At 40.5% G+C, this 72,089-nt stretch overlaps 1 protein-coding gene and 1 long non-coding RNA gene across 2 annotated transcripts; one reads left to right on the top strand and one right to left on the bottom strand.

Moving 5' to 3' along the window:
• The first annotated feature begins 44,315 nt into the window (after positions 1-44,315).
• Tnfsf4 (TNF superfamily member 4) lies at positions 44,316-66,494 on the top strand. The gene is made up of 3 exons (XM_027417237.2): positions 44,316-44,704; positions 61,889-61,931; positions 63,741-66,494. Exons 1-3 carry the CDS (start codon positions 44,546-44,548, stop codon positions 64,094-64,096), a joined length of 558 nt encoding a protein of 185 aa, XP_027273038.1. The 5' UTR covers positions 44,316-44,545; the 3' UTR covers positions 64,097-66,494.
• On the bottom strand, positions 44,703-47,188 carry LOC118238556. The gene is made up of 3 exons (XR_004770252.1): positions 46,884-47,188; positions 46,013-46,119; positions 44,703-45,764 (listed from the first exon to the last, which is right to left on the bottom strand). It is a non-coding gene; the product is annotated as an uncharacterized LOC118238556 (long non-coding RNA).
• Positions 66,495-72,089: the final 5,595 nt, after the last annotated feature.

Below are 72,089 nucleotides of genomic sequence, written 5' to 3'. Positions count from 1 at the left end.
GCACTTTGATTTGTCCCAGTGTCTGGAACTGTGAAAATAAAATTCTATTCCTGTTTTGAAAATTTGAGACAAAGTCTTATACTGTACCCTGGATTGCTGTGGAGCTATGTATCAAACACTAGCTTCAGACTTGTAGTAATACTCACATCTGAGGCTCTGAGGTGCTGGCATTATAGGTGTGATCCATTATACCCAGCTAAATTTCTGTTCTTAAGTCACTGCTATTTCATTTCAGAATCTCAGGCAGACTGAAGTCTGGCCATGCTATTTTGCCCAGAATCTGGTAATCGATTACTAATAGTTTAGGTTGACATTAGTAATTGAAAGTGGGGTCAGAAAGTGGCAACCCAAATTGAAAGCATTTGAAGAGTACCCAGGAGCAGTTTCTCTCTGAGATCCCCTCTCTCTCCCTCCCTCCCTCTCTCCGTCTCTCCCTCCCTCTCTCTCTCTCTCTCTCTCTCTCTCTCTCTCTCTCTCTCTCTCTTCCTCTCTCTCTTTTTCTCTCCCATGTGTGTGGTGTGTGTGTGAAAAGACATAGCAGTAGATTTTTTTGTTCCCCAAAGCAGGACAGAGAAAGCAGCAATCCTGTTCCCCTAAATCATGACACAGTTTTACCCCTACATTTTTGTGGGAGGATTGGCAGTAAAGAAAATTTAAGAGCTGCCTTGTTCATATATCTCCCATATTCCCCAAAGGACCCTGCATTATACACAGAAGAAAGAATGCTACAGAAATAAGTCATGAAGGACTGCAGCAGAGAGGCCTTCCCTGCCATCTGTTATGCCCCCCTTTGTTTAGGCATCTCATATGTCATTAACCGTTCATAAAATGGGAAGTTCATCCTGATTCTATAGGCCTTCAGCCTGGTTTCTTGTTAAGTAAAACTATTATTGAATAAATTTGTTATGTTTTCCTCTTATTAACCTGCCTTGTGTAACAGAGGTACCAGCCACACCACTCATCATGAAGGCAGAAAAGGGATCTCCTCCCTTTCTGCACATATAGAATACTTCTTTTAAGTCACTGTGGACATGTTTCTGGACTGTTATCATTCTGCTACTCAGACAAAAGGTTCAGTGTTGGTGTTTGGAATTTCCTTCATCTTTTCAAAGAAGTAGCCTGTTTTTCCCATCTCTACCTTTCTATTTTTATTTGAATGAAACCAAAATAAAAATGGCAATGCCATTACAACAGCATTCATTAAATAGCTTCCTGACTTACATCCCCACAATATGTGTTTGGTGGAGGCTTGAAGGTAGATGATGGGAAGGTGTGGGTTGGGTGGAAGGGGGAAAAATCTGACAGATGATGACAATGATGTAAGACAAGGTAAAACAAAGAAAACATCCTCCTTAGCTGAGAGGTTAGGAACTAAGAACTAAGAACTCCACGAAGTCTCAGTGGGTTCTAGGAAGAGCTTTTTGATACATTGATAATGTCTCTAATTAGTTGATGGTAAGAAGTACTTGTCCCCAGACAAAAATCCACTTGCTATCTTACCCTTCTTTCCACTGAGCTTGTTAACAAAGGAATCCAAAGAAGCCCACACCATCATTATGACAACTGTAAACTTGGTAGTGCAGTGCTATGGAACAGGAACTAAGCAATAACATCAGAAAAGGAAGCAATGCTTCTCCATGGGGAATCCAAAGAAGGGAAGTGGTAGAAGGAGGCTTGAGTGCCTCCTAGAGGCTGTCAGCAATAACATTTCTTTTTCTTTCTTTCTTCTTCTTCTTTTTTTTAAAGCTTTTATTGAGAAACAAAGTTTTTTATTCAATGTCATGGCAAAGGACTGAAGGACAGCTTTGGAAGTGCTTTTTGTAAATCAAGATCATAAATAGTTCCTATTTTTCTGTTTTCCAGTAAGAACTGGATTTCCAGTTTTTCTTTTTCTTTTTTTATTTAGAAACAATCATTTTACATATCAATCCCTCATTCCCTCTTCCTCCCATTCTTCCATGCCCCCTACCACCTCCCAAACCCATCCCTCACCTGCTCCCCTAGGGTGGTAAGGCCTTCCATAGGGGATCATCAAAGTCTGTCACATCATTTGGGGAGGGCCTAGGTCCTCTTCCATGTATCTGGGCTAAAATAGCATCCCTCCGTAGGGAATGGGCTCCCGAAGTCCATTTGTGCACTAGGGATAAATACTGGTTCCACTGTTAGAGGTCCCATAGACTGCTCAGGAATCCTAATTGGCACCCACATTCAGAGGGTTTGGTTCAGTCCAATGTTGGTTTCTCAGCTTTCCGACTGGGGTCTATGTGTTTTTACTAGGTTAAGCCAACTGTTTCTGTGAGTTTCTCCAGCACAGTCTTCACTCCTTTGCTCATCCCTCCTCCCTCTCTACAACTGGATTTCAGGACTATGGCTTAGTGCTGAGATGTGGGTGCCTGCTTCTGCTTCCATCTGCTACTGGATGACGGCTCTAGGATGGCAATTAAGGTAGTCATCAATCTCATTATAGGGGAAGGGCATCAAAGGTGGCCACTACTGCCTAGATTCATCCTTGTGGATCTCTGAACATTTCCCTAGTGCCAGATTTCTCTTTAAAACTATACTGGCTCCCTCTATTAAGGTATTTTTTCTTGCTCTCCTTTATTCCTCTCCTGTCTCAATCTTCCTGATCCCTTTTGTTCTCCTCACCACTCCTCCCCTTCTCTTTTTCCTACCCCCCCATGCTCCCAATTTGCTCAGGATTTTGTCCCTTTCCCCTTCTTTGGGGGACCATGTATTTTTCTCTTAGGGTCCTCCTTGCTTCCAAGTTTCTCTGGAGGTATGGATTGTAGGCTGGTAGTCCTTTGCTCTATGTCTAATATCCATATATGAGTGAGTACATACCATACTTGTATTTCTGTGACTCAGTTACCTCACTCAGGATGGTTCTTCCAGTTCCATCCATTTGCCTGAGAATTTCAAGATTTCATTGTTTTTATTTTTTTCTGCTAATACTCTATTGTGTGAATGTACCACATTTTCTCCATCCATTCTTCAGTTGAGGGACATCTAGGTTGCTTCCAGGTTCTGGCTATTACAACATTTGCTGCTATGAACATAGTTGAACATATGTCCTTGTTTTATGAATGTGCATCCTTTGGGTATATGCCTAAGAGTGAAATTGCTGGATCATGAGATAGACTGATTGCCATTTTCCTGAGAAACCTCCATACTGATTTCCAATGTGGCCACAAAGTTTGCACTCCCACCAGCAATGGAGGAGTGTTCCCCTTTCTCCAATCATCTCCAGCACAGATGTCATTGGTGTTTTTGATTTTAGCCATACTGGCAGGTGTAAGATGGTATCTCAGAGTTGTTTTGATTTGCATTTCCTTTATGGCTAAGGATGTTGAGCACTTTCTTAAGTGTCTTTCAGCCATTTTAGATTCCTCTATTGAGAATTCTCTATTTAGTTCTGAACCCCATTTTTTAATTGAATTGTTTGGTGTTTTGGTGACTAGTTTCTTGAGTTCTTTGTATATTTTGGAAATCAGCCCTCTGTCAGATGTGGGATTGGTGAAGATCTTTTCCCATTCTGTGGGCTGCTGTTTTGTCTTGTTGACTGTGCCCTTTGCCTTACAGAAGCTTCTCAGTTTCAAGAGGTACCATTTATTAATTGTTGATCTCAGTGTCTGTGCTAGTGGAGTTATGTTCATGAAGTGATCTGTTGTACCAATTCGTTCAAGGGTGCTTCCCACTTTCTCTTCTAAGAGGTTCAGTGTGGCTGGATTTATGTTGAGGTCTTTATCCATTGGGACTTAAGTTTTGTGCATGGCGATAGACATGGATCTATCTGCAGTCTTTTACATGACAGCATTCAGTTATGCCAGCACCATTTGTTGAAGATGCTTTCCTTATTCCATTGTATAACTTTTAGCTTCTTTTTCAAAAATCAGGTGTTCATAGGTGTGTGGGTTAATATTCAATTCCATTGGTCTTCCTGTCAGTTTTTGTGCCAATACTAAGCTGTTTTAATTACTATAACTCTATAGTAGAGCTTGAAGTCAGGGATGGTGATGCCTCCAGAAGTTCCTTTATTGTACAGTGTTGCTTTTGCCAACCTGTTTTTTTTGTTTTTCCATATAAAGTTGAGAATTGTCCTTTCAAGGTCTGTGAAGAATTGTGCTGGCATTTTGATAGGGATTGCATTGAATCTGTAGATTGCTCTTGGCAAGATTGCCATTTTTACTATGTTGATTCTACCTTTCCAAGAGTATGGGAGATCTTTCCATTTTTTGGTATCTTCTTTAATTTCTTTCTTGAAAGATTCAAAGTTCATGTTGTACAGGTCTTTCACTTGTTTGGTTAGCATTACCCCAAGATATTTTATGTTCTTTGTGGCTATTGTAAAGGGTGATGTTTCTCTGATTTCTCTCTCAGCCCATTTATTTATTGTCTGTATATAGTAGGGCTACTGATTTTTTTGAGTATCTTGTATCCTGTCACTTTGCTGAAGGTGTTTATCAGCTGTAGGAGTTCCCTGGTAGAGTTTCTTGGGTCACTTATATAAACTATTACATCGTCTGCAAACAGTGAAAGTTTGACTCCAACTTTCCAATTTGTATCCCCTTGATCTCCTTTTGTTGTCTTATTGCTCTAGCTAGAATTTCAAGGACAATATTGAAGAGACATGGAGAGAGTGGACAGCCTTGTCTTGTCTCTAATTTTAGAGGAATCACATTGAGTTTCTCTCCATTTTGTTTCATGTCGGCTGTCTGTGTGCTGTATATTGCTTTTCTTATGTTTAGCTAAGTTCCTGTTATCCCTGATCCCTCTAAGACCTTTATCATGAAGGAGTGTTGGATTTTGTCAAAGGCTTTTTCAGCATTTAGTGAGATGATCATGTGTTTTTTTTCTTCAGACTGTTTATATGGTGGATTACACTGATGGATTTTCGTATGTTGAACTGTCCCTGCATTCTGTGATGAAGTCTACTTGATCATGGTGGATGATTTTTCTGATGTGTTTTTGGATTCGATTTGCCAGTGTTTTATTGAGTATTTTTGCATCAATGTTCATGAGGGATATTGGTCTGTAGGTCTCTTAGTTGTGTCTTTGTGTGGCTTGGGTTTGTTTATCTTGCTGGTTTTCTGGAAGAACCAACTGTTTTCTACATTGATTTTCGTATTGTTTTCTTTGTTTCTACTTTATTGATTTCAGCTCTCAATTTGATTATTTCCTGGCATCTACTCTTCCAGGATGAGTTTGCTTCTTTTTGTTCTAGAGCTTTCAGTTGTGCTGTTCATTCTCTAGTGTGACTATTCTCCAGTCTATTCATGTGGGCACTTAGTGCTATGAACTTTCCTCTTAGCACTGCCTTCAAAGTGTCCCATAAGTTTGGATATGTAGTGTCTTCATTCTCATTGAATTCTAGGAAGTCTTTAATTTCTATTTCTTATTTCTTCCTCGACCCAGGAATGGTGCAATTGCACATTGTTCAATTTCCGTGAGTTTGTAGGGTTTCTGCAATTTGTGTTGTTGAATTCTAACTTTAAAGAATGGTGGTCTGATAATATACAGAGGGTTATTCCTATTTTTTCATATCTGTTGATGTTTGCTATATTGCTGAGTATGTGGCTGATTTTAGAGAAGATTCTATGTGGCATTGACAAGAAGGTACATTCTTTTGTGTTTGGAATATTCTACAAATGTCCGCTAAATACAATTGGGCCATAACTTATGTTAGATCCTTTGTTTCTTTGTTAAGTTTCTGTCTGGTGTTCCTGTCTAGTGGTGAAAGTGGGGGTTGAAGTCTCCCACTATAATTATGTGGGGTTTATGTATGATTTAAGTTTTAGTAATGCTTCTTTTACAAATGTGGGTGCCTTTTTATTTGGGGTGTAGATGTTCAGAACTGAGACTTCATCTTGATGGACTTTACCTGTGATGGATATGAAATAATCTTCTTCATCTCTGTTGATTGATTTTAGTTTGAAGTCTAATTTGTTAGATATTAGGATTGCTACACCAGCTTGTTTCTTGGGTCCATTTGATTAGAAAATCTTTCCCCAACCCTTTACTCTAAGGTAACGTCTGCCTTTGAAGTTTAGGTGTGTTTCTTATATGCAGCAGAAGGATGGATTCTGTCTTTGTATCCATTCTGCTAGCCTGTATCTTTTTATAGGAAAGTTAAGACCATTGATATTGAGGGATAGTAATGATCATTGATTGTTAGTTCTTGTTTGTTTTGGATTTGTTGTTGGTATTGTGGGTGGATTCCCCCCACCTGTTTTTCTTTTGGTGTTTGATAAACTGGGATTATTTATTGTCTATGTTTTTGTGAGTGTAGTTAACTTCCTTGGTTTGGAGTTTTCCTTCCAGTACTTTCCATAGGGTTGGATTAGTGGATATGTATTTTTTAAATCTGGTTTTGTAATGGAATATCTTGTTTTCTTCATCTATAGTGATTGAAAGCTTTGCTGGGTATAGTAGTCTGGCCTGCATCTGTGGTCTCTTAGTGTTTGTTTAATATCTATCCAGGACCTTCTTGCTTTCAGAGTTTCCATGGAGAAGTCAGGTGTAATTCTGATAGGTCTGCTTTTATATGTTAGTTGGACCTTTTCCTTTGCTGCTCTTAATATTTTTCTTTATTCTGTAAGTTTGGCTTATTATTATGTGGCTAGGGAACTTTTTTGTGGTTCACTCTATTTGGTGTTCTGTAAGCTTCATAGGCATGTAGGCTTCATAGGCACTTTCATAGGCATGTCCTTTTTCAGGTTGGGAAAGTGTTCTTCTATGATTTTGATGACTATGTTTTCTGTGCTCTTGAGCTGTATTTCTTCACCTTCCTCTATACTTATTATTCTTAGGTTTGGCCTTTTCACAGTGTCCCATATTTCCTGGATATTTTTAGTTAGGGATTTGTTGGACTTAAGATTTTCTTTGGTCCATGACTCTATTTCTTCTAGTGAGTCTTCAACACCTGAGATTCTCTCTTCCATCTCTTGTATTCTATTGGTTATACTTACATCTGTAGTTCCTGATCATTTACCCAGCTTTTCTATTTCCAGCATTCCCTCATTCTGTGTTTTCTTTATTGTTTCTATTTCAGCTTTCAAGCCTTGACCTGTTTGAATTGTTTCCTTCACTTGTTTGGTTGTTTTTTTCTTGGCTTTCCTTGCTTTCTTTCAGAGATTTGTTTATTGTTTAAATTGTTTTGTTTGTCTTTTCCTCCATTTCCTGTATTTTTGTTTGTTTGTCTTTTCCTCCATTTCCTTAAGGGTTTTCTCATTTCCTTTTTTGAGGGTCTCTAACATCTTCATAAAGTTGTTTTTTAGGTCCCTCTCTTTTGCTTCATCTGCATTGGATGTTTGGTTCTTGCTGGTGTAGAGTTCCCAGATTCTGGTGGTGTCATATTGGTCTTTCTGTTGTTGAATGTGTTCTTATACTGTTGTCTTCCCATTCCTTCTTCAGGTGGGAGCGGGTGAGGTCTCTTTCTCTCCTCTTGTCTCCTGGTGAGTGTAGGTGGGTCAAGACTTTGATGTCGGCAACTCTGGATGGTCCAGCCTCTCCTGGTGTTCAGGGAACAGGGGGGTCAAATCTGAAGCTCAAGCTCAAGCTCAAGATGAGGGTGTAGGGGAGCCAAGACTGCGAATGAGTGGGTTTACTATACTCTGAGCAGACCCAGGAAGTTCCAGGAAGGCAATGGGGGAAGTTGGGCCTGGGTGGAACCCAGGCTCACCTCAAGCAGAGGGCATAAAGGGGTCAAGACTGAGATGTGGCAGACTCTGGATAGTCTGGGCTGCCAGCAATAAATAACATTTCTGTAAATTAAGTTTATATTATAAAACTGATGTTTCTTATAATTTTCCTACTCCAATTATCCTGTCAAAGTTTATTCACTACTTTAAGGAGCATTAAAATAATTTGAGAAATCAAAAAAGAGAGTGTAAATAGTTAACAAGTTTTAAAGAGGGAAGACATAAGGTAGCACTGTTATTATATGTGGATTACACCCATGCTAAAAGCATCATAATATGGTCCTGCTGACCTTGATTGTATATATAATACTTATCGCATATAAAACAGAGCAAAACACAAGATTAGACTTGTTCACTTTTCTTTGTCCTCAGGACAGTAAAACCAGAATCTGTGGTGATGTGGGAGAGAAAACTTGTTTGATTGTGTATCTTAAGACAAAGCCTCACTCTACAGCCCAGGTTTGCCTGAAATTCACTATGTAGTTCAGGATATCTTTAAACTCTGAGAAATTTTCTAGCCACAGCATCTGTAGTGCAGATTATAAGTGTGAGGTACCACACTTGGCTAATGCCATTCTTTCTGGATGAGTTCATTCACTGATGTTTTAGGGTCTTTACTCTTGACCTCCATCCTAAACAAATGGGTTTCAGAGCTGAGCCCTTGTGGCCAGAATAGATGTGACTGCAATGCAAATATAAAATGTGAAGAAAAGTTTGAATAAAAAACAAGACAAAACAAAAGAACAACAACAAAACAAAATAAACAAACAAACAAGAAACAGTCCTTGGTGTCTGTGAGAGAACATAAGGTTTAAATAAGACATTGACCAAAGTTGAGGAGTTGACAATAACAAAATGACAGAACACATGGGTTTAAGAGAAACAAAACTGGAAATCCCTAAATGTAAGGGAGTAGAGGGAGGGACTTTTTCATAGCTGCTTGCAGCTGAGTCCATGGACAGAAGGAATGCAAATGCTCAATATTCTGAAATTTATCCCTTTGAAAGCTAATAGTCATTTCACCTGTGACTTCTCAGACACACTGTAATTAGAACTTGTATCAGAAGTATCCATGGAGATTTGCTGACTCCATGGTGTTCTGTGAAATACCTTCTGCATTTTTTTTCTCCCTGAAGGGGAATCTAGGGGTTAAATCTAGGGCCTGAGCATGCCAGGCAAGTGCTCTGCCACTGAATTCAGCCTGCTGCAGATTTGGCTAAACTTAGGAGAATCTCTCCTGGTCTCACTGCTTCTCACTTCTCCCCCTTATGTCCAAGTGCTGTTTTCTACCAGGGTTTGGTGGGGACTGCTTACTGTGATCAAGCACATAGCCTGCTCTGTTTGGAAAAGCTGTTTTCCTAATTGAAGCCCATGCTGTCTAGTAGAATAGAGAAGAGATGTGTGTGCCCTATGACCAAACAAGCATCCCTCCACTGGGACTCAGGACAAGGCAATAGCAAGCAGTCATTTCATATCTTATAAACAGGTATTCCAAAGGAGAGAGAAATCAGAAACTCAATTATTGGAGGACTCTTTATCTACCTGTGTTTATTCAACAATTACAGATTTTAAATTCTGGGTGAGATTTCACATAAATAACTAATGTATAAGGATGTTTGATTTTGAAATGAAGCTGTTGAGCGATAATCTAGCTCTCCTCTAGCATATGTGCTTTAAACAATTAAGACAAAATAACTTCAGGAAGATTCACTCTTCACTTCCTTTCTTTTTATTTCTATCACAAGAACTAAGAAGTAGAATTATCACAGAGTGGAAGTTGGACACATGGGTATTTTGCAGAGTTTAGCATGAGAAACTGGACCTTGTTATACAATCAAGAACTTCAGTGGGTGTTGTGGAATATTATTTTATGATGTGTTACATTTGTTTATGCTGTGGAACATTTGTTTAATGGTGCAAGCATGTGTTGTATTCTTTTATATTGTATTTGTTTAAATCTGTGAAGCTATGTTACTGTGCCTGTCTAAAACACCAGATTGGTTTAATAAAGAGCTGAACGGCCAACAGCAAGGTAGGAGAAAGGATAGGCGGGCTGGCAGGCAGAGACAATAAATACAAGAAAAGATCTGGGAAGAAAGATCAAGAAGCAAGAGAACAAGCAGAGGAGGATAATAGGGGCCAGCAACTCAGACAGACATGGAGTAAGTGTGAAAAAAAAGATAGACAGAAACAGAGAAAGGTAAAATCCCAGAGGCAAAATGTAGACAAGCTAAGGTAAGAAAAACTGGCTAGAAACAAGCCAAGCTAAGACTGGGCATTCATAAGTAAGAATAAGCCTCCATGTGTGATTTATTTGAGAGCTGGGTGGCAGGCCCTCAAAAGAGTAAAGACCCCCAAAAGCCAAAATAGTAAAAAACAACCAACAACTGAGACAGTTTTGTTCCTTCTCTCACAGCAGTGGGTTTTATAAGATGGATTGAATGACACCAAGGCCTTAAACACTGCATCCTCAAAAGTGCTCCTGCTATAATCACACACAGATGTCACATTCCAGGTACTGCTCCATGTCTTTCCCATGTATTTCTCTTCGAATCCACAGAATAGTTTTAAGGCATAGACATTGTGATCAAGGAAAATAGAGTTTAGGAGAGATTAACTGGCTCAAGGTGCCATCGCTGAAGCTGAAACTCAAATCAGATCTTTCCAACACTCTGATCAGATTGCTCGAGGAACCACCTGCGCAAGCCCTTCCCATGGGTTCCTGCCACTCAATGAAAAAGTATTGAGTACTGTCAGTGGAAAGGGGGAAAGAGTTCAAGAAGAAATAAGAGCACCCTCTGCCTTCAAGGACTTAAATAGATCAATTCAAGTTCCCTTACTTTATCTTGTAACAAAATTCCTCTCAGATCTTTGTTGTGTAACCAGTAACGCAGAAACTGTGATGTGTCCAGGGAACCTGCAGTGAACTGGTGGGAATTCACCTGTGTTTCAGGTGAATGCACAATTCTGGGAGCAGAGTCGCTTGTGTCTTGATCAATTCCACTTGTGCTCGACTATTGATGTTTTAAATACTTCAAGTCTCTGTGAGTCTCTGGGCTCACTTTGTGCTTTCCTCCTCAAAGAATTTCAGAACATAGGTGTTTTCAGGACCAGCTGCGGAGCTACGATGTTACCACCAACTTCTGAAGAAACCTTGGGTAGAACCTCAGAATTTGCACATCTAACATCTTCCCTAGTTATCTGGACAGTGCTAGGGTAGGGACTGTATGTCAAGAACCTTGCCAGTTCATATGTGCATATTTTTAGCCATCCTTGTTATGAAATGATTCTTTCTGGTGGGATCCCTAGTAAGCTTAACCTGTCTACAGATATTTTTTTCCTTAAAGCCCAAGATCTCACCCTACTTTCACACTTTCTGTTCTTCCAAAAATATTTATTGAGATCTTTGTTAAGAAACTGTAGATACCAAAATGAATTACTTTATGCTTGGAGGTGTTGTGTATATAAGACAAGTTTCTGCCCTTCGCCTAAATTTTATTAATGTGTTATGATAATAAAACTTAAATAATTCAAAAATTATTTTTTATAGAACAACTAAATAAAAACTTTCAATCAACAGACAGAAACTAAATATCTTAATTTACCTGCTTGATGCCATCCAGAGAGTAGTTACTGACTATCCAAATATGGTTGCATGGATACATGGTAGTAGCCATATATGGATGTATTGGTCAACTTTTAATGTTTAGACTATGATGATATATGCTCAATTCAGCTTTTGGGAATAAATATGTGTATTTGATTACTTAAGAGTTTTGGTGTCATATTGTGGTTATGAGTTATCAGTGAGACCTTTTTCCTAGCACCATCACTAATATTTAATGTGCTTGCTAAACAGGAAACGTTGTGGCTACTATTAATCATGCATTATTTTATACTTCTCACAGAATCTGTTAAGCGGATATTACTGCTATTTCCTATTTGCTAAAGTGTCGAAATGACTGAATACTGAGGTGTTGGTGATGAGTGGTGGTGTCATTGTGAAGGGCAGAAAGCTTTGGTGCCCCAGTGTACAGGCTTGTGCTTTGGCGGAGGGGTTGCACTTCCAAATGAGTGGGTGGATTCAGGTCCCAGCTAGCAGTCACACGTGCTCTTCTCAATTTCTCCCACTGACTTTTGTGTCTTCCCACCTGCTAGTATGCAGGATGTGGCATATTACAACGACATCACAAAAAACAGGCTGTGTAGTACTACTAAGGATACCAAGAGCATAGTTCCCTCTAAACAAGGAGGGGTTTGTGGGAAGTTTTGGAGGGAGAAAGAGAAGGGGGAAATGATGTAATCATATTATAATCTCAAAATTTTAAAAGAAATAATTGAAAATATTTTCATGAAATTGAACGGACATTTTACCTTTCAATATTTCCCTCAACCTCCCATTTTGATTATAGGAAAGAAATCAAAAAACCTCTTTCTTGATATCGAGATCAAATTATCACATTCACACATTTTCTTATTGCTCAAAATCTATCTGAACTTTAATATGTCCCAACCTGAACTTGCTGTGTTCCTACCCTGCAAGCATGTTCAATCCTTAGTCAAGAAGTGACAGAACAATGTGCCTACTCACTCATCCTCATGATGCAGCTCTAAAGTCGTCACAAATGATTCAAGAGAACTAAATTGAAGAAAGAAATTCAAAGGCTGCCTCCATCTACTTTGGGGACTGTTATATTGTGCTAAAATGGCAACAAAAGGGCCATGAGTAATCTGCAACATAGTGCCAAATGTTCTTGTTTTGAATAAGGTAAAATTCAAACTCCCTGTCCCCAAAAGGAAAGATTCAGCAACACTATGAGGTTAGTAATACTATGGTAAAACCTACGGGCACAGGTGAATCGCATTTTGGAATTCTTGGCTTGAGCACTAGACATTGGGTCTGGACCATTTCTGAACTTTTCACTTTAGACTCCCAACCTGCCAAAAGATACAAATTCCTAATTTTTTAGTAATATTTGAAGCAGTTAATATCTGAAAAGATATAGGAGCCATGAACTTCTAGGGTGCTTTCTAAGGAGTCAGTTCGCTGACATCTGGAAGCAAGGGAGAAATGCCAGAGTCCTGATTCTACTGAGACACCTTACTTCACATTTCCTTTACAGTTCTGTCTCCATCCACAGTTACAGTGGTCTCTCTTTTGATGCTTTTCTTTATAGAGAGCTAAATTCTTTCCCCTCTTAATACAGTTAAACTGATGTCATAGAAGAGCCAACCTTCACACTTGCTGAGTATTTTAACCAGTCCCAAGTATGTTCAGATTTTTTATTTTTCATTTTCATTCTTTTTTTTCAGAGATGGAAGTTGACTCCAGAAACATCATTGTAATTTCTCTTTCCAGGCCTCACCATTCAGAAAATAGATTGTGGGCTAAGGAGGTGTGCTGGTTAGTTTTGATGTCTACTTGACATGAGCTAGAGTCATTTGGGAAGAGGGAACCTCCACTGAGAAAATGATCCCATAAGATTGACCTGTGGGAAAGCCTGTGGTGAATTGTCTTGATTGATGATTGATGGAGGAGAGGCCAACTCACTGGGTGCTGTTCCTCCTGGCCTGGTGGTCTTGGGTACCATCAGAAAGCAGGCTGAGCAAGCCAGTAAGCAGCATTCCTCCACGGCTTCTGCTTTAGATCCCGCCTCCAGGTTTCTTCCCTGTTTGAGTTCCTGTCCCGACTTCCTTTGGTGATGGACTGTTACCTGGAAGCATAAGGTGAAACCAACACTTTATTTCCCAAGTTGCTATTGGTTGTGGTGTTTTATCACAGAATATTAACCATAAGACAGGAGTGTGGCTCAATGGCAGAATGTTTGCCCAGAAAACAGATTTTTGAGGCCCAACTCATTCTGGAATTGTGTCCCAATTCCTGACCCTGTAAGAATTTCCACTTCTAGTCTGGAGTTTATTCCTACAGAACAGGTGCAGTGTGAAAGCCTTGTTGTGTACAGAAGAAAGGAGAAAAGAAAAGGTAAAAACTATACCAAAGAATCGGCTGCCACAGAAAGAATGTGAAGGCTTGCTCAAGGCAGCACAAGGAGCTGCAAGAGGAAGCCCATGTCATCCATCATTCATTTTAAGCCCCACAGTATCCAGGTCCATGATAGCTATGATCATACAAACTATTTGAAAAATGTCAAGGACCCAATCCCAGACCTTCCTGTTTCAGTACTTGTTAAAAGTTCTTAGTGTTAAGTGTGAATTAAATTCAGCTTAAGATCCTTCTAGGTCAAACAAGATGGCTCAGTAAGAAAAGGTGTTTAAAGTGTGAGTCTGACAGCCTGAGCTTGATTACCCAACTCATATTAAAGATAGAAGGAGCTTACAAGTGTTTACATAGTAATGAGGAAAAAGGAGACATTTGAGTCAGTCCAAGCATGAAAACAATGCATGTTGATTTTTAATATAACTAATGTAGAACAAGAAAAAGGTAGAAACCACGTTTAAACTACTGCAATAGGTGAGCAATCACTGTTATTCTTAATGAAAATTATTTAAACCTATAAAACCACAAATGAGTGAGCAGTGATAGTTTACACAGGAAACAGTTTAAAAAAAAACAGGTGTTTTGATTAAAGTTGGAATAGAAACTTCTAGATCTGTTCATGTAATTCCTCTTACATTTCCACCCAGGCAAAGAACTCTTTCATATTTTGTTTGAATACTATTAAAATAGTACAACTCATGCCAGTCATCATATACATGGAGTTAAGATCATACCAGCTGTATCTTAGCCTATCACTGCTCTTCTAAAATATAACAGGCCAGAAAAGACCCACAGGAACAGAAGAAGTGCCACAGTCTATAAATATGTTACTTCTTTAGACAGTCACATGTGGCATTTATATATTCACAAAATTCTGTATTATAGTCTTTCTATATATTCTATATTGCTTCTCCAAAGCATTCTGTATTATATTGTGTAAAGAACTTAATATGTACACATATTCACATGCCACCTGGAAGCTGGAGTCACCTGGTCTCTTGTGAAAATTCTAGGTGCTTCCTAGTAAATTTACTCAATCTAGAGCTTATGTTTGGCAGTCATCTCTGACTTCAATATAATTAACTGTGTTTATGAATTGCCGCATCATCTAGCCAACACTTCTGGCCACTTCATACCAGACACAAGACTCAATTCTAAGACACGATAAAGAATCCATTTCATTTAGAATGTTTGGTCTGAGTCTTGTATCACGGCTTCTGAAGGAACAGATGATTTTCTTCTGCAAATGCATTGTTTTCAGACTTGGACTGATTCAAATGTTTCCTCTTAATTCATTACTATGTAAACATTTATAAGTTAAGAGGAAGAAGTGACTTTTACAGGCCTTGGTAGAAACAAAATGTGTTATCTAGACCATCTGCTCCCAAACTTACGTTAGTGTACTGATGAAACTTGGAAGTTGCAAGTGACCACATCCACTTGAGGACTACATTTCCCAGTGCTTATTTATCCAGACTCACTTTACTGAGATTACTCTCAGTGACATAATTAAAACTGTTGTGAGTAGAAGTAGAAGAGGACGAAATCAGAAGAGACATGAAAAAGGGAGCCTCACTAATGGAAGGGGAAAACAGGGACAGGGGAAGAGTGGGCAGGTCTGGATGTGTCCTGGAACACGAGGTCAAGGGAGACAGAAGCCACCACTGTGAATTGGTGGGTGAAGTGTGAGAAGAGGGCAGTGATAAAGAGGGGGCCGTCTTTAGTGACTTGGGAACTTGTTTTGTCAGGAGGAAGCTGTGATTTGCTTTCCCTGTTTTGATGGGGGATGTATAGATGAGTATTTAGCCAACACTGCCAAAAATGAAGATTGTGTCTCAGTTTTTTTTTTTGGTTGCTTCAACAACTTACCATAAAACCCAGTATCTTAAAAAGAATACAAAGTAGGAACTTTGCCTCTAGTTTCTTTGGGCTAAATCAAGGTGTGAGCAGGGCCCCTGGAGCCTCTAGCCAGAGTTGTGCATGTGAACTGCTGGAGGCTGCTCATGTTCATTGGTTTCTGCCCCTTCGTCCATCTTCAAACCAGCAATGCCACCTTTTTATTTTTTCTTCTGTAGTTACAGTCCCACATGGAGAGATTCTTTATCTTTGGAGACTCACATGATTACTTTCACTACAAGAATTCTGTTCCCTATTTCCTTGTGAAGGAATTCATTGTCAGGCAACACCCTACTATTGTGTACATTTTTCTGCCTTGTCTAAAGATGGGAGTCTCCAAGTAGCCGAATGACCCTGGAAACCTTTCACCTGGATAGAAGGCATAAATGAGAAAGACATAGAGACTCACAGCCAGGCCTTTGGGGTCCTATGAGGCTTAGGGATGTCAACTCTTGGAGTTACAGGAGCTGTAAGCTGTCCAGCAGTGGTGATGGGATTCAAAATTAGGTTCCATGGAGGAGATTCAAGCCCTGTTAAAAACTGAGCATCTTTCCAGCCTCCATGGAACACATTTTTTAAAACACATATAAAATGAAAGTTTTGAAATTTCTTTAATTGAGGCACTTCTACAAGCACTCTTTACATTCTAGTCTGTGAAAGTTTCCTTCTCTTCAAACCAGAGCCATTGAAGATTCATTTTCTAGACTGTCTTCGGTGATGAACACAAATTCAGTTATGCTAAAGATACTTTGAGTTTTTAAAAGATCTTTACAGTCCGTTATATTGAAATGTATTGAATGTTATAGAAAGCCACAAGCTTGCACATTATAGACCTGAGTATCCATTCTAGGTCTGCTGCTTCCTAGCAGCTGTTTCTGCTTCAGAAATGTAATGCTTGATGCTTTCTCTCTCTCTTCATATTACCCAGCTAGCCATTCATTCACTACTTAGCTTCCTACTGTATTTGTTCAATAAAGAAGCTGACTGGCCAATAGCTGGACAGGATAAGGTTAGGTGGGAGAACCAGACTAAGGATGCTGGGAAGATGAACGTTTGAGTCAGAGGAGTCATGAGCCAGACATGGAAAAAGCAACATGAAAAGTTCATAGATGAGGTAAATGAGTCTTGGGGCAGCACATAGATGAATAGAAATAGGTTAATTTAAGTTGTAAGAGCTAGTTAGCAATATGCCTGAGCTATAGGCTGAGCATTTATGATTAATATTAAGTCTCTTGTGGTTACTGGGGAGCTGGCTGATGGGATAGAAAAGCCTGCCTATATGTGATACCCAAATGTCTGGCACTAACATCCACATAAGACCTGAGAAAGCTTTAAAAAGTTTCTAAACACACAAAAATGGAGCCAAATGTGGCTTCCTAGTCTCATGTCTTTTGTGCCAGCTGTAGTACAGAGATGTATCTCCCAACCAGTGCCTGCGATCTTGAGTTGCCTGTGTGAACTCTACTAGTGTGCTGCATGGCAGGTTTGGGGTTTTACTCATGCAGACAGAGAAGGTTACAGATGCACAGTAAAGACAGATCCAGATGGAAAACAATTCTGAATGGGTTTCAGTGTGTTTGAAAATGTACAAAAACTTGGGAAAGAAAATAAAAAGGGTATAGACAGTCATAATATATACATATATACATACATATGTATATATGCATATATATAGTTTTAAAATAATATATATAATTTTAAAATAATAAAGTCCTTAAAAAGAGAGTAAAGTAATATAAAAGAAAAAGCCTCATAAAGTTGGGAAATACACAGCAAGTCTGGATCCTGTATGTTGTTGTGTTGCCTTTAGATTTTCGGGTTGCTAATAAGGAACAACAGCTGCTGAGACACATGGGATTATAGAAACTGCTGGATTAAACCAACCTATATATTAAAAAATATCTTGACTTCAAAATGGAAGTCAAAGATGTATTGCCTTGGGAGTGAAATTATGCTTTTATTTCCACAGGAAATGAGAGACTGAGTTCATTCCAGCTGAAAGATGATCAGGTTTGATTGAGGAAGACCTCCTGAAAACCCTGACTACAGACATAAAGAAATAAACCTTAAAAAAACTACAAAACACATAACCTATATTTTATCTGCTCAAACATAAAACAAAAAATCATCTTTGGCTAACCTGCATACAGCACAGTCTATACTTGTGCCAATACTGATATGTATGTTACCTATAAAGTTTATGTATTTTCAGAGCAAGGGGATCAGATACCAATGAAAACAAATGGCCCAGGTGATCCAGCATCTCAAATTGTCTCTCTTGCAGTTTCCTTGGAGTTCGTCAAAGCTACTGACTGAGATGGTTTAACCTCCCAAACTACTCAAGTCAAGACCTAACAATTACCCTGATTTTCTCAAGGTTCCCCAAAGATACCAGTGTCCACAAACAACAGGAAGTTCACCTCTGCCCTGCCCTGAGCGATGGGAGTAGCCCATCGATCTCAGCAGACTCACGGTTGCTTGATCTCAGAGGCCGAGCTGATCATGAGAAGGGTAGAGAGGAGGGGTGAGGAAGACATGAGGGAGCAGGAAGGTTGAGTCAGGGGAAGAATAGAGGAGAGTAAGATAAGAGATACCATAATAGAGTGAGCCATTATAGGTTTAAAGAGAAATCAGGCACTAGAAAAATGTCCAGAGATATACAAGGATGACACCAACTAACAATGTAAGCAACAATGGAGAGGTTACCTTAATAATGCCCTCCCTTGATAATGAGATTGATGACTGACTACCTTATAAGCCATCCTAGAGCCTTTATCCAGCAGCTGATGGAAGTAGAAGCAGACACCCACAGCTAAACACTGAACTGTACAGGAATCCAGTTGCAGAGAGGGAGGAGTGATGGGCAAAGGGGTCAGACCAGGCTGGTGAAACCCACAGAAACAGCTGACCTGAACAAGGGGGAGCTCATAGTCCCTAGACTGATAGCTAGGAAACCAGCATAGGACTGATCCAGACTCCATGAATGTGGGTGTCAGTGAGGAGGCCTCGGCAATCTTGTAGTAGATCAGTACTTATCCCTAGCATAGGAATGGACTTTGGGAGCCCATTCCACATAGAGGGATACTCCCTCAGCCTAGACATATGGGGGAGGGCCTAGGCCCTATCCCAAAGGATATGACAGACTCTGAAGATCGCCCATGGAAGGCCTCACCCTCCCTGGGAAGCAGAAAGGGTATGGGATAGGTAGGGTGTTAGTGGGGGGCAGAAGAGGGGGGGAGGGAACCGGGATTGACATGTAAAACAATCTTGTTTCTAATTTAAATAAAAATGGAAAAAATAAAAATAAAAAATCTGCTATAAAAATCGTAATGTATAATTACGAAATCCAGATTAATAGTTAGCCACTGATAATAGTCAAACATATAGTCATGTTAGGTATGTTTTCAAGGTCATAGACAGATATGTTTAGATAGACAGAGGGTCTTCAAACACTTCAAAGACCTACAGAATAGGTATTTGGATTCTGGGATGTTTTCTGAAGATCTTTTTAACTCTTGAGCCATGACTATGTCCCAATAGCACTTTTACCAAGACATTTAATAAGTAGATGGATAATTAAACTGCAAATAGGGATTTCTTTCTTTCTTATTAAGTTACATGACCTTTTACAATTTTTCTTTTCTTCTAAACCTAAAATTATGTTGTAGAAAGCAATTAAAAGGAAGGTACGTAAGTTAAGGGAAACATGAAAAATGAAAATAACACATCAAAACGCTGGAAATGCTTTTGAATCCTTGTCAGAAGAGTGACTGAGCGTGGACATGCCAACACCCACAGGAAATCAGTAAATGTGGAAAGTCAAGGCAAAAAAAATGTGACTGGAAACTATAGTAGAAAATAATCTCAGTGTTAAAAAAGTGTGTTATAGAGTCTCACTTTTAACTTTTAGAGATGGATAAACTCTAAAATTTGATTTGTGATATAATAAAATTTTCATAATATTTAAAATAATTAGGCATACTTTATATATCAGCCTCATAGAAAGTTTAATATAGGGTATATATTATACTCTAGGTCCCAGATAGAGTGTTTGAGATGAAATCATAATACATATTGTTTGAGGACCTACTCTGTGAGGGCACAGAGGTCTTCGTGCTCACAGAAACACTAGGGGAACCTGGAATGTTAAAGCACACAGGGTTGTTCCTTCAAGGGAAGGAATGCAAACCTGTTTTCCACACAGAAGATCTTAGTCTGGTGACCTTTATGCAATCTGTGTGGCCAGAGATCATACTGGACTCTCCCTGAGACCCTTCTCCTAAACTTGCTTTTTTTCCGGTTCTATCTACACAGGTAGACCCTATCTTTATGGAAGGTGTCTCATGTACTTTACAAACAGTTTTGATCCTATTAAATGCTGTCACACAGCTGAAAACTTTTGAGGCATTTTCAGTTGAGGTCTGTTTATATATGAATTTAAAGGTTCTGGTTCTTTCCTTTAACCACATTCTTTGCCATGTGACTGTGATGTCCAAGGTAGCATCATGCACACAGTGGTTGCGCCTTTGTCAAATGTTGAACCTGTCGCTGCTTCGTTTTGGACTGCCCATTCTCCAGAGCACTAAGAAACAAATTCAGTGTTTACACATAACTTGGTTGTCAAAGGCATTTGGTGGCAGCAGCCTATCATGGAACCTTGACACTGTTCTGCTTTGCACTATCATTGCCGTGACAACAAAGTGCCCAGAATCTCCCTCTAGTCTCTGGAAGAGAATAGGAGACACACTGGGTAGAATCATGTAGCCATGTCAAGCCTCAGCCAGCTGGTCCCTAGTTGACATACAAATGCTAGAGTTAATCAACTGCTATTTCTATTGTACGACTGAGATTTGGTGGTTGTTGGTCACCTATTATTGTAGCAATAGGACCTTGACATGTTGTCTAACCCAGCGTCTTCCATTCAGAACATGTGGAGGCCGAAGCTACGAAGAGTCCAAGGATGAAAGTCAATTTATGTTAGGTACTGAAGTAAGATTCAGAGCTTGAGATAGCCACATCTGTAAATGCCTTTCTGAGAGGGTCTGAATCACTGTGATAGAATTATTTGAACGATACTATTTAAGAGGAACACTTATTTTGGCTCATAGTTTCCGAAGTCTAAGTCTTTGGTCATCTGGTCCAGATGCATTTAAGCCTGTGGCAAAGCAGAAACATCATGACAGAACATGTGACAGAGAAGATCTGGTCCCCTCTTGTCACTAACCAGAAAAAAAGGGCCCAGAGACATAGTATAACCACATACATCCTTGGTGATCTATTTCCTCCAGCCAAGCCTTATCAGACAATGGCCCATCAGTATGACCTCTTCAGTGGGTTAACCCATTGATGAAGGTAGCACTCTAAGATCCAGTCACCCCTGAATACCACCAACAGTTTGGGACCAAGTGTCAACACATGAATTTTGGGGAGGGCCCTTCATTGGTATGTTCAGTAAGTTCCTGAGCCTGGATTTTCTGATATGGATTTAATATTCCCATGTGCCCATGTTTTTCTAGTCTACTTTGTTTTTTATCATTATTTATTTGAATTAGAAACAAGATTGTTTTATATGACAATCCCAGTTCCTTTCTCCCTCCCATCCTCCCCTAACACCCCCAACTAAAACCCTACCTATCACATACCCTTTCTACTATTCTTCCTCTGACTCAACCTTTCTGCTCCCTCATGACCTCTGCATCCTTCCTCTTCTTCCCTTCTCAATCTTGTAGCTCCCGTGCTCTCAATTTGCTCAGGGGATCTTGACCCTTTCCCCTTCTCCAGGGGACCATGTATGGCTCTCCTAGGGTCCTCCTTGTTTACTAGCTTCTCTGGCAGTGTGGATTGTAGGCTGGTAATCCTTTACTCTATGTCTAAAATCCACATATGAGTGAGTTCATACCATGTTTGTCTTTTTGTGATTGGGTTACCTCGCTCAGAATGGTTTCTTCTAGTTCCATCCATTTTCCTGCAAATTTCAAGATTCCATTGTTTTTTTCCGCTGGGTAGTACTCCATTGTGTAAATGTACCACATTTTCTCTATCCATTCTTCAGTTGAGGGGCATCTAGACGGCTTCCAGTTTCTGGCTATTACAAATAGTGCTTCTATGAACATCGTTGAACAGATGTCCTTGTTGTATGAATGTGCTTCTTTTGGGTATCTGCCTAAGAGTGAAATTGCTGGATCTTGTGGTAGACTGATTCCCATTTTCTCGAGGAGTCGCCATCCTGATTTCCAAAGTTGCTGTACAAGTTGGCACTCCCGCCAGCAGTGGAGAAGTGTTTCCCTTTCTCCACATCCTCTTCAGCATAAACTGTCATTGGTGTTTTTGATTTTAGCCATTCTGACAGGATTAAGATGGTATCTCAAAGTTGTTTTGATTTGCATTTCCCTGATGGCTAAGATTGTTGAGCACTTTCTTATATGTCTTTCAGCCATTTAAGATTCCTCTATTGAGAATTGTCTATTTAGCTCTGTACCCCACTTTTTAATTGGATTAGTTGGTGTTTTGGAAACTAGCTTCTTGAGTTCTTTGTAAATTTTGGAGGTCAGTCCTCTGTCAGATGTGGGGTTGGTGAAGATCTTTTCCCATCTGTGGGCTGCCATTTTGTCTTGTTGACTGTATGTATCCTCTGCCTTACAGAAGCTTCTCAGTTTCAGGAGTCCCATTTATTAATTGTCAATCTCAGTGTCTGTGCTACTGGAGTTATGTTGAGGAGGTGGTCTCCTGTACCAATTCATTCAAGGGCACTTCCCACTTTCTCTTCTAATAGGTTCAGTGTGGCTGGGTTTATGTTGAGGTCTGTGATCCACTTGGACTTAAGTTTTATGCATGGCGATAGACATGGATCTATTTGCAGTCTTCTACATGTCAGCATCCAGTTATGCTGGCACCATTTGTTGAAGATGCTTTCTTTATTCCATTGTATAACTTTAGCTTCTATGTTAAAAAAAATCAGGTGTTCGTAGGTGTGTGGGTTAATATCAGGGTTTTCAACTCTATTCCATTGGTCTACCTGTCTATTTTTGTGCCAATACCAAGCTGTTTTCAGGACTATAGCTCTGTAATAGACCTTGAAGTCAGGGATGGTGATGTCTCCAGAAGTTCCTCTACTGTACAGGGTTGTTTTGGCTATCTTGGGTCTTTTGTTTCTCCATATAAAGTTGAGAATTGTTCTTTCAAGGTCTGTGAAGAATTGTGTTGGGATTTTGATGGGGATTGCATTGAATCTGTAGATTGCTTTTGGCAAGATTGCCATTTTTACTATGTTGATCCTACCTAGTCAACAGTATGGGAGATCTTTCCATTTTCTGGTATCTTCTTTAATTTCTTTCTTTTGAGAATCAAAATTCTTACAGTATAGGTCTTTTGAGTTTTTTGGTAAGTGTTACTCCAAGGTATTTTATGTTGTTTGTGGCAATTGTAAAGGGTGATGTTTCTCTGATTTCTTTCTCCACCAATGTGTCATTGGTATATAGTAAGGCTACAGATTTTATTGAGTTAATCTTGTATCCTGTCACTCTGCTGAAGGTGTTTATCAGCTGTAGGAGTTCTCTGGTAGAGTTTTTTGGGTCACTTATGTAGACTATCATATTATCTGCAAATAGTGAGAGTTTGACTTCTTCTTTTCTGATTTGTATTCCCTTGATCTTCTTTTGTTGTCTTATTGCTCTAGCTAGAACTTCAAGGACAATATTGAAGAGGTATGGAGACAGTGGACAGCCTTGTCTTGTACCTGATTTTAGAGGAATTGAATTGAGTTTCTCTCCATTTAATTTGATGTTGGCTGTTGGCTTGCTGTATATTGCTTTTATTACGTTGAGGTATGTTCCTGTTATCCCTGATTTCTCCAAGACCTTTATCATGAAGGGGTGTTGGATTTTGTCAAAGGCTTTTTCAGCATCTAGTGAGATGATCATGTGTTTTTTTTTTCTTCAGACTGTTTATATGGTGGATTACATTGATGGATTTTTATATGTTGAACCATCCTTGCATCCCTGGGATGAAGCCTACTTGATCATGGTGGATGATTTCTCAGATGTGTTCTTGGATTTGATTTGCCAGTATTTTATTGAGAATTTTTGCATCAGTGTTCATGAGGGACATTGCTTTGTAGTTCTCTATCTTAGTTATGTCTTTGTGTGGCTTGGGTATCAAGGTTATTGAAGCCTCATAAAAAGAGTTTGGCAATGACCCTTCTGCTTCTATTGTGTGGAATACTTTGAGGAGAATTGGTATTAGCTGTATCAATTTGAATTTCTGGTAGAATTCTGCACTGAAGCTATCTGGCCCTGGGAATTTTTTGGTTGGGAGACTTCTGATGACTGCTTCAATTTCATTAGGGGTTATAGGTCTATTGCTTATCTGTTCTTGATTTAATTTTGGCAAGTGAAATCTGTCCAGAAAATTGTCCATTTCCTTTAGATTTTCAAATTTTGAGGAATATAGGTTTTCGAAGTATGACCTGATGGTCCTCTGTATTTCCTGTGTCTGTTATGTCCTCCTTTTCATTCCTGATTTTATTGATTTGCATGTTCACTCTCTGCTGTTTGGTAAGTTTGGATAAAGGTTTGTCTATCTTGCTGATTTTCTCAAAGAACCAACTCTTCATTATATTGCTTCTTTATATTGTTCTCCTAGTTTCCATTTTATTGATTTCGGTCCTCAATTTGATTATTTCCTGGCTTCTGCTCCTCTGGGGTGTATTGGCTTCTTTGTTTTCTTTTGCTTTCAGCTGTGCTGTTAATTCTCTATTGTGATTATTCTCCTGTTCACGTGGGCACTTAGAGCTATGAACTTTCCTCTTAGCACTGCTTTCAAAGTGTCCCATAGGTTTGGGTATGTTGTGTCCAAATTGTCATTGAATTCTAGGAAATCTTTAATTTATTTTTTTTATTTCTTCCTTGACCCAGGAATTGTGCAATTGGGTGTTACTTAATTTCCATGAGTTTGTAGGTTTTCTGTAATTCGTGTTGTTATTGAATTCTAACTTTAAGGAATGATCTGATAAAATACAGGGGGTTCTTTCTTTCTTTCTTTTTTTTTTTGTACCTGTTGAGATTTGCTATGTTGCTAAGTATGCGGTCAATTTTAGAGAAGGTTCCATGTGGCGCTGAGAAGAAGGTAAATTGTTTTGTATTTGGATGGAATGTTCTATAGATATCTGTTAAATCCAATTGGGCCATAACTTCAATTAATTCCTTTGTTTCTTTGTTAAGTTTCTGTCTGGTGTCCCTGTCTAGTGGTGAGAATGGGGTGTTGAAGTCTCCCACTATAAGTGTGTGTGGTTTTATGTGTGATTTGAGTTTTAGTAATGTTTCTTTTACAAATGTGGATGCCTTTGTATTTGAGGCATAAATGTTCAGAATTGAGACTTCATCCTGATGGATTTCTCCTGTGATGAGTAGGAAGTGACCTCCTTCATCTCTTTTGATTGATTTTAGTTTAAAATCCAGTTTGTTGGATATTAGGATTGCTACTCCTGCTTGTTTCTTGGGTCCATTTGATTGGAAAATCTTTCCCCAACCTTTAATTCTTAGGTACTGTCTGTCTTTGAAGTTGAGGTGTGTTTCTCGTATGCAGCAGAAGGATGGATTCTGTCTTCTTATCCATTCTGCTAATCTGTGTCTTTTTAATAGGTGAGTTAAGACCATTAATGTTGATGGATATTAATGACCATTGATTGTTCATTCTTATTTGTTTTTGATTTGGTGATGGTGATTTGGCAAAATTATGTGTGGGATTCTATCCCTTTTTCCTTTTGGTTCTTAGTAAAGTGGGATCATCTATTGCCTATATTTTTATTGTTGTAGTTAACTTCCTTGGGTTGCAGTTTTCCTTCCAGAACTTTCTGTAGGGCTGGATTGGTGGATATGTATTGTTTGAATTTGGTTTTGTCATGGAATATCTTGTTTTCTCCATCTACATTGATTGAAAGCTTTGCTGGGTATAGTAGTCTGGGCTGGCATCCGTGGTCTCTTAGTGTAGGTAGAATATCTATCCAGGACCTTCTGGCTTTCAGAGTCCCCATGGAAAAGTCAGGTGTAGTTCTGATAGGTTTGCCTATATAAGTTACTTGACCTTTTTCCTTTGCTGCTCTTAATATTTTCTCTTTGTTCTGTATGTTTGGTGTTTTGATTATTATGTGGTGAGGAGGCCTTTTATTTTGGTTCAGTCTATTTGGTGTTCTGTAGGCTTCTTGTATTTTTATTGGCATGTCTTTCTTTATGTTGGGGAAGTTTTCTTCTATAATTTTGTTGAATTTGTTTTCTGTGCCTTTGAGTTGGATTTCTTCACCTTCTTCTATACCTATTATTCTTAGGTTTGGTCTTTTCATGGTATCCCATATTTCCTGGATATTTTGTGTTAGGGATTTGTTGGACTTAAGATTTTCTTTGGTTGTTGATTCTATTTCCACTAGTGTGTCTTCAACTCCTGAGATTCTCTCTTCCATCTCTTGTATTCTGTTGGTTATGCTTGCACCTGTAGTTCCTATAGTTACCCAGCTTTTCTATTCCCAGCACTCCCTTGTATTGTGCTTTCTTTATTGTCTCTATTTCAGTTTTTAGGTCTTGAACTGTTTCCTTGAGAGATTTGTTGATATCTTGTAATTTTTGGTTTGTTTTTTCTTCCATTTCTTTAAGGGATTTTCTCATGTCCTCTTTGAGGTCCTCTATCATTTTCATGAAGATGATTTTAAGGTCATTCTCTTTTGCTTCATCTGCATTGTGATGTTCAGGTCTTGCTGGTGTATGGTTTCTAGTCTCTTGTGGTGTCATATTGGGTTTTCTGTTGTTGAATGTGCTTTTCCCTTGACCTCTTCTCATCATTTCTTGTGGTGGGTGTAGCAGTATTCTCTTCCTTTCCTGGTGGGTATGGAACCAAGTTTCCCTTCTGATAGATGCCAACAGTTCCAATACTTTGATGTCTGTCCTCTTGTCTTGGATGGAGACAGAAGTACCACCTGGGCCTAGGCAGTGTCCGGGTGTGTCAGGTCTCGCTGCCCATCTTGGATCTGTCGAGCAAGCCCTTGGGGTCAGATGCCTCCGAGCAGGGTCACTGAAACGGAACAGCAGACATCCCCTGGCCTACCTGGGCTGGTGGATGGAGGCGAAACTGCCACTGGGGCCTCGCTGCCGATCTCGGATCCAAATTTATTATGTATACAATGTTCTGCCTGTATGTATGCCTGCAGTCCAGAAGAGGCACCAGATCTCATTATAGATGGTTGTCAGCCACAATGTGGTTGCTGGGAATTGAACTCAGGACCTCTGGAAGAGCAGCCAGTGCTCTTAACCTCTGAGACATCTATCTCTCCATCCCTTCCTGTCTACTTTTATTAAGTTTATAGGTGGTAACTTCTTTTAAGTGCCTCTTGGTTGGTGCTGGGCAGGTGGTGGTGATGTGCACTACATGATGTCAGATTCTGCTTTGTAAGATGAAGTCATCCAGGGCAAGGCACAGCCTAAAGGCCAGTTTCACACAACATAGAGTAACTTAGGGCAGCAAACAGCCTGACCACCACAACTGATCACCACTGCTGATTGCTTTTTGCCATGTAGAAGCTGTCCATGGAAATTTATGATTTTTCTATTTTCAATGAAGTTTTTAATTCCACTATTAACGTATGAAAATCGCATGTTGGTAGTATTTGGATGCCAGAAAAAGTAAGAAAAGGAGATGTGTATGCATCTGAAACAGCGACTTCTGTTTCTCATTGTGAATTCCTCTTTCATTGCGAGGGAGGAAGGAGACCTCTGTAACAACCTCACCAGTGGTATTTAGCTAACCTTTCACTGTAGGACCTTTCCTTCCCAGTTGCTAGGGATGACAAGGACAGGAAAGAACACTGCTCAGAAAGCTGCTCGGCATTCTAAGCAAAGGAATACTACAGTAAGAAGAGATAGAAAACAGAATGGTACTATTAAAGCCCAATAATAGAAATGAGGGCTAACATACAGATAGGACGAGAGAACCAGGAAATGATGGGAGAATGGATTATTTCATTGCAAAGGGGTGTGAAAGAACCTGATGGACAGAAGGCTTAGGTGGCAGTGGGCACAGGACTGGCTAGAGCTGAGGTTTGGGTGGGAAAGCTGTCTTCTGGTGAGGTTCTGTCTCCACCTACTGCTGCCCCATACAGTAAGCACACCTGTACATACCCAGTCTCATAACTCTCCACTACAACCTGTGTGTCACAATGCTAGCACTGTAGCCAGGGAAAACCAGAGTTTGAGTTTTGACCCCACTAATTAGCATGTGACACTGAAGATGTCGTCTAGCTTTCGTGAACCCCAGTTTCCTCATTGTTTTGATGTTTTTGATGACTCAATAAGCTACTATATGCAAACTATCCTGTGGGGTTTTCAAAGAACTCAGTAAGAATAGATCTCATCACTAAGATCTACCCGTGAGTGTTGGGACCAGGGTGGTAGCATGGGTTAAAATGGATGAAATGGGAGACTGGGGAGATCGTTCAGTAAGGACTCCTATTGCTCTCCCAGAGGAACTGAGTTTGATTCCTAGTACCCACATCAGTTGGCTTACAACTGCCTGCAACTCCAGCTCCAGGTGACCAGATACCTCTGCTTTCATGAATCCCAGTACTCATAGACACATACCTTTCCACTGGACACATACACACACACACACACACACACACACACACACACACACACACACACACACACGTGCTCGCGTGCGCGCGAGCGCAGTAAAATAAAATTAGAATAAAATATTTAAAAAATGATGATGTGTTTTAGCTTTAGAGGCTTCTGAGTTTATATTCCATCTATATCATGTTCTCTCTGTTTCTTAGTTTAGAGGAAATCACCCTGGGGTTTGGGCTGGGTCATATCCTTGCAGTCTCTGCTAAGCTGATGGGCATCCCCCTCAGGCAAGCCCCTCTTTGATGTCCTCTTCCTCCGCTGAGGTGTTATGGGATCAGCTGGTCCTCTGCACTGTTGGCTACCACCTTTTCCTCCCCCTGGGACTCCCCCCTCCCCATTGAGACAAGAGGCATACACAGCAGAGTTCTTCCCTCCCTTCCTGCTTCCAGTCAATACATGACTTTTATTGGTGGTCTGTTTTTAGATGTCTGCAGAAAGAAGAAAAAAGTTTACACAACAGGAAGCCACAATTTGCCAGTTTGATGGGATCCTGACCCTCACACTTGAATTAAGTTAGGGCCAGTTTCTCTTAGCCAGCCCTCTTCATTATTTGTCTTTCCCAATGAATTTCTGAATCTACTTTTACTTTCTCTCTCTCTCTCTCCACTCTCTTCCCATAAAATAACTTTCTTAATCATTTTCTTTAGATTTTTTTTTTGAAACAGGGTTTCTCTGTGCACCTTTGGAGCCTATCCTGGCACTCGCTCTGGAGACCAGGCTGGCCTCAAACTCACAGAGATCCGCCTGCCTCTGCCTCCCAAGTGCTGGGATTAAAGGCATGCGCCACCAATGCCCGGCTCTCTTTAGATTTTTTTTTTTTTACATGAATGCTCAATATATTTTCTAGACGCTGATAGTAAGCAACAGAAATTGGATGAATTATAACAAAGTTCTCCCTGGGTTTTTAAAATATATTTTAAAATTAGTTTGTTATTTTTTGTGTATGGGTGTTTTGGCTACATATGTGTTTATAGGCCGTGATAAAACACTATGACTAACTTGGGGAGGAAAGGGTTTATTTGACTTACACATCCTAAATCACAGTCCACTGAGGGAAGCCAAGACAGGAACTCAGGCAGGAGGTAGGAGCTGATCAGAGGCCACAGAGGAGTGCTGCTTACTCGCTTGCTCTTCATGGCTTGTTCATTCTGCGTTGTTACAGAACCCAGGATTCCCAGACCAGGAGTGTCACCACCCACAATGGACTGGGCCCTCCCACATCAATTGCTAATTAAGAAAATGTTGTGGAGGAATCTTCTCAATTGAGATTCCCTCTTCTCCAGTGTTTCTTTCTTTCTTTTTTTTTTTCTCCAGTGTTTCTAGTGTGTGTCGGTTGACATAAAACTAGCCAGCACATGTGTGTATCACATGGATGCAGTGCCTGAGGAGGCCAGAAGAGGGTATCAGCTCCCCTGAAGCTGTAGTTATGGACAGTTGTGAGCTGCCCTGTGGGAACTGGGACTCTGGAGGAGTCCAGGTGCTCTGGAGGAGCAGCCAGTGCTCTTAAATGCTGAGCCACCTTTCCAACCTTGCATTTTATCTTCTTTTTAAAGGTTCATTCCCACTTAAAACAAACAAACAAACAAGCAAACAAAAACTCCATTCCAGTGAGATGGAAACTCCAGATTATAAGACAAGTAAGTGTGTTTATTAAAAGCCGAATGCCAGGCACTCATAGGCATTATCTTACTGTCACCTAGTAGCAACTCTGTTAGGTTAGGCAGAAAGTGAAATCATTGTTCCCCACCCTTTTCTCTCTGACAACAATTTATTCTCTCCTGGGTCCGGAGGAAAGAGCTGCAAGCCCGGGTGCCAGCAGGGTTTGCTCCCGGGAGGTGCTTTCTTGGTTTGCAGGTGTCTACGCACAGCGTCTTCACAAAGCTTTTCCTTTGTACACACACATACACACACACACTCACTCACACACACACACACACACACACACACACACACACACACACACACACACACACACACACACAAAGAGGCCCTGGAGGGGGCATCATCACACTTGATGAGAAAAACCAAGGTTTTAAAAAGTTAAGTATTTTACTCAGTTCCTCCAATGATTCTTTCATTATGGCTGAAAAGCTACAGCAAGCCAGGATCCAAAGGTCGTCCTGTTGTGCTAATGTCCTCACATAGTGAAAGAACCAGAGACTCCAACCAGAGCCATCATCTGGATGGAACCAGGAGAAAGACCACCGAGATTGGCTCAAGATCTGTGGAAAAGGCACAGGACTGGTAGAAAAGGCCTTAGACTTCCAAAACGCAGCATAGCAACACCTCATTTCTGTGTGTTTACCCTGCTTCTGATACTTTCCTATGTCAGCTGCTTGTTCTTCCATTTTGACGGCAGGGTCTCAGCATCCCAGGCTGGCTCTTAACTCACAAAGTAGCTAAGGCTAGCCTTGAACTATGACTTTTGTCTTGCTTACCAAGTGCTGGGATTATAGGTGCATACCACTGTGCCTGACTTTTGCTTTCTGTGCCCCTTTTAATCATTACTTTCTTATTTGACCTTTAAAAGTCATTGGAAAGACGTCACTTTGATGACTGACTGACTGGAGGGTTCTTCCTCCGAGGCTCTTACCAGAGAAAGTACTAGGACAGAGAAGGAGAAATTACACGAAGCTTCTTTGTGTTAGGGTATGCCGTGGAAAGGACAGAGGAGGCTGCTGTACCTGTGTGAACTCAGGCAAAGGTTTCCTTTTTCCTTCTGGATTTCCAGTTTCAAGATTCTTATGACATGACATGAATGATTGTAGTGCCTGTGGCTTTTTTTTTGTTTCTGATGCAACTAACTTTCCCTGGTTACCGTTGGGACTTTTCCCCTCTGCTCATCTCAGACCTGTGTGGTGGAGTTTTCCTATCTTGTCTTTTGCTTTTTATGTTTCCTCTACTTAGTCAGACTTTATTTCATGTTTCAGTCAGTACCTTCCCCACCCCTGAGGTACCACTCACCACGGGCAATCAGATTCCCATATTGATCTTCAGTCACAACAGCAAGAAATATGACAAGGACCATAGGCTAAGGTCAAATATTTGTTTTTTTTTCCTTTCTTTTTTTTCTGAGAGAGTGATTCCAGGATGTTAACAGTGTTAGTCTTAACTTTGAAGATGAACTACTATAATGCTAACACCTTTAACTTTTTTTTATCAGTTTCATGTGTGTGTGTGTGTGTGTGTGTGTGTGTGTGTGTGTGTGTGTGATTTCACCCTCTCTCTATTCCCCTCTCTCATCAACTTCTTATTCCTGCCAAGCCCCTTCCCAGGAACCTGTCTTATTTTTCCTGCCTTTTTTTTTTTTTCTTGTGACCATTGATTTGTATGAGCATGGTTGGGGCTTACTTAGAAGAATGTGGGTGCCAGGCTATGGTGGCATATGCCTTTAATCCAAGCACTCAGGAGGCAGAGGCAGGCAGATCTCTGTGAGTTCAAAACCATCCAGGTCTACAGTGTGAGTTCCCGGACATCCAGGGATACACAGAGAAACCCTGTCTCAAAAAAAAACTAAAAAACAAAAACAAAAACCCATGTGAGCAGCTTAACAGTCACTCCACAACTGAAGCAAATGCCTGCACTTTCCCAGCAAGCATAAACTGCACCTCAGGGAGTAAGAGGTGGCTCAGGAGCCCCTCCCCATCCATGGTGGAATGCTCACAAGCCCCATCTTGTGCAGCTCCTATGCAGGTAATCGCTGCTGATGAATAGTCATGAACTTCTCTTGAACATTTGTTTTATACTTTGTTTTGCATACTGCCTATGTTGTTCCACTTAATTTTCATGCAAACCCAGAACAACAACAACAAAAAAAGCTCATTTTCAAAAGGAGAGAAATTAGAGCCTAGAGAAATTAGTGTTGGAAAAGTCATAGAGACAGGAACCAGTGCCTGGGATTACAATTCAGGGATGCTAACCTTATGGTAGTGTACAAAGGGGGATGTCATGCAGGCTGAGTGTGCCAGTAACCCCAGCCAAGTTGCATAAATGCTTTGCTTTTGTTTCCTTGCCTATGAAATGACAAAAAGAGAGTGGTTCTTGGAAAGCCTGCTGTGCTTGAATGGGGAGATGCACAGACCTGAGCTATCATTTTGCAAAGTACATCTCCTTGCCTGTCTAATCCTTGCCTGTGGTACCAACTCATAGTTACGCAGGCTCAGCAAATTAGAAATGACCTTGATTTCTTTGCTTTTCATGTCTAATCCAGTTGATTTCGTTGTTTAAGCTGGATGGTCTATTGGATCTGATCATAGTGTCTTCTGTTGCCACACCCCAGAAGTCAAGGCATTTCACATCTTGCTTGAACATTGACAGACTCTTCACTCATCTTCCTGTTTTAACCCTTGCTTCAGTGTGATGACTTGCTACATACAAGCCAGACAGTAGCTTTGCAAAACTCAAATCTGATGCCAATTCTGTCTTGAAATCATTTCCTATTGAAGGCTTCCAGCAACTTTCCATTAACTATGTGAAAAATAGACTTTCCTCATCCTAGGTGCTGACGTCACTTCCTCATGTCATGCTATACTTAACTGTGTGTGGTCATTTTCTCTTCTTTAAACATCCCTTCCCCCTTTTATTGAGAACTGGTTATTTTCACATACACTATATCCTGATTATGTTTTTCCCTCCCTCTACTCCTCCCAGTCCCTCCCCACCTCCTCTTGGATCCACTCCCTTTCTGTCTCTTATTAGAAAAGAACAGGCTTCTAAGAGATAACAGCCAAACATAGCAAACTAAAATACAATAAGATAAAACAAAAACCATCCTATCAAAATTGGACAAGACAAATCCACAGAAGGAAAAGAGCCCTAAGATAAGGCATAAGAATCAGAGACCCACTCCTTTGCATACTCAGGAGTCCCATAAAAATGCTAAACAGAAATCTATAATGTATACACAGAGGACTTGGAATAGACCTGTGTAATATGGGCTCTGTGCTTGCTGCGTCAGTCTCTGCGAGTTCATATTAGGTTTGTTCGGTTGATTTAGAGGTCCTTGTTCTCCTGGTGTTCTCCATCCCCTCTGGACCTTATATTCTTTATATTTCCTCTTCTTTATGGTTCTCTGGGTTCTGGGGAGTGGCATTTGATGGAGATATCCCATTAGAACTGTGTGTTCCTCAGTCTCTTCCTCTGCTTAATGTCTGGTTGTGTGTCTGTATTTGTTCCCATCTGCTACAAGGGGAAGCTTCTCTGATGATGGCTGAATATGGCACTGATCTATGAGTGTAGAAGAATATTATCAGGAGTCATTGTATTGTTCCCTTTTCTCCCTTCCCCAGTAGTATTTGTTTTTTACCATAGGTCTCTGGGCTATTTAGTCTCTGATTCTTAATAACCCCAAAAATATTAGGTATGGGTTTCCTCTCATGGAGTGGACCTTATGTCAAATCAGATATTGGTTGGTTATTCCCACAAGCTTTGTGTCACCATTGCCCTAGCAATGGGCAGGACATATTGCAGATGAAAGGGTTTGTGGCTGAGTTAGTGTTTATGTTCCTCTTTTGGTAGCTACATGGTGGCGCATAACCATTGGGACCCCAATTTTAGTGCATCTGATGCCATTTTCTGACCTCCTTGGGCACTACACACATAATACACATGGTGCACAAACTACATGCAGGTAAAACACCCATATACAGAAATTTAAACAAAAGATCAAATATTTCTTACTGGGCTCTGCAGTAATAGAGGATGTGTACAGGTCACACCTGACAATAAGCCCCCACTGGCTGCCTAGCTCTTCCTCCTAGCAGAGAGGCTGCAGCTCAAATTCTTACTTTTTTGTGGGAGTGATTTGAGGTTAGTAATGGTTTAGTTGATAATCTTGGGCATTGTCTCAGCTTAGATTGTGGCCTATTTGGCTTGGTCAGTGCTTCTTACTGCTTACGTTGTAGCCTGAATCATTTTCCTTCATGTGTACTAAAACTAATCAATTAGCTTCCATCCCTTTTTCTTTTTCTCAGCAATAAGTAAAGGGATAAAATGTTATTGTAAAATGACAAGAAATAATATTTTATGTGCTAACTTTATAAAATCCAAACCCCACAGTTTACCCTTATTGAGTAGTCATTTCCAGTAGCCATGGAAGGGACCTAATTCACAACAAACAGAAACAGAGAAATAGAGCAGTATGGGATATCAAGGCAGTTAGACCATGCAAGGGCCTGAGGACCCACGAAGAGCAATGGTCCAGAGAGAGCTTGTGATGAAGGTGACCAGCATTATCCCAGACTAATTTGTAGGGCCCACAAGCCTTCCCCATGATGCCCAGAAATACCTGAGGACCACACTACCTTGGGTTTGATGGGATCATCCTACTGTGTGGGTTATACCAGAGCTATCCAATACAAATATTACAATGGGATTTAAGATTTTTGGCAGTCACAAAAAATAGTAAAAGAAAAAGTGAAATTAATTCAATAATGTTACATTTACCTTAATAGACCCCCAAATCTAAACATTGTGATATGTGGCCCTGGTCATATGCTGATGGGACAGCTCTCTGGAAAAGAGCAATCCCCATTTGTTCCTTGCTGATTTCTATGTTATAAGCATACGCACTATAGTCTACTTTAAGCTAAGATAATGATATGCATGATGATAAATAACAATTACTGAATTCTAATGTGTGGCAGACTCACTTGTATTTATCTCTCTCCTCTTCCCTCCTTCCCTTCCTTCTTCTCTCTCTCCCTTCCTTCCTTTTTTAAAATTAATTTTATTTAAATTAAAACAATATTATTTTACATACCAATCCCAGTTTCCTCTTCCTCCTGTGCTTCTATTCCTCTCCATCCCCCCCATCCCACTCCCCATCCACTCCACAGGGAGGGTGAGGCCTCCCATTGGGATCATCAAAGTCTGTCACATCATTTGGGGCAGGACCTACACACTCCCCCATGTATCTAGGCTGAGAGAGTATCCCTCCATAAGGAATGGGTTCCTAAAGCCCATTTGTGCACTAGCGATAAATACTGGTTCCACTGCCAGAAGCCCCATAGACTGCCCAAGTCCCCCCACTTACACCCATGTTCAGGTGGCCTGTTTGGTCCCATGCTGGTTCCCCAGCTATCAGACTGGGGTCTATGAGCTCCCACTTGCTCAGGTCATCTGTTTCTGTGGGTTTCTCCAGCATGGTCTTGACCCCTTTGAGGTCACATGCTGAGTGCTCATTGCTCTTCACCCCCAGCCCTTGGGAAGGTCTGAGACTAGGGCCTCCCGCTGCCCTAACTGGGCTCCTCCCACCAGTGGGTTCCCAGACAGGGCAGGAGAGGCCTCAAGTGGGCCGATGCCTCTGTCACTGGAGCTTGGAACAGACTCCTTCCTTTTTAAAAAATAGTACATAATGAAAGCTAAGAGGCCAACTAATTTGTCCAATGAGAATCAGTGAAGCCGATTTGCACACAGATCTTCTGACTTTTGCCAAGGGTCAAGAATAGTAAGGTAGGATAAAGGGCTGGTAGCCATGGTGATTGGAGTGCAGAGGCCAGCATACAGAAGCTATGAATAGACAAGAATGAAAATATAGCCAGCGATATAATCTAATTGTGTTCAGATGTTGAGCTTGTCCATGGATTGGTACTAGGGGTCCATGGGGTATATGGAGATGGATGGGGCTTCACCGACCCAGAAGTCCTGAAGGATACCCTGCTAAAAAAATTATCCATGTTCCGGTTCTCAGCATCCTTTTGTCTGTGTTTCACCTTGGTTCCTACCACATTACCCTCCCTCTGCTATAGGCTCAGCCTGGGTGTGTGGAGGAGAGAGATAAAGCCTTTCTTTTAGCACAGATCACTCAGTTGTGTGTCAGAGCTATGCCCATATGTGTCTGTCTGTCCTTGCTAAAGAACTCTAAGCCCCATCCATCTTCACTTAGTTACCTGGTCTTTAGGTAAAGGAAAGGTCAAGCAAAAAAGATAGGGAAAGATTCCTCTAACTTTTGAATTTAAAAGCTCAGGCCTTAGATGGGGTGAGGGGCAGGTGTAAAAAATATTTGATGAGGGGCTGAGAAGATAGTTCAGAGGATAGAACTTTTACTATATACATTTGAAGACCTGAATTCAAATCTCCAGAACCAATATCAGGGCAGATGTGTCAGTGCAGTTGTCTGTAATACCAGCACTCTTATGATCAGGTGGAAAGCAGAGAGCAGGAGAATCCCCAGGAGCTCATGGGCCAGCTAGCCTGGCAAACACAGCAGTAAATAACAAGAATCATGTCTCAAGCAAGTAGAAGGTGTGGACCAACACCTGATGGTGTCCTCTGACCTCCTCATGTGCCATGGAACTCATGCACCTGCAATCATATACAAGATCATACAAATACATATGAACACACAGACATACACACAAATATGCACATACACACATGCATATCACACACACACACACACACACACACACACACACACACACACACACACACACACGCACGCACGCGCACACACACACACACACACACTGATTCAAAAATAAAGAAAAGTTGGATGAGTAAGTGGAAGGCTTTTCTGCCACTCAGAAGAAGTTAAGATGCCCAGATAAAGGTAGATTCCTGAGGAAGTGGGGAGCCCTGTCCCTGATGATGGGGTGGAGGTGGGGTTTTGCCAAACCCTAAGTGTGTTGTAAGATTTACGATTTTGTTCTGGGAGTTTCTAGCAACCTGTTAGGGATTTGCCTGAGCCGTCACTCATTTCTCTGTCTTCCCATCGCTCTCCCTCTCTCTGCTTTAGGTTAGTTCTTTTCAAATTTCTTATATGTATACTTGCTTTGAAGCACAGACTCTGAGATTCTGCATTTTCCAACAAGTCCTGGGTGAGCAGACACTGAGGGGGGATGGACCACACTCACTGCACTTGTTACACACCCCTACCTGCAAGGCACAGACATTGACTCATGTTAAACCTGCAGCGTCTCAGAAGAAAATCCTACTCCCCATTTTGAAAGTGAGGGAACTAAAAGTGACCAAGGTTCATTGTCTGATTCAATGATTTGCATAAGGATAACATAGAAAACTCCCTACAATAGTCAGTCAGGGAGTTAACATTGAAAGGGCCTTGGAGATTAAAAACAAAAACAAAAACAAAGAAACAAACAAAAAAACCAAACCCAAATAACACTGCTATAATTGCCTATGACTGATCTATTCAGACATGTTGGTTGCTTTATTACATCGGTGATTTCATTCTATTCTCAAAATAAGAACAACAATTAAGAACAGAGTTTTTCACAAAAAAAATTGAGGCTGACAGCATAAAACCTTTCCTATCACAGAGTAGACAGATCAGAAGGTGTAGTCCAGAAATCATGTTATTCTGGCATAATTCTTTTTTTTTACTTTCATATTTTTTTATTTTTAAAACAACCTTATTTTACATACCAATCCCAGTTCCCTCTCCCTCCCATCCTCCCACTTCCCCCACCATCTCCCCACCACACCCCCATCCACCCCTCAGGGTGAGGCCTCCCATGGGGAATCATCAAAGTCTGTAACATCATATGGGGCAGGACCAAGGCTCTCCCCCCTGTATCTAGGCTGAGCAAGGTATCCCTTCATAGAGAATGGGCTCCAAAAAGCCAGTTCATGCACTAGGGAATAATTACTACACAATTCTTATAATTTCCAGATGTCAGTCTGTTTGTGGCACTATAAGGATAGCATAGAGTGTGTGCATAGTTGTCAAGGTGAGGGTGGCAACCTGCTCACAGTGGTCACGGTCACAGTGATCACAGAGACAGAGCAATAAACACACACGAAGGCTCTGAGTGAATGATGCAATGCCTGATTCCTTGTCAGTTATGGACAAGGGTACATTTACACCATAGTTTCTCATCCTTAGCATTAATAAGATTTTATGCTGATATTTTTTCAGTGTGTGTGTGTGTGTGTGTGTGTGTGTGTGTGTGTGTGTATGTGTGTATCCCTTGTGGTATGTTTTGCAACATCCTTAGCTTCTATATCAGTAATATTTTATGTTCAGTCTCAATGATCAAAAATTCCTTATATTGTCAAATTATCTCTTGGGGACATATCTGTCTTCTCGGTCTATCAGCTTTCTTACAAATTCAATGTACGCTTGCTTTTGCAACTGCTAGATTTAAAGAAGGTTATGTTTTCTTATTCTCTTGGTATTGCATAGATATTTTGGATATACAGTTTAAAACATACTTTTGTGAGCACTAACCATTTTATCTATCTAGTTGTTTTCTATAAGGGTAGGCTACACAATGGGCTTAGTCCCATACACAGCGAAAAATTACTTTGGCTGTTTTGTATCACTGAATTCTATAGTGTATCATCACACCCTAAAATAGATGCCAGTGGTCAATTCAAGATGTAAAAAAGAAGCATCAACTAATGTGAAGAATGAAAAGGAAAATTAGCCCCCGAAGAAAAGGAACTAGTGGTTCTGAAACCCAAGTGGAACGTCATTCTCTGAGTTTATATTTGCATTTGGACTGATGCAGTATGACTGGTTTCAATGAGCAGCATCCATTGCAGGTGCATTAACTTCAAATCTAAGATCACAAGCAAGCAGGAGCCTTCAGTGGTTAACAGTGTGCCATTTTCAATACTGTTCTTTTCTGCTCCTGGAAGTACCATACTTCAGTACATCCACAAGCAAGAAACTCAAATTAATTTGGCAAATCTTTATAGAAAGCTTATTCTGGCCTTGCAGGAATTCAGTACAACATCCCTGAGCTCAGGAATGTACAACATTGTGGGGAGGATGGAAATAATTTTAGGAAGCTTTAAGAGAAACAACAGAGTATAATCAAAGCTCCAGACACATTTGCATTTTCTTTGGGACCCTGGAAAGAGTTCTTATCACAGAGATGTATAGCTGGAACAGGTCTCCATTTGCTTCTGGGGAGACTCACAGATTTGGCTCTGATGGGATCTTTCAGAAATATAGTTTATCACACCCTACTCCATGTGTGCTGGGTCAGAAGTTTTAGGAAGATATGGGGGGTTTGAATCTTTCTCAAGCTCTTCTAACCACTCTGATGATCAATTAGACTTTGGGAGCCATGAATGCCAACAACCTCTACTCAAACCCCGAGTTTCATCCACAGTGTTCTTCCAAAGTTTTTGTTTGCAAGATTTATTATATTTTTTAGTTGTGTGTGTGTGTGTGTGTGTGTGTGTGTGTGTGTGTATGTGCTCTAAGAGGCCAGAAGAGAGTGTTGGAATTCTTGGAGCTGGAGTTACAAGCATTGTGAGTCACTGGGTGAGCTTGAGTCATCCGGAAGAAGAGGAAGCACTCTTAATTGCTGAGCTATCTCACCAGCCACATCTAAGGCTTTTGTTTAGCTTATTTTTCAAGGCCCCTACCTCACAAGGAATCCTTTTTGGGGAAGTGTGTAGGGTTTTGATGGTGAGAGATGCAACATAAACGTATCTGAGGCAGACTGGATATCAGAAACAGTCAGAAAAAGAGGGAGGTAAGTTTGGAGAGGAAACCTAGAAAGACAAAATGTGGAAGTAGAGAATTTCAGCTCTTTTGTTTTTAAGTATGTGTGTGTGTGTGTGTGTGTGTGTGTGTGTGTGTGTTTGTGTGTGTGAGTTCACATGTATTTGAACTCAGGTCATTAGGCTTGGCAGTTATCTGTTGAGTCATCTCCCAACTCAGAGAACAGCAACTCTTCATATGATTATTATCTCACTGAACATAAGAAACAAATGTTTTGGGAGTCAATGAGAATGGAAATAGAGAGAAGGATTGAAAGTTTAATTTAGGAGTCCAACTGAGAAGGAATAGATTTGGGTCAAAAGCAGTAGGGATAGAAAGAGTAAGACAGCATGAGCCTAGGAGCCACATTTTGGGGACCGAGAGCTCTGCCAAGTTTGACTGATCAAGAGTAAATTAAAGCCAATGCTAATTCTAAGACTCAGAGTTCCCTGAGTAGCCAAACCAGGACATCAGGATCCACAGCAGGTTGAAAATACCTAGGGCAAACCTAGTATTTGAAAATGCATTTGACTCCATCACTTCCCATGGATCTCAATCACCCAAGACACTTCATTAGAACTCCTTGTGAATGTGCCAAGTATTTTTTACATGAATTTACTGTGATCATCTCTGCATTCGCTAGTCTCTTTACTTTTGGTTTATAATTACACTACTTCTCACTTAAAGAATTGTATGAATTGGAACAAGGCACCCTCTCTAGATCATGAATTAGCATTAAACTGCATGGGTGTAGCCCTTTAGTATTTGGGAAGGAGGATATACCATTGTAGGAAGATAAAGGCAAGGGCTATAGAGAAGTAATGGAAAATAAAAATACTTCAAAAGCCAACAGAACATCTCATGTTGAGAAAGTAACAAAACTGAACTGTAACAGAGCTGAAACAGAGGTGATAATATAGAGCATGCTTACATTTTTGGTTAGCACAGAACACCCTAGAAAAGTTTCCCAAGTGGGAGACATTTAATCCTACCCCATCATTTGCATTGCACTTATCCAGAGTCCTTATAAAAAATAGTCTAAAATATAATTCACATCATCTTTTACATAACCCTGTAAGGGTTTCCTTAACTCTTTCAAGGAACATTTGAAAGTCCTTGACTTGTAACAAAATTCATTTCAGGAAAACGTCCCAGGCACTCACCTGCCATCCACTGCTCCAGCTGCAGTTCCATGAGTGTATAAGGCACAAGCAAGCTTTACCCAGAGAGCACTGGCTGCTTATGTCCCACTGTCTGAGCCTACTTCCTTAGAAGACCAGACTTCTGGTTCCTCTAAGATTTACCCAACTCATCTTATGGAAGCTACCCCCTTTTAAATTTCAGTGTAGAACGGCACCCTCCCGCTACATCCTTCCTCCTTTTGTTAATACCTCAGCTCCAGCATCTTCCAGGCTATGGCCATCCTATCTTCCTATCTGTGGCTGTTCATGAGGATGTGTTTTAGTCATATGTTTTCCCCAGCACCAGGATTAAGGCACCTGGCCCAGGCTTACTGAGTGGAAAATGATGACATACATAGATATTTCAAATGGACAAACAAACAAACAAAAAAGCCCCAAATACCAAAAACCCCAAAACAACAACAAAATCCCCAAACCAAAAAAAAGCCCCCAAAAGTTTTGCCACTTTCTGAACATGAGATGTTCTGTCAGCTTTTGAAGTATTTTTATTTTCCATTACTTCTCTATAGCTTTGGTTCTTCCTATAGAAGGTTAATGCCTATGAGAAGTAATCACTTTGGTTTATTTTACTTTCTAGGTTATCATTCAAAACTAGTTTACTCTTACTCTGGCAGACACATTTATTTGTGTAAGATGTTTTGAAACATACTGCCCACAGAGTTAATAATTCACTCCAGTTTTTTTACTAATAGTTCGACATATTTTATTAAAAAGCATTTTCAAGATGGAGATCCCCATCCATCTGCCTAGGACTAAAATGCCACCAGTGATGTAATTGACAGTGCTTTTTAATCAGTGGTGTTCAGATGCTAGAGCAGCCCAATGATGGTTTTGAGACCCTCACATAGTCTATCAAAAGATCTCATCCGGAAGGTCCAGCTTGTTTTCTAATTCCCCCTCTCCCTCTCCCTCCCCCCCTCTCTCTATGTGTGTGTGTGTACATTTTTGTATGTTTTTCCTTTCACAAAGGTTGTGAAGAAGCCAAGAGAATATGGTTGAGAAGGAAGAAACAAGTGTAAGATACCACTTAAATTTCAATAAAGATGACAGGAGGCAGAGCATAGCAGGAGGAAGTCAAGAGTGAGACTCATAGCATGAGCATGACTGTGCAGTCTCAGGGCCCCACATACCAAACAGCTTTACAGTTTCCACTGTATACAAGAAAAAAGGATTGTTAATGTTTCTTCAGAGGGGCATGATGCTGTGGTAAGGGAAACTACATGCATCATGCACAGGTTTGTGTTCGTACATGTTTGTGATTTATTTACTTTTTGTCCTTTCTGTAGTCATTTAAAATACTCCCAAGACTTGGGGGAAATGGTTTGGTCAGTAACGTACTTGCTATGCAAACCTGGGGTTCTGAATTTGATGCCTAGCATCCATGTCAAAGTTGGCTGCAGTGGAGCATGCTCAGAGCCCCAGAGCTATGGAAGCTGAAACAGGAGGCCACTTGCATGATTGCGAGTCTAGTCAAAAAGCAAGCTCCTGGCTCAGTCAGAGACCTTTCCTCAAAAACTAAGTTGGAGAGCAACTGAAGAAGACACCTAATGTCCATCGACTTTCAGTCTCTACATGTACACACATGCAGTGCCTCCCCACCCACACATGTCTCCACACACATAGACATGCCTCTACACACAAACACATGCCCCCCACATGCACATGCCCCACATGGAAATATCTGGATACACACACACACACACACACACACACACACACACGCCCCTAACTGAAAATCAGTATTCCTTGTGATTTTCAACGTGAATGCATTTTCTACAGTCTGTGTCTAGTTTCTATTAGAGTTCAGGGCTTCGCGCCCCCCCCCCCAATCGTCTCTTTCAGTCATTTTTTGAAAACAGATGAGTAAAATGTTACTGGTTATGGCAGGAGTTAAACACTGATTTTTCTTTCACCTTTTGTCTTCACACCCTGTGCCTTGCTCACACTTTGCTGAGGTAATCTTTGCGGCAGAGTAGCTTATGCAGGACCTGAGTCCTACTTCTGGCTTTCAAACCCTGATGCATGCCTTAGCTCCCAGCATGTTCTTCAAAGGCAAAGCCTCATTATTACAATGAAGGCATCAAATTATTTAAATTGTTGAATATTATGGCAAGCTACTTTCCATTTCCTGCAACTTGTTTTTCTCTTGACTATACCTCACATCCATGATTTTTTTTAAATTGCGAAAAATTTGAAGTATCATGTACCTTCTCATATTTCTAGTTTCAGAATATTTTTCTCTTACTTCTTTCTTTAAATATCTGTTGAAGGCTCCATGAGAAACCATGAGACCTACGTTCCCATAAAAGAGAGAGAGAATTATGTTGAGCATCCCTATGCTATCTTATTGACTTCATATCACATACTCAATAAATAGTTAGCCATTTTGGACATGACATTATTATCTCACATTTATTTAATTTCATTGTGCATGTCGGTGAGAAAGGGTAATCAATGTCTATTGGAAGGATATATTTGTAAAGCCTTTTGTTTTTGATTTTTTAAAAAAATATATGGATGTTCTGCCTGCATGTATGTACATCACTTGCATGGCTGGTGCCCACAAAGGTCAGAGAAGGGCATTAGATCCTTTAGAAGGAGAATTACAGACAGCTTGTGAGCTACCATGTTAGAGCAATTTGTTGAACCCCAGTCCTCAGGGAGAGCAGCCGGTGCTCTTAACCAGTGGGTCATCTCTCCAGCCCTGGGAAGATATCTTTACTTAGCAGGCTCTGAGTCCAGCCAACACTTCAAAGAAAATAGAACGCTCAAAGGTTACTTGAATTACTCATGCAGAAATTATGTGTGTGGGAAATATAAAAAAGGGGGGCAGGATTTTCTTCTGCTTCTTTTCTGATGTTAAGAAAATCAATTATGTGTCTATTGAGTTTTGCTGAAATGAATAAATACGATGCTTGCAAGGACATTTAACACAGCATTTGACTCAAAGCAGTTGCTCAATAAATACTAATTTATTTGGTTTAATGCAATGTGTTATGTGACTATAAGACCTCACCTTTATGCCTATCTGCAGAATCCACTGTCCTGTTTTTCTCTTTTTTTCCTTTGCATGTCAGGAACAAGCTGCATGTGTTTTGTTTCTGAATCTGTAAAATGGGCCTGGAGATTAATTGCATAAGAGAGACAAGGATATCAGAGCAGCATTTTCCTCAAATCTCTTCTGTGGTTTAAGACATCTTGAGGGATTGATAAGTGAGGTGCTAAAAAAAAAAGATAAAAAAAGATGATCTTTATCTATCTTTACGGGTGCAATAAAAAACTTAACAGCACATGTTTGTGACTGTCATTTCGAAGTCACTCAATTCATAACTGGAATGCCACAAAAACAACTCCCTGTTAGCCCAGAGGGAAAAAAAAAAGAAAGAAAGTAAAGGGGAAATTCAGATTAGTCACATAGAAGTTCCCCCGCCTGCAAAATCTGCAGAGTTAAAACTGAGAGAGTCTGCCCCACTCCTTCAATTGCCTGTTGTCTCAGGTTCTGGGACCTTTGTCTATCTTCTAACCCACAGGCCTGGCTTTGCCCTTGTCTTCCTTGTGGTGAGGACCAGCCTTCCCCAGGTTCCCCTTTGCCACATCTGCATCATCTCTGCACCCAGACTGTGAAGATGGAAGGGGAAAGGGTTCAACCCCTGGAGGAGAATCTGGAAAACGGATCAAGGCCAAGGTTCAAGTGGAAGACGCTATCGATGGTGGTCTCTGGGATTCAGGGAGTGGGGCTACTCCTGTGCCTGGTCTTCATCAGCCTGCACCTCCATCCTTCTCCGGTAAGATGCTTGTCCTCTAGCCCTTGCTGAATGGCAGTTAGAACAGCTGCAGTCACCTGGAAATAATTGAATGCTAAAACTGTTGAGGTCCCTGCCACCACCACCAGGTGATCGTAAAGTGTGGTCAGATACCCTTTGGTGCCCATTTCCTTCCTATTTCAACAGTAGCAGGGGTATGGCACACTGAAGGACAGAGAGACCTTGATTCCAGATTAATTTTTATGTCTTTTTCTTTCTAATACAAAAAAACCCCAATGTGTCTTGGTGAGCTGTCACCCTGAAGCTTTGTGTCACTGATGTATCTATCCATCCTGGTAGCAACTGTCTAATCAAGAAATCTATATTAAAAAAAGAAATAAACAACAGATTCTATCGTATGTACCTGCATATGCTTATGAGATTTTTTTTTTTAATCCTGAAGATATCAATATTAAGCCCTTTTCCCATCACTGGCCTTGTATCTGAAGGGCTGCAACATGTGTGTGCACATTTATTAGTGAGCAAGCTCACACACTTGCATCAATAACTATTTCATAGTCTTTTTTTGACAACCACTTTAAAACCTGCTTTTTTTTTTTTAAAAAAAAATTCTGAATCCCTTGTTTGATCTGGCCTCATAATTTTCATTTCCTCAGTGATTGTCAGGAAGTTTTTCCCTGGTGGATGACACATGAATGGAACTTATTTTTTAATGGGTCTGTTAGAGACACAGCTACCTCAAAGTAAACCAGGATACGATGAACAGTCCAGGCAAATGCCTGGGCTTGTCTCTGTTTACAGGAAGTTGGGTTTTTGGTATATAGAAGCTGGTGGGAGTGTATGTGCTCTTGAATACTGAAGCACGTAGGGTGCTTGTCACTTGTGTCTACAAACTCCAGAAATGTGGCTGGCGGTGCTCAAGCCTGCTTGGCCAATTAGAATATCGCCATACTGGTCCTCTTTCCTCCACTCCACATATGACTCTGTCCGGATGACAAGGAGGCACTCGGGGAGCAGGTGCCAGTGTAGAGTACTGTGTCTGTCGTAGGATGCCTAAGATGAAGACCGGAATTAGGCTCTTCTGAAAAGAAAGCAAACAGAGTAACCAAAAATAGAGCGGCTGAGTACATTGAATAGTTCAGGGAGTCTTGAGCCTTTTCAAACCGCAGAGCTGTGTGTTTGCTCACTTTGTGGGATGATGAAGACAGGATACAAGGCCCCAGTCAAGGGTAACCAGGCACACAAAGGCATCGGCAAGGGCAGGAGGGAGCAAAAAGTGAAACACAGGCGTAAACTGCTGGTGTCTGGGTCCTCTGTGGACAGACTCACCCAGGGCACTGTAAGGATAGTAGAGGTCCTGTCTTCAAGTACCCAGCAACTCTGTGGCTGAGGTGGGGAATCAAGCCAAAGCCGCATCTCCAGATTCTTGGGGTGAGCTGCAATTTAGGAGGGAATTAATTTTCTGTGATCTTGGCTCAGAAATGGAGTAAAAAGTAGGAGAGGTACATTGGTCATTGAAGCTGTTTACTCATGAAATAAGTAACCTGATTGCTCTTGACAGAGACGATCTGGGGTCTTAGCTATCTAGGATTTTTACACTGTTCTAGAACCTGGGCAATGCTATGGATCATTCTATTTAACCTCACTTATTAAGGAAAAGAGAGCATAGATAGGTGGAATAAATTTTCCATGGAACTTGGTCAAATTGTATTGATAGAGGAGAGATGAGAAGGGGGGGAGATAATGTCTTTGACAAAGGGAGTGGTGATACATTAAAGCACTAATGTTCAGTGTGGTGGCAGGTAGGCCAGGTGGTGGGGGGATGATGCAATTAACCCTCTCCTGGGAGACATATGCTTTAGTGGTATGTCAGGGGAAACTGAACTGCAAATTTATTCAGTGCCCAGGAAAACTTGGGTTTTCTGTTGTGGACACAAGGTAGAAAAATAAAAAATCCTGTTTTTTTTCCCCCTCCCCCTCCCCTTATTTCTCTGCTTTACTTTTCATCCCTAATTTCCTACCTGCAAGACTCTGAAATTACAGCTTCTAAACTCTACCTGGCAGTCAACTCTCCTTTGAAGTTTATTTGGTAATAATAACTAATGGGTTAAATTTCATTCACATACATGAAAAGCAGTTTTGTCTTTGGCATGCCCGTGTCCCGTGTGCCCCCCCCTCACCAAAAAAAGACAGCTCTCACTTATATACAGTTCACTTTCTCCTTTGGGTCTTGGTTTTCTCATTGGTAACAGGAGATGGCTGTATGAGATAGTCACTGAAGTTCCTTTCAGCTCAGCAGCTAATAAGCACTTCATCTCAAAGAACTGGCCTGAGGATTGCAGGAACAGAAAAGGTGTGTTAGCAGACTTTTGTGCCTAAATGTACAGCGTTCTTGGCTCTTAAGACTAGCCTGGAAGAAATCCTACTTTCCTGCTTTCCGTAGTTATTTAAGCAAGCTATTCTGAGTTCATAAAATACTTCCTTTAGAACGAGGAAAGACTGGAAGACTCTGGAATATCAGTGACTTGAGTTATAAAGCCGAGTGCTATGGTTGCTGACTCTGCACACTGGGAATTACCCTGGGGAGCCATTTAAAGTCCTGGGCTTCAGTCTTACCTGAAAACTGAAGCTAGGAAGCAATGGTAGAAAAAGAGCTGGTCTAGTAGGTAAGAAGTTTTTTATTTTTATTATTTTTAATGTGGTGCTTGTGTGTGTGTATGTATATATGCATATGTATAGGTTTATCCGTAATTTCCTACCTGCAAGACTCTGAAATTACAGCTTCTAAACTCTACCTGGCAGTCAACTCTCCTTTGAAGTTTATTTGGTAATAATAACTAATGGGTTAAATTTCATTCACATACATGAAAAGCATGTGGGTGCATGCTTTTGTGTACATGGCTGTGTGTGTATGGGCAATCATACATGGAGACCAGAGAATGAACTCAAATGACATACTCCGAAATGCCTCCCACACTCATTAACAACATCTCTCATATGTTTGTAGTGCACCAATTAGGCTAGGCTGTCTGGTGAGTGGAACCCAGAGATCCTCCTGTCTCTACCTTTCAGCACTGGGATTACAAGCACACACTATTATGCTTGGCATTTTTATGTGAGTTCTGGGGATTGGATTTAGGTTCTCATATTTCCTAGGCAAATGCTTTATCAAAATCTGAACTACCTCCTCAGCCTGTGAGAAGCTTTTGTGAATTATATCTGTGTGTTCTAGAGCTGTTGGAGTCTTCCAAGTTCTGTGTCACCTTTATCATGACCTTTTTTTAGAGTTGAGGACTTTTTCCGTAGCAAATCCCTCCTTCTTGTTGCTTGTTTCTGCTGGGAAAAGCAGAAGTGGTTTGTGTTAAGGAGAGACAGAATTAGAACTCAGTTTCTTGGTGATGTCTCGTATCATAACTTCAACAATTTATTTTTGTATTGTTAAATACCGGAAAGAGGAATTTGCTTTAACTCTTTGTCTAGAATTAGCTTAATTTAAATATCTACATGTATCTTTTTCTTAGAAATTATTCAACCATATGCATAAAATAACTTCAAATGCAAGTAGAATTTGATTTTTCTGAAAAACTCCTTGAGAATTAAGAAAAGAACAGCTGGAATATTGAATTAATTCATCATAAAGATTTTTGGGGTTCTGATGGTGGGTATTAATGAAATGGCGCAAAGACCCTGGGTTTTTGAGTAGGTGTTAGCCACAGTCTTTTATAAAAAACATAAAAATCCAAAGAAGGCAGGTAAATTGCTCATACCTATATACTTAATTAACTAGACAATTTTGACTCCTGCACTTGAATTCTTTTTATTAGTTAAAACATCCTTATATTACTTCTGAGTAATTTTTTTGTATAGGGTACTGTTTGAAGCTTAATGATAATAATAATATAATAATAACAATTATATTATTATTATTATTATTGCACTGGAGAAGGTTACTGTTTTTGTCTTAAAATCTTTGGATTCATGGTCAAGATTTAAAGAGAAGCCAAAAGGTGGTAGCCATGTGGAGACTTGCTCAAGGGACAACAGGAAGAGGAGTGGAGGGAGAAGAGGTTGCCTAAGATGTCTGGGTATGTGTGTGGGAAGTCAGGAGAACCGAGAGAAGAGCTAACACAATTCAACTGATGTTAGAGGAAAGAGTAGAATTTCCTACACAGACAGGAGGGATGGGGAAGGGTGGGCACAATAGCGAGTCATTCATCATGGCTGACATTGAATGTTCATGGAGAACGGAGCTAGGAGATGAAGCTGAAGATCTAGGCAGGCGTGGATGACAAAGGAGCTTGTGAATCATTCTGGGAAACTTGATTTATTCTATTTTATGCCAAATGGGGCAGTTATGAACCCTGATGATTCTCCACATCTTTCTTCTTGCATGGAATCTCAAGACTGGCAATACAGAAATTAACCGAATATCACCTGGCACTAGGGGGCACCACAGTAAAACTAACCATCCATCCCCGTATGCCTTAAAGGCAGCCTGCCCTCTTTTTTTTTTTTTCCAAATTCATTTAAGATGAAACCATCTTCTCGGGAATCAAATGCTCGTTCACATAGATGCAGAGGAACACTATCGGATAATATTATTCTTGTTCATACAGTGATGGTATTATCTAATTGACTAATTTGGGTGCATGTATATTCTGACCCAAGTCTTGAAAATAGGATAGAATGGTGTGAATGGGAATTATGCTGAAAAAATGTTACACACAAATATTGACACAAACACACACAGATCTATGGATCTTTGTTGCCCATTGCCCGAAGCATTGAGCATTGAGCATTAGCTCAAAGCATTAGCATTGAGCAGACCCAGCCTTACCAAGGGGTGAGCAACCCTTCTTCTCCATTTGGTAACAATTACCTCTGTGCCCTATACTCCCAAAGAACATGCTACTTTCTTCCGTTTTCAGGGGTTTTGCGTTGGTGGAAAATGAGCACTAATCTTTGTGATTGTGTGAGTCAGAGGAGCTGCAGCAGTGTCCTTATGATTTAACGCATAAAAAGAAAACGATGAGAACAAAATCTCGAGCTGTGATACATCATGCTTCTCTCTCTGTAGTCACTGGTGAAATTAATAGAAGAGTTAGTTTGAAATTGGACTCTCTAACCTCCTGTGCTTTGCTAGCTTTGATACTTTTCAAACGAAAGAGCCAAAATACTTCCTTATGTAGAAACACAGAAGATCATCTTAGATTTTGGGGAGAGGTGTTGAAGTGTAGCGGAGTATACAGTGAACCAGGAACCAGAAGTCTGGCTTGTCCCAGGCTTTCAGCTTCTTGATCCTGAGTCAATTCCCTGCATGTTAGTTTAATACTTTTGAAATTGGAACTTGGCTAGGACGATCACTCATTTGAGTACCGAGCTTCATAAACGCCAAGATTATTATTGTTATTCATGGACATATTTACATAAACACACTGCCGTATAATCGTTTACTTTGTAGTGGGTGTGTGTGTATATGAATGTAGACATTCAGCTACACCTCATAACTCAGCAAGCATACCATATTAAGATTAATCATAGCTTCATAAACTTGATTTCCGTATTGTAAATTTGGGAATTAAAGTAATCCACCTTGGAAAGAGTTCTGTTTTCTTCCTTCCTTCCCTTTCTTTTTAAAACATAGCTTTCTAATTAAGAGCTGTTTATGGCTGTAGTAGAGAATAAAAGCAGACAGAAGGGAGAATTTATGAAGTTGTGAAGTGTTAATAGGTTCAGTGTCTGGTTAAATGTGGTTCAAAAGAATCTAGAATTCAGGGTTGGAGAGATGGCTTAGAGGACAAGCGTGCTTACTGCTATTCTGAGGACTTTGTTTGGTTCCCAGAACATATCAAGTGGCTCATAGCCACCTGTGACTCCAGTTTCAGGGAATCTGACACCTTCGTCTGGCCTCTGTGAGCACATGCAAGCATATGGTGCACAAATACTCAGGCAGGCACATAAATGTAAATAAATAAGTTATTTTTTTAAATTTAGAATTATAGGATTACAACATATGGGCATGCTATCTCAGTTTTTACTGACTTTTATTCACATTTTCGAAATCTCCAGAGACCTGGCTGTTGAACAGCAGAAAATTTTATCTATGAGAAACACGTGGTCTGGCTCACAATTTTGGAAACACTGAAATAACTTAAGTGACTGATTTCTTTCTTCTTTTTTTGTGACTGATTTCCTTTTCGGAGATCTTTCACCCTGAAATGTCCCATAGGTGGGTTAATTTGTACAAATTTATTTGTCTTTGATAACATTTTTACTTTTTTGTTTGTTTGTAGTAGTCAGACAAAGGTATTTTTTAAAATTTTTATTTTACTTTATTAGTTCAAATTAGGAACAAGCTTGCTTCAGATGACAATGACAAGAAGCAAGCTTGCTTCTCCCTCTCTCTCCCCTCCCCCCAACATCCCACCTGTCCCTAGCCATCCCCCTTCCACTCCCCAGGCAAGGTAAGGCCCTCAAAAGGGGCTCCCCAAAGTCTACTACATCATCCTGGGCCAGGCCTAGGCCCTTCCCCATGTGTCCAGCAGACAAAGGTTTTAATAGTGACAGTTAATATTATAAATACTAAAAGAAACATCAACTTAGTCAGAGAGGGAGGAACACAAGGCCTTGCTGCATTATAAAATAAATTATCGAACATGCGTTTATTGTCTATAAGACACCAATTCAAGTAATTAATGTGATGATATGTTGTCTGAGTTCTATACTACCTGCAAATGCACATTCAACTGTCCAGTGATTATCTGGGGGTGTCTGCAGTTTAGGTATCACAAACTGGGTGGCTTTAAATGGCAGGAATTGATTCTCACAATCAATGCAGGTTGGAGATGCAGGAAAAGCCATGATCTCACTGAAGGCTCTGGGCAGGAACCTTTCCTTGCTTCTCTCTTGCTTTGGGTGGTTGCCAAAAATCCTCCCGGTTCTTTGGTTTCACACCAGCTTGTGCCTTCACTGTCACGTGGTAACCTTTTTGCTTTTGTGCAGCCTCTCCTTTTCTTTGAGGAGCACCAGTCATATCAGATTTAGGACCCACCCTAATCTCATTGCTGTCATTTTGACTACTCACATATGTAAAAACTCTACTTGTATCTATTTCCAAATGTATCTGTGTCCAAATAAGGACGCAGTCTGAGTTTTAGGCAGACATACATTTGAAGGGCATGCTGTTCAACCCACTGCAACCACTTACTCATTTTCTGAAATTAATGTTCATGGAGCATTGGTTTCCCACCAGGCACTGAGGGTGACACAATGGTGAACACGAAAGACATGGTCCTCCTTGTTCTGATAGAATTTGCAGCCCAGTGAGAGTAGCGGGGCATATGACAAGTACCTGTTAGCCAAGCAGGGCAGAGGTATTTAGGAAGGGATTTTTCAGGAGGCTACACCTGGTTTGCTTTTCAGTTGAGATTTAAAAAGTGAGGATCCTTTCCTCTTGCATTAGGCAGTTGTTTTGTCTTCTGTTAATTCTTCCACTGCTATAATACGACGATTTTACCCTCCCCCATCCTCATTTTCTCTTGGAGCACATGCTGACAGTTCAGTCTCATGCGAATGAATCTGGGCACTTCACTGCACTAGGTACAGCCTTCAGTGTTCATTACTTATCAGAGGAGCTCTCCTCAAGAGGAAGAGGCGAACTGTGGTACAGAAAGCCTTCATGTCACATAATGTTTGGAGATTACTCTTTGGAATTCTGTGACATCATTTAATGAACTTCTGCAATGGAGTTGCCGTTAGGCACCACAGTGCAGTCAGTTTGGTTGAGATTGGACAAAGAGACGAGGGTATTAAAAGGGCAGAAAGGGAAAGGACTTATTCTAGCCTCAGCACAGAAAGCAGGGAATCCCTACTGCTGCTCCAGGGCCCAGTTCACTTTACTAGGCTGCTTTCTTAAGGCTGTTGTCCCTTCTTATATAGTTGTGAGATTAGAAATGGGTGATTGGCTCCCAGTAGAAAACACCAATGGTAGGACTTCTACTGTTTTCCTTATGCTAAAAGATGTCCAGGACAATTTCAACAACCATGGCAGTGTACAGTGTTACAAGAGACACTGTCACTTTTTATGTGACCACACAGTTGCTGGCCTAGGTCCAGCCTGGCCTGAAAGACAAAGTGCTATCTCAGGTCAGCAAATGTAATTACTGAGTGCCATTATGTTTGAGACCTGGCAGGAAATGTGCTGATACAGTGGGTGAATTGTAAGCTCACTCTTCCAGTTACTTAGATACTAAACTAGTGCAAGAGTATTTTATCTGGCTGAGGGGAAGAAGAGAAAAATGTTTTGGTAGATTCCTTTGTCGGTATTATGTGAGGAATCCCCCAGTTAATTTGGAGTGGGAAATCCTAGTACAAGAATATCTTCCCTTTTCGGATACAAATAATTAGTGTGTTAGCTCAGTTACACATTTCATCATGTATTTTAGTGTTCAGGCTCCATGGATACTTCTGGCTGGTTTTGTCGTTTGGTTGAATATCTGAGAGTACTCTTAGGAACCAGAGACAATGAAACCACGGTCCATGTTCTCTGGGACAGGACATCGGAGTTCCTCTAGGGAGTCACATACAGTCAGTCACATACAGTTTGACAAGAGTGGGAATGGCGAACAGAAGAGGCCACTAGGTTATCAGCAGGCTGTGTAGTGGGGAAGAAGACAAACCTGAGTTAAGGAGAGGTTGGTTGCGTGGAAAAGGTGCTGGCAGAGGTGTTCAGGGTGAATGTGAACACGTTTTGGGTGGGGGAGAAAATGAATGTTCACAAAAAGCTCTATAGACTTTTTAAAGCAAGGTTTACAAAACCACTGCCTTTGTCTCTAAGAGAATGTAACTTTAGGAGAAGTTTTTATGAATATTAAAGATTTCTTGGCCAGGATTTTGCCTGTTCCTATTCCCAGTCCTTTCACTATGAGGTTCTGAGTTGTTTTGGTCAGAAGCAGAGCTCACTCTTTGCAACAGGCTGCTTCCATGAAGTACAAAGAAATCTTCAAGCAGGCAGTTCTACCCTCCCAGTCCACTGTAGTGTGGAAGGGTTAGAAACCCCACTTTTCTGATTTGAGACACAGCCTAAGAACTTACTAGGCTGTGCTCTCATGACCTCTCAGTTCTCCTCCGATGGTAGACGTTCAAGGTGGGAACAGCAACTGTCACAGTGGAGGTAGCATGGTGCACTGAGGGAACAGTCTCTGATTTCCCAGTCTCCTCAAGTGACTCACAGCTCATTCATGTGCCCCCTCGAGATCTTCACATTGTGCCTTGATATTGAGTGAGGAATGGCAAGCTCCATATATGACTGCAGAGCTTACTTCCTGGTTTCATATTTGATGAGTAACATTTGCTCCTGGCACAGTTACCCCTCTTCCAGACAAATGCCAGATGAGTATAAGGTCAACAGCATTATGTCACATCCCATTGAGTCAGAATCAGAAGCTCACACTCTCCAAAGATGATCTCTTAAAACATTGTCACCTTCCTGGGGACATGGCATAAGCAGCTGGAGGAGGGCCATCCTTTCGATTCTCTCATCTGTGTTATTGAACATGTCAAGAAATGTTCTATTTCCAGCTCTTCCAGTCACCCATTTTGAGCTTGTCTATGGGCTTGCTACTCCTTTCTTGGGCATGGACACCCAGTCAGAGCCCATGTGATGCTGCTGTTGATGGGATCTACATTGAGGACCTACAGGGGTGTCTTTCTGAGGAGTCACTTTTGGAGAACTTCTAGGTATTTTTAAATCTGAGTATTTTACAGTTATCCCCAAATTCAAATTTTTATCTCATTTGATAATGATTAAAACAGTTTCAAATCAGTCTTGCACTCCAGATAAGTGATTTTTTTTATGAGCTGCTTACTTTTAAGGAGTCCTGGAGTAAAGAGAAGAGTGGCTACTGTAACTCTGAACTCGGTACCTTTTACTCCTTAACAAGTTCTAAACAGGACTCTCATCTTCCTATTTCTAACTACAGGTAATTGTTATGTGTTATGGGGTGGTTTTTAGTAGGGGGAAAAGTGATGGATTTCTACACAACTATCTCAGTACATGGAACTATCAGAAGTTCTAAATTATATGTTTCCCCTTTTCTTAACTACACACAGGATGGCCTCGTTGGTAGGTGTTTCCTTCAGCTTATAGTAGAATGGCTTTTGCTGATCTTAGTCTTCATTTTTTCAAACCTAGATCCTCATGCTACCAAACCAGGAGATAATTTTGTTCGCATTTTCTGGAACTCCATGAAATACATTGCTTGTTGATAGTTTTATGGAGAGAGACAACTTTTATGAATGGAATATAATTTTGCCCAAACCAAGGAGTGTGCATGTTCTAGCTTCGTGTTCACAAATTTAAGTATAATGACTGTCACATAGTAATATTTATTTTCAGTCTTAAAGTATTTTTATTTTTTATCAATTTGCTTCAGTTAACACACAAAGCAAAGTGTTTCACTGCAGCATTTTAATATATTTACATCATTATACTTTTTTCTTATTTGCCTCATTCATTGACTTTTATCATCATTACCTTCCCCTGGCCCTTGCTGGTCTTTTCCTTCTCCCAAATGGTACCAGCTTCTGTTCTCATGTCACATATATATTCTTTTACTCTTCTCTTTACCCCCTCTTTTATATTCTCCTTCCCCTCTCAAGGTCCTCTCCTCTTCCTTCCTTCCTTCCTTCCTTCCTCCCCCCCCCCACCTCTCTCACTTACTTTATTTTTCACTGTGTAACCCTGGCTGTCCTGGAATTCACCCTGGAGACCAGGCTGGCCTCAAACTCACAGAGAGACCTGCCTGCCTCTGCCTCCCTGGTGCTGTGATTAAAGGTGTGCGCCGCTACCACCTGGCTTTCTTGTTTTGTTAGCTACACATAAACACATAAATATAGATTCCCACATTACTAGAGGAAATTTTCCGTATTTGTCTCTTTGGATCTGGCTTATTTTTAACATAACGACAGATGAGTGGTTAAAGACAAAATAGTTTATCTATAGAATTGAATTTTATTCAGGGATAAAGAAAAACAAAATTGTGCCATTTTCAAAATGGATATAAGCTGATACCATTATGTCGAGCAATACTTAATAACCTGCTGTTGCTTTTAGCCAAACTACCAAGTAATATAATAATCATATCATTCTTCAACTATTGAATAGCTCTCTGGGAACAGCAAGCATTTCCTGAGTACCAGTCCCATCCCCCATGTCCCTCCTCCCTGCAATAAGACCCAGGTCTTATTGAAAAATGTTCTCTCTGGATTTTTGCCTTCAGAAAGTTGACAATTTAGTGATATTCAAACTGTGAACCTTAGATTCTTGTAGGAATGTATATCCCTGGCTGCACCCAGATGTTTCTTTCTTTGAGACAGGGCCTGAACTTGCCAGGATAGACCAGGATGATCCAACTCACAGAGATCCACCTGCCTCTGCCTCTCTGCTGGTACTAAAGGCGTGTGCCACCATGCCTGGCAATCCAGACCTTTTGAGTTGGGCCTTTGTGACTAAGTTGAACATCTCTACTTTTGTTTTTCACAAATTTCCCAGGAGATTCTAATGCTTTTCCTCCTGCCTCCCTGCTTCCCTCCCTGCTTCCCTCCCTCCCTCCTCCCTTCTCTCTCTCTCCCTCCTTTCCTCCCTTCCTCTTTTCTTGTCTTTCTTCCTTATTTTCTTCATCTGTAGCAGATCTGACACCCAAGGAGAAAGCATGGATTCTGGGTTTTCCCTGAGTGCCATCACAATGAGGTCATTGACAATGTGCTGTGTGGCAACTTTGCTTCTCAGCATTGGGGTTGAAGTGGATACAAGAACACAGGCCTGGAATATTAATACAATCTTCAAGGCAGTGTCTCTTCATTTCATATTTGTACATGCAGAAAAATTGATGTCAGGTCTGGTGCCATAGAACTACAGTCTCCAGTTAGGAGGCTGAGGTGGGAGGATCAAAGTTCAAGGATATCCTGGGATAGAAAGTAAGTTCTAGGCCAGCCTGGGCAGTTTAGTGAAACCTTCTCATTAAAAGAGAGAGATAGAGATAGATAGATAGATAGATAGAGATAGATAGAGAGAGAGAGAGAGAGAGAGAGAGAGAGAGAGAGAGAGAGAGCAAGCAGGGGTTATGGCTCAGTGGTAGATTACTTGCCTTACATGGGCAAAACCTTAGATTCAATCCCTAGCAACCCAAACAAGGGAAGAGGAAAAATTATTGGATAATATAATAAAAATTATAGAGGATTTGGAGCAGGAGTCAAGTCCCTTCACTTCCATGGGCTTTAATTTTTTTCTCTGAGACATTATCTTCAAGAAACGATGGCTTCTTCTGTACCTTTTTTTTTCTTCTGAGGCAATTATATTTAAACCCCAGGCTGTGGCTGTGCTCAGTGGTGGTTGATTCTGGAGTTTGATTGTCAATTGTGAGGATAATGAGAGATCTTCACACTTTGCAGAGTAAGGAAACTCTGAGTTATAAGCTGTGATTATGTGAAAATCCCATGGCTCTAGCATATCTCCCAGTTTCCTTGGTGTTTGGAAATGCTCTGTGGTTTTTTGCTTGTCTTGGTATTCAGATATGCTGTTAATTATGTGGGGGTAGATGTCTTTGGATTGCTTCTGGAATACTTTCTCATGAGGCCCAGGTCCTCCCTGGGTTACAGATAGCCAGAGAGCTTGGTTCAAGGACTGACAGTTTTATTTTATCTTTAATTTTTTACATATCAAACAATATTATGGAGAATAAACCACAAAATGACAATGACCTTTTTTGTGTATCAAAGAACAATAGCAGATATTTGTTGACCTCTTAAATATTTCATGTCAAGTGATGACCAGTCACACACATTATCTCATTCAACCTAACACTAGCCCTCTGAGACAATAAACATTTTCTATTCCCACTTCACAAGTAAGAAACTGAACATCAGCAAGCTAAAAGCAATTTTCTAAAGGTCACATTAAAATATTCTAAGTAGGGGAGATGAAACATAGTTTTTGAAGGTATTATCAGTCAAGATTGATTTTAGGGTTCACTTTTGGTATTGTTCTTTCTATATTCTATGATTTGGCTAATGACATATATCCCCCATTATGGCTTCACTATCCCCAAACATTTCCTGTATTGCCCCTACTCAGCGCTCCCTAGGCCCCTAGTTCCTGACTCCAGGCATCCCCAGATCTTTTAGTCTCAATAGATTTGCTTCAACCAGAATGTTTTACAACTGGAATCACACAAAGTATAGCCTTCTTTGATGATTCTTTTACACAAATTACAAAGTGTAGTTTTCTTCACAGATTTTCACTTCCTGTTAGTGCTGAAAACAATGGTTGCCTTGTGGCTGCTTCATAATTTTATCTTCTCCAGAACTTTTGGTTGCATTCAAGTATTGGTGGTTATGACTGCAGCGTAGGCAATTGTTTGAGAAGAATAATGTTGGTTATTCAGAGAACAGAAGGGATGAAAGTGTTTACAGCGATTTGGAGTTTGGTGCTTTGAGTAGTGAAAAACAGAGATCATATTGACAAGGATTTTCTATTTTAAACCACAAGCAAGTAGAAAAAAAAAAAAACATAGTCAGTAAGATAGTGTGCCCAGTCACGCCTCAAAGTATGAATAACGTGTCTTAAAATATTTGGTATGGGGATATAGCTGTCAAGCATCAAGGATTTGATTTGGGCCTGGGTTGTGATTCTGATGGGCAGAAGCAGATAGGTAGACAATCTGGAAATAGAGAAGCATTTGTGTCAGCCAAACTGCTGGGTGGTTAACATTATTTTCCTTAAACTACATTGTTAGTTCGTGGGGCATTCCAGTTGCAGTGTGAAACCTTATAGTCATCTGTATGAAAGTTGAGAAATGGTTTATGACTTTTCCAAATTTGTGAAGCTGGAAAAGCCACAATTTGAACCAAATCTGAGGCCAACCAACCTGCTCTTTGTCTTGTCCTATCTGGTTCTTCATCTAAGGGGAAGAGGATTAAAGAAAAGATTGATTAGTCATAAGATGCAAGAAACTTGAGAATGAGGTTGCAGCTAGGCCAAGCATGACATTGGCTTTGGGACTATGGGGATGTCTCTGAACTGTGTAGGACATCTCTGGGCAGTGTGGGAGTGTCTCTGGGTATTGTAGGAGTGTCTCTGAGAAGTGTGGGAATGTCTCTGAGCAGGGTAGGAGTGACTGTCTCCCAGTGTGGGAATGTCTCTGGATATTGTAAAAGTGTCTCTGAGAAGTGTGGGAATGTCTCTGGATAGGGTAGGGGTGACTATCTCTGGGCTGTTGGGCAGGTGTGCAGAATGAGAACAGAAAGCTCTGGGAGCAGGAAGGATCACCTTTTTCCACTTCATAAAATTACCTGAATTCACTGAATTGTTGTTTCTAAGAGACTTCTGAGTATATGCAAAGTTTCACTCTATGTGACCTTTGGGAGAAGGAACAGGATGTTGGGGTTGCAGTAGATAATATCAGTGGAGGAAGTCACGTGTGGCTTTCCTGGCTGCCTCTTAATATCTCAGTCCCAGAAGATTCCCCTTTGGTTATTGCTACCTCTACAACATCAAGGCAACAAAAAGATAGAAATCTACACACACACACACACACACACACACACACACACACACACACATATAGAGGAACCCTTTAGAGTCTTTTGCAAAGTCAGACAAAATAATTAAACCACACACCTACCTAATGAGTTCAAAGTTGACAAGATAATGTTACAAACCAAAAAGGTATTAGAAAGGTTAGAAGGGCTGGTGAAACAATTTCCTAGAATGCAAAAGGCCCTGGGTTCAATCCCCAGCACCACACACACAGATACACACACACACACACACACACACACACACACACACACACACCAAAAAAAAAAAAAAAAAAGGAAAGGAAAAGCAAAGGAAGAAATAAACTCACAAGGGCCTTGATATCAGAGAATTTGAAGTCAATTTGTGAATTGGGAAATTTCTTGTTCTTTTCATTTGCAGGTAACTCATTAGCTCGGAGTTGCCACTTTTGTTTTGCTTTTGTGTTTTGAGACACAGTCTTACCAGGTAGTTCTGGCTGACCTGGAACTTGATATGTGGACCAGGATAAGATCCATCTACCTCTGCCTCCTGTGCGGGCATTAAAGGTGTGTACCATCACACTGGACTAGTTTTGTTTGCTTGTTTGTTTACCTGTTGTTATTGTTGTTTGGGGAGTTTAATATATATATATATATATATATATATATATATATATATATATATATATGAGTGTGTGTGTGTGTGTGTGTGTGTGTGTGTGTGTGTGTGTCTGTGTGTGTGTGTGCTGAAATGGATGCCCATTGTGTTGTAGTGATTTTTAAAGATGACAATCTGATTCCTAGGGAGCTTGTGATACTTAATCTAAGACTACCCAGTACTTGCTTGTCTGGTATCAAAACCCAGGAACTGCGTGTTGTACTAAGCCCTGTGCCACTACATAGACTGCTTCTGACAATGGGTACTGGTACCAACCAGTCCCAGAGCACATTATTTGTCTAGGGAATTATGGTGGTGAGGGTAATGGGTCTTTTGGAGGTCTTCTAGAACATGTCATAAAGCACACAGAAGCAGTAGGCAAGGGGTGGGAGGCAAGACTCACATTCCTATCCAAGTCAACACTCTCCACATGCTTACCACATTGCATCACTGCTGTTCTTTAGCCCAGGGACTGGCAGGGCTTGGGAAAGCCCTTCCTCCTCCCTACACAGTCCATTGATCTTAGCTCACAGAGATCCATGATTACATTTAAAAGAGAAGTAGGGGATTCCTCATCTGTTTGAGGGAGTCCCCAGTGGAATCCTCTTGACTGAAGCTAATAGTCTGCCAGGAGAGTGGGAAGTAGGGATTCCACTGCTCAGGGCATGAAAACAAATTTCTCCCATGCCTCCGATAGGACATTCTGCCAAAAATAACCTTGTGGCTGTTGTTCTTGGCAGGAGCCATGGGCAGTTTTTTCTTTCTATTTTCTTTGTTAGTAGGGAATACACCATGTAGTAGAAAGGGTCCCTACTATTCCTGACCTCAGGCTTCAAATCATTTTTCCCAGAGACAACCTTTGTACCTGGCTTCTTGGTGCATTCTTTGTGGTTTACTCAGCGTGTACAGGAATGTTTCTGGTTTTTTAGGGACATGAATATTCTTTACATATGGTTCTGTCCTTGTTATTTTCACTTCATAGATCTTTGACTTTGCTCCATTTTTTAGTTTCTTTGTCTTTTTGGCTACTGAGTCCTGTGCATTTTTATCGTCAAGCTTCTTCTCCTTACTGATTTACTTCTTGCTCTCATATGCTGACTTGGCTCGTGTTAGGCTTTTCAAGCTGTTGAAGAGAAGGGAAAGGTCCAAGGCTTTAGAATTGGCTGGTGGGATGACTCATTGGATAAATGCCTGGTCCCAACCTGACAACCTGAGTTTGATCCCCTGAAACTATGTAAAGGAGGAAGGAAAGAAATAATTCTACAAAACTGTCCACACACACACACACACACACACACACACACACACACACACACACACACACACACACTACATAAGACTAATTAATGAGAAACTACATCTTTTTAAAAGGTCCAGGAAGTGGCTCAGTGGGTTCTTGGTGTTTGCTACTGAGCCTAAGGCCTTGAAATTGATATGCCAAACTCACACGATAGAATGAGAGATTGACTCCTGAAGTTGGCTTCTGACTTCTACACACACACACACACACACACACACACACACACACTAAAAACAAGCTATCTACATGCAAACATATTGTGCTTTGAAGGGTTAGAGCAGGTTGTTTAGCCTCTTAGAAACAGGACATGTTTACACCTGTGGAAGAGAGTGCACACAAGAAGCTTCTGCAACTTTCTCCTACAGTGTTCTGGGAGTCTGGGCCCACGAGGGACTTTCTAATGAGTGCTACTATTTAAATGGAGAATTGGGGCCCTGTGAATGAATCAACCTAGTACGCCAAAGAAGAGTTTGGTGGAATGAAGACAGATTTCAGATACTTGCATGATAGAGCAGAAGTACCTTTCCCTATCAGAAGACATGTTATACAGTAGAAAAGCAAAGATGTGTAGCAAGTCTGGGTCAGATTCTCAAAGAAAATGCAGCTGTCTTTTGTAGAGGGTTTTTCCTGTGGGCTACTGTATCCATTTCACCTTTCTTTTTGTAAATATCCATCTTTCCCCCCCTTTTAGGTGAAGCATCCTCCAATCCAAAGTCTCCGAGCACAAGTTACCAGTAAGTATTCAAAAAATTATCTTTATGTAGCTCTTTTATGTATTGGTGTGGCTCATGTGTGTCTGTGTTTGGTGCCTGTGTATGTGATGTGTATGTGGGGGTGGAGGTTGGTACTGGGTGTCTTTCTTGTTTGCTCTTCAGCTTCTATTTTGAGACAAAGTCTCTCACTGAATCTGGAACTTACTGATTCAGCCAAACAGCAGGCTGGCCAGCAAGCTTCAGGGATCCACCTGCCTCTGCTTCCTCAGAGCTGTGATTGTAGTCATCACTGTGCCTGGAATTTTTCTTTTTCTTTTCTTTATTTCTTGTGTTTGTGTGTGTGTGTGTGTGTGTGTGTGTGTGTGTGTGTGTGTGTGTGTGTGTGAGAGAGAGAGAGAGAGAGAGAGAGATGAACTGAACTCAGGTTTTCATCTTACTGACGGAGTCATCTGCAAAATCTTGTACCCATGCTTTAAATAGGATCTTTTCTGTGGTATCTTAATTTTCCTAGAACACAGGCTCTGTCATTTCCATTAGGCAAGTGTCACACCCCCAAATTGTTGGAGTCTGAATATTACTTTTTTCAGGAAAAAAAGGGCTTAGTAACCAAAGCAGTTCTTGTCTCTGTGCTTAACGAGTCTTTCTCAATCCTCCCCAAAATGACTTAGGGTAGGGATTTCACTTTGTTTTCATCTAAGTGTTCTAAGGCTGTAAGACACCTGCCAGTTCTACACTGTAACATGATAATACCTGAATGAGAGTTGGGGGAGGCTCTGTATGAAGAAAAACTGATGCTTTGATCAAGAGAGTATCACTTGGGTCCTTGATCACTGCCAACCACTGGAAGTTTCTATATGAGTTTTAGAGTATTTATTAAGTTAGCTGAGCTGAACGGGAAGTACATTTTGCCTTAATAAGTCATTCTTATTTTCGATTCAAAGTTTAGCTCCCAGGTCTGGCACAAAGTAAGAATTATTGAACTGGGGGCAGCAGTGGGGACCTGTTATTTCCTATCACCAAGGAGCACGGGCCAGAGTAGGTGTTGCTCTGCCCTTCAAGATGATATTCAGGCTGATGCAGAACGGCAAGAAACTTAGGCTTTGGGGTTTGCTTCTGGAAAGGCCCAGAACAAAGTTACCAAAGATGCTGCTTGTCCTGTTCTCCCTCCTCCCCCTTCTCTGCCTCCTTCTTCTCCTCCTCCTCCTCTTCTTCCTCCTTTGTCGGTGGCAGTGACTCTTCCCAAGCTACCTTCCAGGAAATGCTAGTTATAAGAGGTAGAAGGAAGAAGCAAGAAACACCGCTGTGTTCCTGGGCTGTCTATCCCTGCTTCATGGGACTGAGCCCATTTTCATCCCATCAGCACCCTGTGCTAGGCTCCATCACTAAGCTTACTTGACTGCAGGCAAAGACCACCAGTATTGCTGTCAGTGAGTCTGATTCCAGTGGGGAGGGGGCATGGGAGAAATTTGTCTTTCATGGTCTGGTAGGAAGGTGCAGGAATGGTTAAGTGCAGTTGCTCTGAGTCAAGCTAATAAGGGCTGACAGGACCAAGGCAATGAAGGTCCTGTTGCCCCACCACTTCTAACCTTTGCTGTAGTCTATCCACTGGACTGGAAAATAAAGGTACCTGTCTTTCCTGCCACATGTCTGAGGTGACAATGGCTGTGACCTCTCCGCTCTTTCCACAGGTATAGCAGGTTCCAGATATTGGTACAGTACAGTGCTCCCTTGCTTTCTTTCCAAAATCTCCTTCCCTATTAGTTTTTCTGGAAGATTCTTGTCTCATATTTTGCTTGTCTTATATTTTATCTTGTTTTCAATTCCTTTTAGGATGTGAGAATGGGAGACTATTCTTCAGCCTACCCAGGAATGAGTATCAAACCATGGAGGTGAAGAACAACTCAATTGCCATCACCTGTGATGGGCTTTATCTCATCTACATGAAGGGCTCCTTTTTCCAGGAGGTCAAGATCAACCTTCATTTCCGGAAGGGTCGAAGTCCCATCTCTATGCCCATGCTGAACAATGGTCAAAGGGTGGACTTCACTATGGTAGCTTCTTTGGCCTTCAAAGATATAGTTTACTTGACTGTAAATGCTCCTGATACTTCCTGTGAACACCTGCAGATAAATGATGGAGAATTGATTGTTGTCCATCTAACTCCGGGTGGATTCTGTGCACACTGAAGATCTATGGCAGCACTGTGAACCAGATGCCACTGTGAATTCCACTCCGAGGGTGGACAGAACACAGATTCTTTCTTGGGAGAGATGAGTCTGTCCAGCTCAACTCTAGGAGATGTGACGAAATGCAGATTCTACTCAACTTTCTCACTCAGGGATATTTAAAACCTGTTTAAAACTTGCCAATTGACCTCTCAATCCCATGATTGCCTTGAGCCTTCTAAGAGACCTTCTGGGAATGAGATAATAAATGTCTCTACAATACACATTGTTTCTGTTACTCAGAAGATTATTGTAATAAACTTCTGTCACTGAAAACAGCACTTGGTTATGATTTTCTAGACTTCTGGCATTGTCCAAAGAAAGAGCAAGGAATGGGGCTATGAGTCTGGAAAGGGTGGTGTCCTTCAACCAGTAGGAGCTGAAGTGCCCTCTCCAAGGTGAATGTGATCCATGTTTACATGTTGCCCTCTCTCATTTCATGGGAGATCAAAAGAAAGATTGCCCTATGGAAACTAGGACTTGAGGACACAATTTAAATGACACGGTATACTCTGGGTTTACTTCTGTTATTGCTCTTCTTTCCTGGCTTCCAGACACACATAATAGAAAACTCCCTTCAAAGAGCTATCCTGGGGCTATGATACCACCCAAAAAAACCACATCAGTGATGTAAAGAAAACCAATAGAGCTTTGTTTCTTATACAGGGTGTGAGAGATAGTTTACTCTGAAAGTTATTTTTATTATAGGGGATAATAGTGAATTGGATTTCTCAGGATTCCCACAATCTGAGGACTGGTGTGTAGGTTCTCTCTTCCCAAACTTTTATGTAAATTTTTGATAATTTTTGACATTGCAGTATATTCTGGTCATTTTTCAATAGAAGATATAATGCATCACAAAATCTTTGTAGATGTCTCTGTTTCCTCGTAAGGGTTACATTGTGCTACAATACAGTGGTTATCTCTTGAACCTCCAGGAAGTTTGAAGTCTATTAATCCTTGTACTAAGTGAGCTCAGTTATATTTGGATTTTTTGTCTGATAATTTTATGTTTTTCTTAGGCATCTATCTAAAGCTATAGTCTCAGTCTGTTCCAATCTGTTATGAAAAGAAACTGAATAAAAATGCTACCTAAAAGAATGTGAGCATGAGATAACCACAGGGGTTACTACTGGAAAGCCCACTGTGGGCCTCACATTGGGCTGAATGTGTTACATGAATTACTCAGGGTAAAATGTTCTGATCTTTGTCCTGGTGACTCAGGAGATTTGTGTGTGTGTGTGTGTGTGTGTGTGTGTGTGTGTGTGTGTGTGTATGTGTGTATTCAGTTTTGGTTATTGACTATGTTTTGTAAACTTGTTGCTACCTAATAAGTGACAGCTGAAAAAGCAATTGTTTATAACTACAGGTTAATATTTAAGAAAATGCATGTTTTGTTTTTTTACGTTTGTGATTTATGTCTGTAATTTTTCTTTTTATGGACGTGCAATGCACAGACCTCGACTAAGCATCACTGTTGTATTGGCTGTTGTCTTGAGTGCCATGGTCTCTGCTCTGGACCCTCACTCCCCTGGAGCACGCCTGACCTGCTCTGTGCTGGCCTCTGTTAGCCACTCTGGGATACTGCTGCTCTGTGCCAACCTTAACCCCCTACCTGCTTCCATCTGTGATCTGGGTCTCAGTTTCCTTATTAATTCCTTCAAAGGAATAATTAACCCTGTACTCTATGCAAAGTAGAGATTCAGGAAATGAGAACTGGGGGAGAAATTAGGAGTCAGGAAATCTAAATTTGACTCAGTCACTAAACAAGTGACTTTGGACAAATGATATTCTATTTCTGCATTCTGCTTTTCTCCAGTAACATGACAAAAACATGAAATGTCTAACAGTTTAGAATATTATGTTTGTAGCATTAGCCAAAGATCCCACATGTTAAATGTTTCTGTGCTGAGTAATTTTCTCTTTTGATTGTTGGAAGCTGCTTTTTAAATTTTTGGTTTGTTTTTTGTTCTTTTGTCTACCCTTTACAAACTACACGTCCCCCCTTAAGCTTCTTGGTAACTCCTTCCAGAGTAGTTACCCACTGTTATCTAATGACTTTCAGTTCACAAGATGAGATGATATAGGGAGTACAGTTTTTTTGTTTTGTTTTGTTTTTGTAAAGGTAAAAAAAATCCTTTATTTTTAAGATATGGCTTAACTACACACTGTATTAAGCCAGTTTTGGAATGTCAATCATAATATGTACTTAAGTTTATCAGGTGGTTTCCTGGTTTTAAGCCATAATTTTGTATTCAGTATATTCCTGGCTCTCAGGGAGTATAAATATTAATGTTAGCAATATGTAAAATAATACTGTTTGTATTTACATGGATAGAATAAAAGACCTTAGAATCTACTTGTGGTTAGAGTGTTGTTTTTCTTTGTGTTTTTTTTTCAACATGTCCTGGTTAGCTAATTCCTCATAAGCATGGGGGATGGGACAAACTTTCTGACTCCCTCCCTGGCTCTGCCCAGGGGATGGTTGAACTGGAAATCAGTGTCCCTGCTTACAGCTCAAGGGATCTGCCTATGCATAGTCCTTTCAAGGACATATGGACTTTCTTTCACATGGGCTTTTCATTTTTGTATCTAACCCTGGATGATCTGAGAATTAGGTCCCCTCTGCCTGGTAGTAATTACTTGCTGTCTCAAAGGAGGTCACCAGTATGAGTGGCTTTTGTCACAAAGTATGGCCACAGGAGTTTTGGTGCCACCTTGATGATATTTATGACTCTCTATTCCCTAAGTGCTCTTTAGTATCAGCTTCTTTGGTCTCCCCTTCCCTTCCTTTCCCTTCCCTTTCCTTCCCTTCCCTTTCCTTCCCTTCTTCTCTTTCCTTTTTTCTCTCCCCTCTTTTCCCTTCTCATTTTCCTTTCCTCCCTTCCCTCCCCTTCCCCTTTCTTACTCCCTCCCTTCTCTTATTTCTCCTTCCCTTTCCTTCTCTCTCCTCCTCTTCTCTCCTCTCCCCCTCTCTCTCCTCCTCCCTTCCCTCAACTTGCCTTTTCTATCCTCTGCCTTTTTTGATCTTTACTCTTTCTCTGTCCACTGCTCTGGCACCTGTATTGTGTAGGGCTGCACAGCCTTCTTCTCCCTTTGTGACAAAGGTCACCATTAAGAACTTAACCAGCCATGTTCTGGCCTATGTTATATTTCTTTGTTAAGTTGAATTTAGCTTCCAATATTTAAACACTGAGAAATTTCTCAATGCTTTGAACAATAAAACAACAGAAAGGTCTTGATTTTTGGCATGCTAGTAAGCATCTCCAGCTGGGGAACAGTCTCTCCAGCTTCTACCATCTACACTTTGTTCAAAGGTGCTCACATCAACTCACTAGTTACCTAGCTTTGGAGCATTTGCATGGCTATAAGTGCTCTCTGTACTTGCCAGTACCACTGCTTATATATTAAGAACAGTTAAAGTAATTTTTAAAATCCATTCTAAAGTCACACACATTGTTATTATTTGCATTATTAGTAAAACAAACACAAACAAACCCTCACATATTGAGTACTCAACTTATTCCAGGCTTTGTATTAGTCATCTTTGGAAATGTGTTTAGTTCTGTCCCCCAGTAACTTATGATTCCTCTTTTAAATACAAGAACTTGAGACCCTCAGGTAAACTTGCCCAAAGTCCCACAGATTCAAGAGCAAAGACTGCTGACACAAACAAGCATGCTCTTAACCACTGTAACCCTGGCCTTCATGAGCATATCTTTGTGGATATAATGGGCACTTCTACACAGTCCATCCTCCTCATCCATGGTGTTGACTGAAGGCATCAGAATCATTCCTGAGTCTACCATCTTCCCTTCTTCACACTCTCAAAAAAATTATACTGTTAATGAGAAGTCATCTTCCTAACTATCCACAGATATATGAGCCCATAACATTGAGATATAATCATGAGATTACAAGTACACATCACATGAGATTATACATTATAGTGTAAGTATTGGTGAGATATCATTGTTGTCTCTGCACATGTGAATTTACAACAGAAGTAATCAGTTTCCAGAGTCTGTGGTCCCATAAGCCTTGCCTGAATGGGGTTTTCCTTCACCAGAGAATTATTTACCTGGTGGGTTGACATCTGAATTACCAACTGCTATCTGCTTTTACATCATGATCCACAAAAGCTTGTAACAGCCATACCCACTCCAACAAAACCACACCTTCTAATAGTGCTATGCCCTATGAGATTATGGGGGCCAATTACATTCAAATTATTACAACTGAAAAAATGTTGACCATACCCTATAATGTGATGCTGAAAGTGTTCCAGAAAAGAGAATTTATTGCAACTAGGGGAAAATTTAAGTTCTTCTCATATTATGTTTTTAATTTTGATTTAAAATTTATATGAATATTTTATTTTTGTCAGTTGAAAATCACTGAGCTGTTTTTACTAGATGAAAAAAAAAAAGAAATGGCATAATAGCCAAGTTCATAATATTTGGCAAAAGATATTTGGATCTTATTAATTCAGACTTTATGTTTAGTACAGACCAGACTGTGTGGTTTTCAGTAGATGATGTTGTGAATGATACATAATCCCATGGGATTTCAAACACTCCCATACACAAATTATTTAATTCAATATATCCTGTTTTAAAAGGATATATTGAAGAAATGCTTTGGAAATTTTTATTCCCATAGTGTCCCCATTACATACTAAATGCGTAGTTGGAATTTCTCTCAACAAAATTCCTAATAACCCAACATGGTAGTTATTAAAGTCATCATTTACTCTATGGTGGTAAAGCATGAAAGGGTGCCATGAAATGTAAATGCAACCTAGGACAAAGATACATGATGGCTTACTAATGCTTAATCTCCTACAACACTCCAAGAGACTGGTCTGATGGTTCACCTAGACTTTAGGAGATGGGATGTAGGGTCTTTTAGCTTTGACTGATGAACCATGGTGGTAGTTGGGGACAGTAGGTACAGCACATGAAATAGAGACAGACAAAGAGTTGCCTGAGGAAGAAGAATCTGAAAATTCAGAATACTGAAATATTATTCTAAGGCAACAAATAAAAACCATACACACAAATATACATCTTAAAGGAAGAACATCAGAATGTTAAGAAAAAAGTAAAGTTATCTACTTTAGGAAGAAAAAAGATGATATTTAAGTCAAGACTTCAGGATGTGAAGCAACCAGCTCTGTGAAACATTGCTGACGAGGTGCAGTAGAAAGAAGGGAAAAGAAGTTCAGAATACCATCTAATACATTATAGTCAATTTTGGAAGTGAAGATTTGTCATTATTAGTATTTCTTCGTTTTTTCAATATGACTATGCTTATGTATGATTGTTAACTGCTGCTTTCCTTCAATTCTCTATTTTCTCTTCCATCTAATAGAACATGCAGTGATTGGAGTTAACTTTATAGTTTACAGTATAAGTTACAGGATATCAAAGTATGGCTGTAATTCAGCTACAAGGAACAAACACCATCTGAAGATGGGTAAGATTCGTGTTTCTTGTCTGGAGGAGAACTAGCATGGTTTTGCTTACTTAGGAGACACCTGCCTTATTGGGCAGAAGCATCAGTTTACTGTTGTGGAGAGTTGAAAGTTAAATATAATTAAAGATCTGTGTGTTGATGCAGAGGTTACAAAATCCAGAAATGTGGTTTTGTACTAGTACAAGTTAGCTAAAATGGAAATACTACTCATAGAATTATTTCTCTCTGATAGTTATAGGGATAACTCTGTAGGCTGAGTTTATTTGTTAGGACCACTGGCTCCCCAATAACCACACAGAGACTTAAGATTAGTTATAAGTGCTCAGCTGGTAGCTTAGGCTTGCTACTAACTAGCTTTTAAGTCTTAAACTAAGCCATAATTTATCTATGTTCTACTACTCTCTGCCATGTGGTGTTACCTTTTCTCAGTACCGAATGCTCATCTCCTGCTTCCTCTGCATCTTGCTGCAACCTCTGAGATGCCAACCTTCTTCCCAGCTTCCTCCAAGTCTGGCTCTACTGCCTAATCTCTTCTTGTCAGGCTATTGGCTAGTCAGCTCTTTTATTAACCAATCAGGAGGCACCTTGGCAAAAACATGTCTTCACAGTGTACTATGCAAAATCTGCATGAGATTGGAAGTATAAAGCAAAGGACAGCCATATTGTCAGTGTAAAGGTCAATGCCAAGAGAGCCTGGTGTTGCTGACTGATCCTGTGGTGGAGCAACATTTTAACCCATCTGGCTCATCTGAACTCATCTAGTTCACCTGAACCCATCCGGCTTACACAGCTTCCCTATCTTAATTCTTAGCTTCTCCAAGTCCAGGTGTGTGCATCTTTCCAGTAAAGGGATCTAATTCCTTCTGCAAGTCTGAAGTATCTTTAAAGTTGAAAGTTCAATATGGGTTCTGGCTTGTCTGCATAGGATCCAGAGTTCAAGAAAAAGTAAGAGTGCTGAAACTAAGCAGAGAAGATTTGATATATATGAGGATGTGAACCTTCTCAGACTGAAACCAGTATTATAAATGAAAGATTCTAGAAACTATAATAAAAATTTGAAACCATACATTGAACAGACATACTGCATACTGATCCCAAATGGTCAGTAGGAAGACATGCTAATAAAATTCTCACACAGGGCCTTCATTTCTTCTTTCCCAAAATAATGAAATATCTGGAGGGTGAGTGTTCTCATTAATAACAGCTCATCGTTAAACAGTAAAATTCATTTGTAGAAACTCAGATCCTGCCCTAGGGATTATTTTGTTCTTACTGGTAGCATGGAATAGCTCCCCAAGGGCTCATAATTTTGCCATTTTCTGAAACTGGTTAATTCTTAAGTATATATTTGTAAGATAAGCTTCATAAACCACAATTATCTACCCACAAGGAGAGCAATTACATCATTACTAATTACCTGCTACATCCTCTTTATACATAGGGTACAGTATCTTATGTAAGATATAAGAAAACTGTAGCATGCATTCTGAGTTGCACATAAGCCATAAACTTACAACTGGAAGACATTTGTGAGAGGAAACTTAAGCCAGCTGGTCTTAGACTAGACTAAAAGCATAATTTCCTATTACCTTGGCAGACTTCCACACTAGTCTAGTGTCAATTGAAAACATAACTCATGTAACATTCAACAGGAATTTTCTGGAAGAGGAATGAAATCCCCAGGAGCTTAGAGAAAAAAGAAATACTATTCCAAGCAAAGCTAAGTCTAGACATGCAGAAAATTGTGTCTAGATGTACATTTTACAAGAAGTTCTGTTTTGGATGGACTGGGGTCACCATAGACTAAAGTCAGGAACCTCTCCCAAGTTACAATAAGCCATGCTCTTCAGAAGAGTACTGCCAGAAATTCTCCAGTGAGGAAGTACAGTGTGCATTGTAACTACCGTAGCAGCCCGGGTGAGCATGGGACAAGGAACAAGGGACTATGGCGGAGGGAAAATAAAGAATAAAGCAGGTGTAGAAAAGAAAAGAACAAAAAGTTGATGCAAGTGGCTTTAATGAGTACAAATTCACATGTGAACTTTTTAAAATTTAAGGTGTGGATTGTGAGTGGCTTCCCAAAAACCCATGAGTTAAATGCTGATTCCCCACAGTGGTGTTATTGGTGGAACTTTTAGGAGATAATAGGGCCTCATGGGAGAGTTTGAAGTTATGAGTGTGTGCCAAATTGAAGGGTGTCTTTACGGTTTCTATTGCTGTGATGAAACACCATGACAAAAAAATCAAGTTGAGGAGGAAACGGTTTATTTGGCTTACACTTCTGTATCACTGTTCATCATCGAAGGAAGTCAGGACAAGAGCTCAAATAGGGCAGGAACCTGGAGACAGAAGCTGATGCAGAGGCCATTGAGGGTGTTGCTTACTGGCTTGCTTCTCATTACTTGCTAAACTAGCTTTCTTATAGAACCCAGGGATGGCCCCATACACAATGGGCTGGGCCTTCTCCATCAATTGC

This window comes from Cricetulus griseus, chromosome 5 (genome assembly GCF_003668045.3).
Source record: "Cricetulus griseus strain 17A/GY chromosome 5, alternate assembly CriGri-PICRH-1.0, whole genome shotgun sequence".
In the NCBI taxonomy this organism is placed as follows: Eukaryota; Metazoa; Chordata; class Mammalia; order Rodentia; family Cricetidae; genus Cricetulus; species Cricetulus griseus.
Note: the sequence above shows the minus strand (reverse complement) of the source record. Positions and strands in the feature narration are given on the sequence as shown.

Excerpts from the sequence above, each read along its gene's own strand:
- Tnfsf4 (XM_027417237.2), top strand. The coding sequence starts at position 44,546 with ATGGAAGGGGAAAGGGTTCAACCCCTGGAGGAGAATCTGGAAAACGGA. Across the intron at positions 44,705-61,888 it reads TGCACCTCCATCCTTCTCCG|GTGAAGCATCCTCCAATCCA; the intron begins GTAAGATGCTTG and ends CCCCCCTTTTAG. Across the intron at positions 61,932-63,740 it reads TCTCCGAGCACAAGTTACCA|GATGTGAGAATGGGAGACTA; the intron begins GTAAGTATTCAA and ends AATTCCTTTTAG.